Here is a 68,993-nt window from a genome sequence, read left to right as displayed (position 1 = left end):
ATTCAATGTTATTTATATAGCGCCAAATCACAACAAGGTTTTCCCAAAACACTTTACAAGGTAAGGTTTAAAACCTTACACAACTAAACCCAACAAAACCCACATACAGCCTTTAATTACAATTTGACAGTAACAGTGGAGAGGAAAAAGTCCCTCTCTTTTTTCTTTTTTTTTTTCTGTCCAGTAGTTTAACAAGCACCATGTATTAGGCTGAATGCGGTATTGATGGACATCTTTGCTTTTACAAGAGAAGTATATAAGAAAAATATATACTCTTTTGATTAATGGTTTATTTAATCTTTTTTTTAGTGCATCCTAAATATGTGTGATGTTGCTGTGCTGGTGGACAGGTTGAGGTTTTGCTTTGGGGTGTGTGTGCGGGTGGGGGGGTGCAGCCAGCTGCTGAGACCAAGCAAACAATTGGTGCAACATAAATAAGTAGGGCTGTACCTTAGGCTGACACATTCATAACTAAACAACTGCTGTACTGTGGTTTACCTTTGAAATTAATATTAATACCAATAGTGTTGTCATATACCAGCATTGTATAGTGTGAGATTATGCACATGCATAATCTCATACTACTTAATAATAGCCATGACGTACTACATCACAGTTTCCCTATTTACACATTATTGATTTTGATAAGTACAGTATCAGTAATACTTATAGTTGGGTTCGGAAAGCCTGTTTATCAGCTCAGGGTTTGATTGTCCCACTACAAGGTTTGTAAAGCTGTAGCTTAACATTGTTTACCCAAAGGGTGAGGCAGATGTTGCATGAACAATGCCACTTGTGAAAGCCAGGGTGATGAGAGAAGCTCGGCCACTACACCCAGCCGAGCAGAGGAAAGAATCCAAGCAGCTAGGGAGCCCACACACCTTCAATTCCAGGAGGGAAGGTGTTGTGACCCAAGCTGCCCACACAGAAGCCCCCCAGCCGAGCTGCAGCAGCCACAGAGACAGCATCCGAGGTCAGAGCAGACCACTGTGGGTCCACCACTGTCCGCCCCATGAAAACCAGGGGCAATACTCTCCCCATTGGGAGGGTCAGCCCGAGAGAGTGGAGCCCGAGGACCCGCGGTGCATAGGGAGCCCACCAGGAGACTCCCCTGCGCCTAGAGTGGGGCTCACTCCCAGTCCACCACCCCCACAGGAGCGGGGCCTACCCCATCGGCCCGACCATATCCCCTGGCACATCCCCTGGCACCACATTGGGCCCGCAGCACCAGGCCAGCAACCGGTGGGGGCCAGTAGAAAAGAGACCATCCAGGCACGGGATCCACGTACCCCGTGCGGAAAACGGAGACCGCCAACAAACGAACTGCACCACACGCATACGTACTCACACAGAAACAGACCACACCCACACATACATCAACACACACTACCACAAACTCTCTGACAAAGAAATAGTCAATTATACGTGAACCCATGCACTCTCAACCACCAGGCATCCCCCCACCACCCGCCGGACACGGTGCAGCACCAGAGATCCATGCATCCCTACCTGGAAATGGAATCATTCAGAGTATATTTTGTTTTTTCTTTGGAACACATTGTCTGCTTTGAACATGCTTAATTTCTTTTTAGTTTTCCAGTTCATGAGGATGATTTTCGTCTCTAGGTCAAGCCCACCTAAATCTCCTAGAAGATAAAGTGCAGGGGCCGCTGGGATTGGACATCTTAACGGGTTTGACAGGTGTTCACATACTCTTTGCCAAATTGCTGCACAGGTGAACATGACCAGAATGCATGTAGGAATCTATCTGCTGTGTTATCTGTACAATGAAGGCAAATATTTGAGTTTGTGAGACCTATTTGGAACATCCTTTGTCCTGTATAATATGTTCTATAAAGAATGTTATATTGTATTGTAAATTTGTATTTTTTGTCCTTTTGAATAAATTAGAACATATATTATTCCGAAACGTGTGATTAGTGGTGATGTCTACCTCAGCTTCCCATTTAGAGATCGGAAGGCTCACTGTCTGATCAGTGGAATAATTGGACACTATTTGCTCAAAAAAGGGTAAACTTGTTTCTTGTGAAAACATGTTTCAGATGTGTTATTCCTTTGATATGCCAAGTCGGAAAGTGTATTGCCTTTTTGTTTTGTATGATGTCTGGATTGTTCCAGAGAGGTGTGTTTTGGCAAAGAGTAAGCGAAGACCCATTAATTTTAAGAAAATCCCACCAAGCTGTCAGATATGCTCTTATGCTAATGCTTTGGTAGCAACTATGGTGTTTTATTCTGGTGCTGATAAATGTTAAATCTGCAACTTTAATATTTCCGCAAAATGTTTTTTCAACGTCTATCCAGGAGGAGTCTGTTTGTGTGGGTATTATCTATTTGTGGACATGGTTCAGTCTGTTGGCAAGAAAATAGTGGTGGAAGTTAGGTACTTCTAGGCCGCCACAACGTCTGGATTTTTTTTTTTTAGTTTTTAAACTAATTCATGGTGACTTGGTTTTCCACAGAAACTGTGAGATGTACTGTATGAGTCTAATGTCTTAAACCACACCTGGCCTGGCTGAGTCGGAATCATTGAGAATATGTAATTAATTTTTTGCAGGATTGTTATTTTAATGGTGGCAATTCTTCCCATAAGTAAAATGGGTAAGGATTGCCATTATTTGAGGTTGGCTTCTATTTGTTTAATTAATGGGTTGTGTCCCTCTATGCAGATTAAACCTTGGTGAGGTCTGGTTATTTGTTCTGACTGCGGCGTTTGCTGAGCTGTATAATATTTGGATCCAGTCTATAATTGATTTCCCAATGCTGAATTTTCTGCATCTAAGGAGACAATGGCTGACTCTAGTTTATGGGTGGTGACATAATCATAATCATATTTATATCATGTTCATATTGTTTGTTGACTGTCTACCTTTAATGAAGCCTGGTTGATCAGAGTAAATTATATATGGAGCGATTTTTTGTAATCCTCTAGCAAGTGTTTTACACACTATTTTTAGATCTACATTTATTGGTGAAATTGGTCTATAACTCGATGGGAGTGTAGGGTCTTTCCCTGGTTTTTGGAGCAGGCTTATGAAGGCAGAATTCATATTTGTGGGTAATGAATGTTGTTGTTTAATTTCAGCTACCATTTTGTAAAAGCTGGGTGCCAGCATGGACCAGAACTCCTTATAAAATTCATATGGGAATCCATCTGGTCCTGGAGCTTTTTTATTGGGCATCTCCTGCAGAGCTTCATATAGTTCTGCCAAAGACAACAATGAGTCTAGAGTTGTGGTTTGTTCTTCTTTCAACTTTGGCAGTTCTATTTTATTTAGAAACGCCTCTATGGCTGAGGTGGATGGATCTATTTGGGACTTCAATCATTTTTTTCATGGGGATCATGAGTAATATTCCGTTTCTTATTAGTTACTGAATTGATGATTTGTTTCTCTGTATTATTTTGTAACTGCTTGGCTAAAAAGCGTAACTGATCTATCTGAAACTAAGTTTTGCGATCAATTATATTATTTAATTTCAGCTATAGATTCTTTAGGTCTTCTAGGGAATTATTGGTTGGAGAGGCATCATATTTAATCTCTAGAGATTTTTGTCCTTTTTTCTTGTGTGATGAATATGAAATTATTCTACCACGCATAACTGCCTTCCCAGTCACATTGTTTTCCATAAAGGTTGCCCACTCTCTCCTCACATAGCTGATGAAGTCTTGATTATTGAGTAATGATGTATTAAACCTCCAATTCCAGGTTGATGGTGTAACTGTCTTATTCAAGAAAATGGACACTGGTGCATGATCACTGATTGTGATAGAGTGAATATTGGTTTTAGAGACATCTTGTAAGAGTTATTTACTAAAATATAATCTATACAGGAGTTAAATTCTGTTCCTCCTATGGAGTTATTTCTGTCCATTGCAACAAATGTCAAGTTGACCGTGGTGTCAAGTTGGCCACTAAAACAAATAAACTGCTGCAGCTGAGTAAACATGGACTTTCGATGGACACGTAGGCACTCGCTGGTTGCATAAACAACACAGCTTTAAAAAGTGGGCATTGGCAGATGTGTTCTTAGAGTGCTTCTCAGAGGGTCTGCTGCAGACACCCAGCTGACCTTTTCGACCTCTCAGTTCTTTCTGCAGAAGAACAAGCGGGTGAATTCGGCCACCACCTCTCTCATAATTATTCTGTGATTGTACTATTTCATTCTATGTAATAAATTCATGTGTTAATTTGAGCATAAAAGTTGAGTCCGTGTGAAATCTCTAACAAGGTCGGAACATGAAATACACGACAAGTTAGAGTGGTGAACTGGAGAGAAAAAGAGAAGAAAACGCCATGTGTCACAAAGACCGAATTCATCCATGTACTGTTTTAAGGTCTCTACTGATTGCCAGTTCCTGTTGCTCACAGCTTTGCTTAGCCTGTCCAACTCTGGGTTAAATACTAAATTAATATAAGTTTGGAACCAGAGTGAGCAGACAGTGATGTGAAGAAGCTGTGAAAGAAAAAGGGGTCGTCGACATTAGGACCATACACATTAGCTATGCAAAATTCAATGTTTCCTATCAAGATATTAATGATTATATATCTTCCTTCTGGATCTACAATAGTATCATTAAGAATAAAGTTAATCTTTCTATTTATCAGGTTGGCGACCCCTCTTTGTTTGGAATTGTAACTGGCTAAGTAAGCATGTGGGAACTGTGGTGGTGCCAAAGTGTAATCTTTAGTTTTGGGAATATGAGTCTCTTGTAGAAAAGCAATGTCTGCTTGTAGGGTTTTCAAATGGTTAAATATTTTAAATCGTTTCTCCTTCTTATTGATTCTTATTGATTCCACGTACATTTCAAGTGGCAATCTTCAGTGGTGTCATATCTTACCTGACTGCTGTGGATAGTCTTGTGTGTATGTAGTGTGACAGACATTAGGTGTGTGGCTAACCTTAAGTACCTTTGTATTCTGAGTTTTGTGCTATGTATGTATGTGCACGTGTTTCCCCTGTGCAGTACATGTTTGTGTGTGGCTGCTGGAGGGCTACATAACTGGCTGACTACGTGGGAGAAGAATGGAGATGAAAAGGATGTACACAGTGTGGAGTGAAAGTAGGGAAGTAAGGAAAATTAAAGTGGAAGGAATGAGCTTGATGAGCACTTTACAAACTGTGGAGTGAGTGACATTAAAATGACAATAAACATTTAACTAAGGCATCTGCGAGAGAGACCGGGTTTGAATATTGGATGTAGAGTTATAACACTTAGTTACCTTTGCATCTATTATTTTCTTTTAACAAACCTTTTATATTAAACAATTTTTTACATACCACCTGCTAGTACAGCCCCAGAGTTCCTTCCCGGTCCCGGTAGAGCTCTCGTACATTTTATTGGTTATGGGAAAAATTGTTTCTTCCTTATTCAATGCTATTATATGACTTATGACTTATGTTCTGCAATTAATATCTTATGTTTTGTCTTACTTCTGTCTTATGTATTTGACATTTCATCTAGAGTGTTAAATGGTTGTCTCTGCCTGCTAGACTCTGGACTCTAGCTCCCAAACTCAAGGCCGGGGAGTTGTGTCTCTGTCTGTTGAGACGTAGTGTTCCTTCTTCTCTGATAGTCATGACAGGGATGAGATGGTGCATGCAGTTTGATTGGGCTACACAGACATTCCACCGTAGTCGGACAGAGGGGTTAAAAGGCAGAAGCAATTTGAGGATTGTGGGCTCTTTGCATCACACCTTTGTGCTGTATGCACTGATCTCCCCAACTGGTTTTTGGTTTGTTGATGTGCACGATTAACATCCATGCTTTTGATTTTCTTTCCCCATTATTTTTGTTTTCCTTTATTTTCAGAATAAGACAACTCTCTTGTCTGCCTCTTTATGGGAAATTTCCATTACAGTTTTGGCAGCCACGAACAGGATCCGCTGCAGGTTGTCTGACTGCTCACCCGTCTGGATCACCTCTGATGAGATCCAGCAAACTTAAATTCAAACTCAAATCTTAACTTGGCTCGGCCTGGTGAGAGAGATTTCTTTGTGGAGATTGATTTGATTAGAAAAAACAAAAAGATTGAAACTTTTATTTTTAATTTGGCTGAAACATTTTAATTGGTTGGGGAAAAAATCTATTTAGTTGGAACACTACATTTGATTAGGAAAATTGATTAGAAAATAAAAAATTAAAAAAAATAAAAATCACAATAATACCGTTTCTTAATTAGATCAAAGTCTGCTTTGGGTGGTGAGACGTCTCTTGCTAAGGGTTGGCTCGTGGAACCGAGTTTTCATCAGTACTGAGGGTACAGACATGTTTTTTTTTATCTGTGCGTGGTCCACATGTGGGGGACTGAGTATAAAAGAGGGCTTCTGAAAGATGAAGCGCATTTGCAGAGTGAAGTATTTTCAAGATACAGAGGACCCGGGTCTTAGAGGGGCCTAACATTGAGGAAATACATCGGGAAAGACTCTGTCGCCAGATCAGGTTGGTTTCCTTTTTACGGAGACATCTGATAAAAAGGAACGGCCGGAACACACAGAAAATATAAGGCAGGAAACCGCCGAACTCTGAAATACGGGTTCCGGGCAATCTGAGTCTTCACCACCAGAAAGTAATCAATGACGAGTAAATATGGTTATTAGTGCGTTTTATGTTTTCATGAGTGGGAAACTGGTTATGGGTTCAAAGGGAGAATTGCTTAGTGTAAAGGACATATGCGCCTTAAAAGAAAGAGATTTGAAAAAGCAAAATTAAAAAACCCTAAAAGGAACAAAAGAAAGATGAGAGTAACGGAAAAAAATAAAGATAACTCTGGGGAAGAAGTGTTTGCACTCTGCCACACACACGCCACACACAAACACACACACACATCATAATGTCGAGAGCAAATGCTCCCATTGTTTCTGCTCTCCATCCTAATGCAGAACTGAGCGCGATAAGGGTAAATCCAGATCTGGACTCCTTTCCCACCGTCAGCAGAAGAACCGAAGGAAAAGAAACGCCTGACCAACAACCAGAACAGGGTGGAAGCTCTGATACCACAGCAGCTGGAGACAACAGACCACAGCATGGACGCCTCACCGACTCCCACAATGTCTGCAGCCATCACATTCTGGGCAGAATCACCAGCTACTACAAGCCCTACACCAGCATTAAAGGACTGTCTCTGAGGCTTCAGAGGCTGTGAAACTGTCATACAAGCGTGTGTGTCTGACACAGACACCAGACAATCTTCAGCAAAGGAAAACAAATAGAAACAGCAGAGTGAGCTGCAAACAACAGGAGAGGCTTCAGGCGTGATTGGCCCAATTGAGCTTCATCCGAGGATCCAGGAAAGGTCTGTCATCGCATTGGAAAAATAACTTACGTCAGGCTTCACCCACTCGGGCGCTCACATCAAACTGATGGTTGGGGAAGGAGGAAGGTGACGGTTCCTTTTCACGTGACATAGAAGACGGTATCGCAAACACAAACACACATCCATACACGCAATGAAGAAACACGCTAACAGCTGATACACGCTCAATTGATCCAAATTCATGCTTATCCGCTTGCTAGAATGATTTTAAAATGATAACAAACAGCTAAATGACAACTGCTGCATGACTTTACAGTCTGATGGGTTTAAACTATTTTAATTTGCAAAAAATTCAGTAATAAAATCCTCCATGTTCCTAAAAGGATTTGTGCACACTATAGGTTTGTCTGGCCAGACTATAGGAAAACAAAACCAAACTATAGGAAAACAAAACCAGACTATAGAAAACTGAAACAGACTGAAAGACTAATAACGACCATTAAAGAGAAGTAATAATAACTACTGTATGTACCAGACTATTAAAGAAAAAACGTACTCTTTCACTGTCTTGTGCAGAACCTGACAGCAAGACACCTTAACATTCATATTTGCTTTTAAACTTATGCCCAGTTAAACTATTAGGAAAAGATCTCATGTGTACTTTAGGAGTTTAATTGATTTCCGCTCCAGATGGAGTGCAGGTTACATCTACAGACATTCTAAATAATCCCTCTTTTGTTGGTGTTAACTTCAGCTTAGCTGTACTCCTATCTTTGGCTGCTGAAGAGGGGGGCTGTAACTGAGGCCGTCATGCTGCATCACAGCTTGTTTCCCCATGTGATACGACGTCCAGAGATGCATCTGACCTGTCCTGTACAGCACATGTGTCTTCTGGTCCTGAGGAGAAGTGATTGATTTCACACACACACAAAACTGTCCTCAGTTCTGAATATGGAGCAGGAGGACAGTAAACAATACAAAACACTTCTGGCCTCTGAGTTTTAGAGTCTGGGTGACAAAGGCTCAGAATGAGGCATTCAAATTAGTTATAATTATGTTGTTTAAATCTGAGATATAAATTGCTGCTACTCCTCCACCTCGATCTGTACTTCTAGGAAGACGATAGTTGATGACTCTTTTAAACTAACATATTCATCCTGCTGCAGCCAGGAGACAAAACCGATGTATGTGATGTTCATTCATTAAGTCATTTATAACAGGGATTTAGACAAGACCTACTTTTACCTTGTTTTGTTAAATGAACCGTGTTGATGTTTATTAAATTCTGGTAAATCACTCCTCTTTGAATTGTTTGTGACTTGTATAGTTTAGGTGGTCAGGGAGCAGACAGTCTCAATGCAATAACTAAGACTAAGAGTGTCAGGCTGCTTAATATGGTGGACCCACATGCATGGCACTGGAAACAGGCAGGTACATTAGAAGGGTTTAATCACAAGCTCTAGGTCAAGGTACAGGCGGCGGTCAATACACAAATAATCACAGGGTTACAGACAGGGTGCAGGCAGAATCGGAGTTCAGACAAGCTTACTGGTAACCAGGCAGTCAGATCAGGCGACGGTACAGACAAGGACCAGGTGAAACAAGAAAACTTTGGTCACAGGTTCGGTAACAGAACTAGACTAGGAGAAACGCTGGAAAGTGGTGATAACACGCTACAATCTGGTGGAGGAATGAGGTGAGTGCTAGAGACCAAATACATAACAGATTGCTGCAGCTGAATGAATGAATGAGCGGAAGCAATGCTGGAACAAAACATGGTGGAACAGAAACTGGAAATGAGTACAAAATAAAACAGGAAACCCAGAGTATGACAGAATACTACCCCACTTCAAGGGCGAATACCCAGGCACCCAAATCAGCGGGTGGAGGGAGAACAGGAGGAGGGTCGGGACAACAGAACAACAACATAGAGGTAAACACAAGAGGTCGAAGAATGAGCCCACGTCAAACTCTAGATGGTCCCAGGAGGTCCGGGTGAGTCCTTGATGAGATCAGCATCCAAGATGTCTTTGGATAACACCCACAAGCGCTCTTCAGAACCGTAACCCTCCAAAGTAACTAGGTACTGCTGTCCGCGACCTCTGCATTCTCAGTCGAGAAGCACCTTGACCGTGTCCGCCAGGTAAAGAGAGACAGACAGACACAAGGTGGGTACGAAAACGAGACAGGTTCTTACCTGGACCGGAGTTGAAGAAATAATGCTGGACTGAGGTGATTACACACTACGATCTGGCAGAGAACTGAAGTGCGAACTGGGAACTAAATACACTGAGCTAATTACTAAACAGGAACAGCTGACGGGGCACGTGATCAGAAAAGTAAAGCGAGAACTAAAAACCCGGAAGAACCGGCGGGATCTGAAGCAGGGACGGCTTCTTCACGGACGGCGGAGCTGCAAGCGGCCTCCTCTTCAGGGCCGACAGGGACTGGGACGGCCACCTCTTCAGGGCCGACAGGGACGGCCACCTCTTCGGGGCCGACGGGGACTGGGACGGCCGCCTCTTCAGGGCCTATAGGGACAAGAATGGCCGCTTCTTCAGGGCCGACAGGGACAACAATGGCCGCTTCTTCAAGGCCAACATGGGAGAGAAGGGCCTCCTCCGAGCCAACAGGACCTAGAACAGCCTCCCCTTCAGGGCCTTTTCATGGAAGCTGACCCCTCCGTGACCTGGGTGTCAGACCTGGGACTGAAGCATTGGCGAGGGATAATGAATGCAGAATCCTCGGGGTTAAGACCTGTGTTCCGCCGACGTCGACCTGTGCGGCGGCGGCCAGAGGACGATTTCTTCAGTTCAGGGCTCTGGGCAGAAACGAACGAACGTCAAAACGAAATCGATAGTAACGTCTGGAGCACAAAATAATGCAGGAGGGAAAAATCCAGGCTAGGCTCGAACAAAACTAGCCAGGGGGGGAAAAAAGCAAAACGGGGAGCTGGCTGGTTCCAGGTTTGGCCATATCGTACTGTCAGGGAGCGTGTGATGCGAGACCCACATGCACAGCCGGAGACTAACCAGAGTAACCAGGTTTATTAAAGACAGTGTCTCAAAAAACGGCAGACCCTGCTTTCCACCCCCTGCTTAACAGGCTCGTTGCAGCAAAACCATAAGGGTTATCACAAAAATAACTTCACTTTATAAATCCCAAGGCTTCAATAAGCAACTGGTATGAGTTTTATGTTTGAGTCATTAAATAGTCATAACTTATTCAATGGGAAAATAGCGATTAAAAAGATTACGATTAAAAAAAAGATGACCAAGGTGAATGATTACAAGATTAGAAAGATGACCAAAGTGCATTGTTGACAATCATGAAAAAACTGACTAGTGTCTTAATTTGAAAGGATTTGAAGAAGTATTTGTAGTTAATTGCTACAAAAACCTGATGTTTCTTTGTTCTTCCGTACGTTTGTCCACACTTAACTACTCCCACATCCTTTCAGCTAAATAAACCATTCCAATATCAAAATGTTGAGCTTTTTAAGAAGTGTGCTATTAGTTTTCCCATTTATATGTTTCATATTTTTCAAGTTATTAAGCTTTTTTTAACTATTTCTTCCCATTGCAATGAATGGAAAAGCTTTTCAAATCTTCTTCAGTTTTGTCTACTTTCAGCTTTAACTACTTTAACACAGTTTAAGCTACAGACACTGTTTAAACAACTTGAGATACACACAGACATAGTACTGACAAAAACAATAACTACATTTCTATTAGTTATATATTAGCACTTGATATACCATACACCTTACTAAAAGCAATTAAAAAATATTAGGTCAGTATATATTTAGAAACAAAACTATGTTTGTAAACCAGAGTTCCCTCAGATACATTATGATTAATCTGTAAATAGTAAAATGTTCTAAAGTTTTTTATGAATTTCTGAGATACTGATTTATTCCATGCATGTGTAATTGTCTGATATACTGTATATTAAATGTGTTCTGTAATGAATACACATTCAATCATACTGGCTCCAGTCCTGGATCATCAACCATACATGACAGTAGGTTTGGCATCTAGTTCAGGCGTCTTGAGGTAAGATTTATCGAAACTTTAATTTATTAATAAAAGTAATAAACACATGCAATATCTTGAAAGCAATAGTTGCTGTCACACCATGCCTCTGTAGGCATTCACTGTTCCTACATTGGCACTTAATTACAGACAAATATGGCAAAATATAAGCTGCAGCTGAAGATCCCATTATAGAAAAATTATTTTTACACATCAGCAGAAAAAGAAATTAAAAAAAAGGAAAAATTAGTTGATATTAGTTTGTCAAGCTATGCTCCCAAACAAGCTGTAGTCGTGTTATGAATATTCTGTTGTATTATTCTGTTGTATTAATTCAGGCTGCTAATTTGCAACCATTAGTATTAGCGTTAGCAGCTAATCAAGTTGCGTATTATATAAATCAAATTAAATTAAACGTGAATTTGCCAGTTAGACGTACCTTGCGCCAGTCGAAGTGTAACCACTTCAACAGCCTCTCATTCGACTTCAGAGTCAGATTTTGGATCAAACGTATGGTTGAACTCCACTACGAGGACGAGTTAGCCACTGTCACTGTTACAATGGATTCATTGACCGTGACGTTTGATTCCCACGGCTATGCGCTTCCTCAAAGGGGTGTGGCGATCAGTTTAGCTTCCGACACACTCCGAAAATAGAGCGTTGTGGACGAGAGCTAAAAACACATATTTTCAGACGGGCCGTGTGGGCGATCTACAGCGCTTTTTGGCATGAAAAGTTACAGACACCATACTGAGACATAAAGGTCCAATTCTTTAGCAATGTGGAGCATGAAAAAAGTGTGTGCATGGATCTTTAACTAGAAAAAGCATTTCTAAAGGAAAATGCACAGTGAATGCTTCCAAGCTGAAGAACTGCTGAAAAAAGCTCAAACATTTAAAACATATCTGAAAGTAGCTTAAGCACATAAAGTATAGACAAATGTATCTAAACACAACTGGGAGTTGTTTGAACAGAGCTGAATCTTTTCAGAAGACGCTGAAGCAGTTGAATTCAAGAAACGCTAAAATTAAGGAAGTATGTCTTTTTTTTCTTTCTTTTTTTATTTATATAGCGCCAAATCACAACAAAGTTATCTCAAGGCACTTTACAAAGTAAGGTTTAAGACCTTACACAACTAAACCCAACAAATCCCACATACAGCAAGCATTTGACAGCAACAGTGGAGAGGAAAAACTCCCTCTCTAACGAGGAAGAAACCTCCAGCAGAACCAGGCTGGATGTGGGCGGCCATCTGCCTCGACTGGTTGGGGTGAGGGGATAGAGAGAGAGAAAAGCACAACAACAACAACAAGCAACAACCGAGCACAGGCAGGATGGTTGGACCAGAGACTGGATACAGGCAGGATGGTTGGATCTGCAGCGGCCCATCACAGACACCAAACTTTGAGTTTAAGAATAAGAATAAGAAAACCATTAATAATCCTGCAGTGGGGAAATTACGTCTCACAACAGCAGTACAGATGAGCAGGAATACAGGTACAGAACAGTATGTGTTGGCACAGTACAAAGCAGTACAGTACAGTTAGAGTGAGTATGAGGTCATTGCAGGGTTATTGCACAGTAATGGGTATAAGATTTGTACCGGTAACAATATACATGATTGTTCACAGATTTACACAAATATTGTGCAGAGCAGGTTGCTATATAAACCACTGATGCAGTGGGTGAGTGACTGTAGTGGGACGCGGTCAACAGTTCTGATTATACAGTCTGACAGCAGCAGGTAGGAAGGATCTACGACATCTCTCCTTCACACAGCGAGGGTGGATCAGTCTGCTACTGAAGCTGCTCTCCAGAGCAGACAGTGAGTCCTCCAGTGGGTGAGAGTCCTGGTCCATGATGGATGTCAGTTTAGCCAGGACCCTTCTCTCACCCACCTCCTGCACCGTGTCCAGAGTGCAGCCCAGGAAAGACCTGGACATCTTGATGATCCTGTCCAGTCTCTTCCTGTCCCTCACTGTGATGCTGCTGCTCCAGCAGACCACACCGTACAGGATGGCTGATGCCACCACAGAGTCATAGAAGGTCTTCAGGACTGGCCCCATCACTCTAAAAGACCGCAGTCTCCTCAGCAGGTAGAGTCTGCTCTGACCCTTCCTGTACAGTGCATTCGTGTTATGAGTCCTGTCCAGTTTATTGTTCAGATGCACTCCCAAGTACTTGTAAGAGTCCACTCTCTCAATGTCCCTTCCCTGGATGTGCATCGGTGGCATGACAGCAGGCTGCTGTCTGCGGAAATCCACCACCATCTCCTTCGTTTTCCCTGCATTGATCAGGAGGTGGTTCCGCTGGCACCAGTCCACAAAGTTTTGAGTGAGTCCTCTGTACTCTGCATCATCATCATCGGTGATCAGTCCGACGATTGCAGCGTCATCAAAGAACTTCTGCAGAACACAGCTGTCCGTGTTGTGTCTGAAGTCTGACGTGTAGAGGGTGAAGAGGAAGGGGGCCACTACAGTCCCCTGTGGGGCCCCCACACTGCAAGTCAGAGTGTCAGACACACAGTCCCTGGCTCTCACAAACTGAGGCCTGTTTGTGAGATAGTCCATAATCCACTCCGTCAGATAAAGGTCAACACCAGCCTCCTTCAGTTTGTGTAGGTGAGGACAGAGTGTGTGTGTGTGTGTGTGTGGGGGGGGGGGGGGGGGGAGCGAGGGAGAAGCACAATTACTGGAAAGAAAGAGACAAGGTTAGTTGAACATAGAACAATGATGGGAGGTTATTGGACAGAAGAGGTAGAAACAGAGGAACTCAATGTATAAACTAGAAAAAGTAATTTCTCGAGAAATTACGTGGGAGAGCTGATCTGCTGCCGCAACGATGACAAACGCTGATTAAGCTGCTGACGTCAAAAAGTTGACTGCGTCCAAAAGTTGACTACGGCAAAAAGATGAAAACGATGAAAACGAGAAAACGATGAAAACGAGAAAACGTTGACAAAGTATAAAACGATGACAAAAGATGGCGATTTAAAAAAAATCCTAATTTGACCAAGCTGAAAAAATGTCAAAGATTAAAAAGTTGACCAAGGTGCATTGTTGACAATCATAAATAAGCTGACTAGCTTTTTGATTTGAAGAAAGTATTTGTAAATAATTACCTAACTATGTAATAGTTTAATAACTATTAAAAATTTACCAGTCAGAAACAAAAATCTTGCCATTTAGGGTAATAAATTGCATTGGTGCTTTTATTTTGAAAGGGTTTAGAGGTTGTGTGTGAGTGATTACTAAACTATAAAATAGTCATTAGATAGTCATAATATTTCATTCAATAGCAAGAATAGCTCTATTAAAGCAAAATATTTAGATTAAGCCCTTTCAGAATAAAAGCACCCTAATAAGTGTGAGTGGTTATTTACTGAACTCTAAAGTAGTCTCATTAACGATTGGTAAGTATTCAGAACCAGAAATTTTCTAATCAATCTTGCCATTAAAGGTAATAAATTGTAATTGGTGCTTTTATTTTGAAAGGATTTAGAGGAAATGTGTGGGGGTAATAGCGTAACTGTCAATTAGTCTTTAAATAATCATAATTACCCATTCAAAGGCAAAAACAGTGCAGTTGAAGCTAATAATTGGCATTGGTGCTTTTATTTTGAAAGGATGTAGAGGAAGCATGTTTGGGTAATTACTAAACTGTTAATCTATCTTTAAATAGTCATAATTACCCATCTAAAAGCAGAAATATTGCTATTAAAGCTAATTATTTGGCTTGGTGCTTTTATTTTGAAAGGATTTAGAGGAAGTGTGTGCTTAATTACTACACAATCCAATAGTGTAGTTGAGTAATCAGTAACAAGCATGGAACTGCTGTCTACACTGAGCATCAGGAGTTTGACCTGTCAGTGAAATCTGCAGCTGCGCCGTCGCCATGGAGACGAAAGGCGGGAAAATCAGGCTCACTCTGCTCTGTAAAAGCAGAGTTTCACCCTGTATAAACAGGCTTGTTCCAGCTAAACCATGATAGTTATCACAAAGATTATTTCATTTTACGAGTCCCAAGGCTTCAATGAGCAAATGGTGTGAATTTTATGTTTGAGGACAAAAGCTTGTAGCCACAGTGGCAATTTCAAAATATGTCTCCTCTGTTTTTCTCCTCAGACGTCTGCCAAAAATTATCATTAGAGTCTATGGGAGAATTTCAGGATGTCTCTGTTCTTTGAGGTTGGTAGCGACGAAAGTATAGGTCTAAGGGTAAAGCCAGACACATCATTAGAAAGAAGACAAGTATGACTACCATTTAGTGAAGTAATTACGTTGATAGAGTAAAAATTGTGGCTGTAGTGACGAGTTAGAGACAGAAGTTCTGTCTTAAAAAAGCGCACCTTCTCACTGTAGCTGTGACATCACGCACTCTAGCAGAGCCAATACACACTAATGGAAAAGCTGAAAATTTAACAAAAACCACACCATATTTAAACGCTCACAAGTCGAAAAGTATAAAAGATACGAGGACGCTGATTTACACGGAGAACGTTGAAAGATGATAGACGCTTTTGACCTTGAAATGACGTTTCTACGCCAAAGTATGACGATGATAGACGCTGATGAAAAGAGGGAAGTTGACAAAAAGTTGAACGATGATTCCCATAGACGACCATTATAAAAAAACGACGAAAAACGTTGAATAACGTTAAAAGTTGAAAAGCTGAAAATGTGAAAAGTAATAGCCCCCATCTCCTAAAGACGACACACGTTTAGAAAGTTGAACGGCGATTCTACGTCGAAGCGTTGAGACGATGAAAGCGACCGAAAAACGGGGCGAAATAAGAAGAAAAACTAGAAAAAGTAATTTCTCGAGAAATTACGTGGGAGAGCTGATCTGCTGCCGCAACGATGACAAACGCTGATTAAGCTGCTGACGTCAAAAAGTTGACTACGGCAAAACGATGAAAACGATGAAAACGAGAAAACGTTGACAAAGATTAAAACGATGACAAAAGATGGCGATTAAAAAAATGATGATTAAAAATATGACCAAGGTCATACTATGACAATATTAAAGAGATGACAATGATTCAAAAGTTGACCACGGTTAAAAGATGTCAAAGATTAAAAAGTTGACCAAGGGGCATTGTTGACAATCATAAATAAGCTGACTATCTTTTTGATTTGAATAAAGTATTTGTAAATAATTACCTAACTGTGTAATATTTTAATAACTAGTAGAAATTTACCAGTCAGAAACAAAAATCTTGCCATTTAAGGTAATAAATTACATTGGTGCTTTTATTTTGAAAGGATTTAGAGGTTGTGTGTGGGCAATTACTAAATTATAAAATAGTCATTAGATAGTCATAATTTATCATTCAATAGCAAGAATAGCCCTATTAAAGCAAAAGATTTAGATTTAGCCCTTTCAGAATAAAAGCACCCTAATAAGTTTGAGTGGCTATTTACTGAACTCTAAAGTAGTCCCATTAACGATTGGTAAGTATTCAGAACCACAAATTTTTTTAATCAATCTTGCCATTAAAGGTAATAAATTGTAATTGGTGCTTTTATTTTGAAAGGATTTAGAGGAAATGTGTGGGGGTAATAGCGTAACTGTCAATTAGTCTTTAATTACCCATTCAAAGGCAAAAACAGTGCAGTTAAAGCTAATAATTGGCATTGGTGCTTTTATTTTGAAAGGATGTAGAGGAAGCACGTGTGGGTAATTACTAAACTGTTAATCTATCTTTAAATAGTCATAATTACCCATCTAAAAGTTGAAATAATGCTATTAAAGCTAATTATTTGGCTTGGTGCTTTTATTTTGAAAGGATTTAGAGGAAGTGTGTGCTTAATTAATACACAATCCAATAGTGTAGTTGAGTAATCAGTAATAAGCATGGAACTGCTGTCTACACTGAGCATCAGCAGTTTGACCTGTCAGTCAAATCTGCAGCTGCGCCGTCGCCATGGAGACGAAAGGCGGGAAAATCAGGCTCACTCTGCTCTGTAAAAGCAGAGTTTCACCCTGTATAAACAGGCTTGTTCCAGCTAAACCATGATAGTTATCACAAAAATTATTTCATTTTACGAGTCCCAAGGCTTCAATGAGCAAATGGTGTGAATTTTATGTTTAAGGACAAAAGCTTGTAGCCACAGTCGCAATTTCAAAATATGTCTCCTCTGTTTTTTTCCCCAGACGTCTGCCGAAAATTATCATTAGAGTCAATGGGAGAATTTCGGGATCTCTCTGCGCTTTGAGGTTGATAGCGACTAAAGTATAGGTCTGAGGGTATATCCAGACACATCATTAGAAAGAAGACAAGTATGACTACGATTTAGTGAAGTAATTACGTTGATAGAGTAAAAATTGTGGCTGTAGTGACGAGTTAGAGACAGAAGTTCTGTCTTAAAAAGGCGCACCTTCTCACTGTAGCTGTGACATCACGCACTCTAACTGACCCAACACACACTAATGGAAAAGCTGAAAATTTAACAAAAACCACACCATATTTAAACGCTCACAAGTCGAAAACTATAAAAGATACGAGGACGCTGATTTACACGGAGAACGCTGAAAGATGATAGACGCTTTTGACGTTGAAATGACGTTTCTACGCCAAAGTATGACGATGACAGAAGCTGACGAAAAGAGGCAAGTTGGCAAAAAGTTGAACGATGATTCCCATAGACGACCATTATAAAAAAACGACGAAAAACGTTGAATAACGTTAAAAGTTGAAAAGCTGAAAACGTGAAAAGTAATAGCCTGCATCGTCTAACGATGACGCACGTTTAGAACGTTGAACGATGATTCTACGATGAAGCGTTGAGAAGTAGATAGCGACCGAAAAACGGGGCGAAATAATAAGAATAATAATAATAATAACTAGAAAAAGTAATTTCTCGAGAAATTACGTGGGAGAGCTGATCTGCTGCCGCAACGATGACAAACGCTGATTAAGCTGCTGACGTCAAAAAGTTGACTACGGCAAAACGATGAAAACGATGAAAACGAGAAAACGTTGACAAAGATTAAAACGATGACAAAAGATGGCGATTAAAAAGATGATGATTAAAAAGATGACCAAGGTCATACTATGACAATATTAAAGAGATGACAATGATTCAAAAGTTGACCACGGTTAAAAGATGTCAAAGATTAAAAGGTTGACCAATGTGCATTGTTGACAATCATAAATAAGCTGACTATCTTTTTGATTTGAAGAAAGTATTTGTAAATAATTACCTAACTGTGTAATATTTTAATAACTAGTAGAAATTTACCAGTCAGAAACAAAAATCTTGCCATTTAAGGTAATAAATTACATTGGTGCTTTTATATTGAAAGGATTTAGAGGTTGTGTGTGGGCGATTACTAAACTATAAAATAGTCATTAGATAGTCATAATTTATCATTCAATAGCAAGAATAGCCCTATTAAAGCAAAAGATTTAGATTTAGCCCTTTCAGAATAAAAGCACCCTAATAAGTTTGAGTGGCTATTTACTGAACTCTAAAGTAGTCTTATTAACGATTGGTTAGTATTTAGAACCACAAACTTTCTAATCGATCATTAAAAGTAAAAAATTGTAATTGGTGCTTTTATTTTGAAAGGATTTAGAGGAAATGTGTGGGGGTAATAGCGTAACTGTCAATTAGTCTTTAAATAATCATAATTACCCATTCAAAGGCAAAAACAGTGCAGTTAAAGCTAATAATTGGCATTGGTGCTTTTATTTTGAAAGGATGTAGAGGAAGCACGTGTGGGTAATTACTAAACTGTTAATCTATCTTTAAATAGTCATAATTACCCATCTAAAAGTTGAAATATTGCTATTAAAGCTAATTATTTGGCTTGGTGCTTTAATTTTGAAAGGATTTAGAGGAAGTGTGTGCTTAATTACTACACAATCCAATAGTGTAGTTGAGTAATCAGTAATAAGCATGGAACTGCTGTCTACACTGAGCATCAGCAGTTTGACCTGTCAGTGAAATCTGCAGCTGCGCCGTCGCCATGGAGACGAAAGGCGGGAAAATCAGGCTCACTCTGCTCTGTAAAAGCAGAGTTTCACCCTGTATAAACAGGCTTGTTCCAGCTAAACCATGATAGTTATCACAAAAATTATTTCATTTTACGAGTCCCAAGGCTTCAATGAGCAAATGGTGTGAATTTTATATTTGAGGATAAAAGCTTGTAGCCACAGTGGCAATTTCAAAATATGTCTCCTCTGTTTTTCTCCCCAGACGTCTGCCGAAAATTATCATTAGAGTCTATCGGAGAATTTCAGGATGTCTCTGCGCTTTGAGGTTGATAGCGACTAAAGTATAGGTCTGAGGGTATATCCAGACACATCATTAGAAAGAAGACAAGTATGACTACGATTTAGTGAAGTAATTATGTTGATAGAGTAAAAATTGTGGCTGTAGTGACGAGTTAGAGACAGAAGTTCTGTCTTAAAAAAGCGCACCTTCTCACTGTAGCTGTGACATCACGCACTCTAACTGACCCAATACACACTAATGGAAAAGCTGAAAATTTAACAAAAACCACACGATATTTAAACGCTCACAAGTCGAAAACTATAAAAGATACGAGGACGCTGATTTACACGGAGAACGTTGAAAGATGATAGACGCTTTTGACGTTGAAATGACGTTTCTACGCCAAAGTAAGACGATGATAGACGCTGATGAAAAGAGGGAAGTTGACAGAAAGTTGAACGATGATTCCCATAGACGACCATTATAAAAAAACGACGGAAAACGTTGAATAACGTTAAAAGTTAAAAAGCTGAAAACGTGAAAAGTAATAGCCTGCATCGTCTAACGATGACGCACGTTTAGAACATTGAACGATGATTCTACGATGAAGCGTTGAGAAGTAGATAGCGACCGAAAAACGGGGCGAAATAATAAGAATAATAATAATAAAGAGCGAAGATCTCAATAGTGTGAGAGCTGTTCAGCTCTCCCACTAATAAAGAGCGAAGATCTCAATAGTGTGAGAGCTGTTCAGCTCTCCCACTAATAATAATAAAGAGCGAAGATCTCAATAGTGTGAGAGCTGTTCAGCTCTCCCACTAATAAAGAGCGAAGATATCAATAGTGTGAGAGCTGTTCAGCTCTCCCACTAATTAAGTTCCCCAGCAGTCCATGTCTATTGCAGCTGAACTAAGAGATGGTTGCTGTGACTAACAATCATTGCCAGTGACCTGAACCATCTCTAACTATAACCTTTGTCGGAAAAGTAAAGGATTGCTGAATTGGATGAAATAAAGCTGAATGTATTAAAATAGGTAAATAGAGCTGAAAGAATTGTTGAAAGTTGTGGAAACATTTAAAACAGCTACAGCCCTAAATTTGGCAAAAGCTGGAACATTGGAGGCAGCATGTGCAGGTAATTGCTAAACAGTAATACAGTCGTAGCACTTCAAAGCGACCACATTTTTTACCGCAGTACGTGCGCGTGGCCAGCGCGCCACGGGTGCGTCCCCGACTAAGGATTTTTAATCCTGCAGCCAGCTGAAAAAATTCAGGGTGCTTGTCTCGTTTTAACCACCAGGTGGCGCAAAGATGTGAGGTCCGACTGTTCATTTCTATCTGTGTCCGCACATTAAGCAAAAAAAACGATGTCATAGTATTGTATCATTAAATGTAGAGTAGTTCATTTTTAAATATTATAGATTATTATGCGTCTTTGCTCGCTAGTGCGCTATTGTTTGTTGTCAGTAAAGATACTGTAGCGCTTCTTTCATTTCTGGCAGAGAACAGTCACAAGGTCAATAAAAACAAACTGCAGCTGTTGAAGAAAGAAGTTAAATATTTAGAACAGATCATATCAGCAAGTGGACAAAAATGTATCCAAATAGAGTGTTCAAAAGTAGAGAACCTAGACCAGATTTACAGGACAACCCAATACCTGGTTCTGTATTTCTCTTTGTGGATGGACCAAGCACAAAGTCTGAAACTAGAAAAACGCAAAGTGTCTGTGTGGTTCTGACTGATAGTGAGACCTTGAACGCAGAACCAACCGCTACCCCCACACTACAGAGCACCAGCAGCAGGAATAATTGCACTGACTGAGACATGCAAACTCAGGTCAGATAGTTACCATCTGTACTGGTAGCAGATACGCACAATGAACTATTCATATATTTACCAGTCAATGGGAAAGTACAGACATAATGACATCAATGGGAAAATTACAATGCAGGTGATTTAATGAAAACTTTGTTAAAAGCAGTACAACGACCAGCAAAAATAGCCATTTGACGCACTGCACTCTCAAAAGTGAAATAAAATGGACTCAAAGGACAAACTGCATAAAAGTTATTACTATGTTTGACAAGGGGAACCTGTCCTACCAACATCTCTCTATAAAGGAGCAGCAATACTGAGCCATGGGCCTTGCCATGTCTCAACGGGGGGATGGTATGGATAAAAAACAAATACTATACTGCTTATGCATTTACAAATTATTCTAAAAAATTTTGTTCCCGATGCATTACATGCGCTAAATATAACCCTCACGGAAGTATTTGACAAACCAATTCAACAACCTTTCCAATTCTTTCCATATGTCAAAAGTGTTAAAATATCACAAGAAATGTTTTTCTGAAAATGCTTCTCAAGATGTGCCTTGCCCACAGGAGGGACCACTGCAGGTTGGTGACTGGGTTTTCATCAAAGTCATAAAGCGCAAGAACTGGACCTCACCCCGGTGGGAAGGCCCACACAGAGTGACGCTGACAACACCTACAGCCTGCAAAGTCAAAGGCATCTCTAGTTGGATACACAACTCACACTGCAAAAGACAACAGGTACAGGCAACCGAGTAGTATTGTCCGTGAGAAAAAACCCAACTGATGGAGGGGAAAAGTCTGCCTACATAGGGGGTCAGCAGCATTTAGAGCTCTGGTAGTGAAGAAACCAGCGGTACCTTCTCTCACTCTCTCACATTCTCATAAAGAGATACTATGAGGGGACACTGTCCAGCCACAGGAGTCGTACTAACTGCCCTTGTACTGTTAATTGATGCTAAGCCACTCCCCAACCTCAATGAGGATGAGGAGGCACTTATTATGATGATCCTGATTTTTTGGGACTCCTCCACAGTCAGATATCCATTATGTCTGTGGACGCACAATCCATTTGCATCTTCCACTCAATTGGGTATGTTGTTGTGTTCCTGTTTATGTTTCAGATGGCTTCTATGTGATGACACCACAGCAGACAACTTCCAAGGGACGGCTACGGAAGCGAGAGATCGACCTGAAGGAAAGTGATCGGATCTGGGAATCAGACATTCCCATGGACAAAAATCTCTGGACTACAGGCCAGAAGGTGGCAATTACCCTATTTCCAAGGTTGGGGGTAGGAACAAACATGCTAAGAGTTGAAACCATAAATTACTGAATGAACCAACAGGCACTCCGTGACCTACAGCACACATCCAATGAAGGACAAAAGGACAAATCCTGGTTTCATTGGTTTAGGTCTGGCACATGGACTGACATCATGAAGATTTTTGGACCGATTCTACTGATTCTTTTAGTTCTGATGTTGATTGTGTTATGCGTAATTCCTTGTTTGAGGGCCATGATCATCAGGCTGGTGAATCAAGGCCTTCTCAGGGTGTGCGCAGTCATGCACTCTCGACAAATACACTATACACCTTTGAAGCTCGATAACTGTGAAGAGGATCTCCACGATGTCGACGGAAATGGACGCTAAGCTGTAAATATTGTGCTTCTGTGCTTTTGACCCTGCCTCCAATGTTGTAACATTTATTCCATGTTTTATGACGACTGCACTAAAAATCAAAAGACGTTGTGCTGTTCTGATGTATGCATGATTGTTTAATGAATGTTTCGAAGTTAAACAGGAGGGAAATGTTGGAAAAATATTGCATTTAATCCATCCAGCCATCCATTTTCTAAGCCACTTATTCCCTAATGCGGGGTCACGGGGGTGCTGGAGCCTAACCCAGCTGGCTATGGGTGAGAGGCAGGGTACACCCTGAACGGGACGCCAGTCCATCGCAGGGCAACACAGAGACAGACAACCACGCACACACACACACTCACACCTACGAGTGTATCCAATCAACCAATCAGAGAGAGTCCAATCAACCTAATGCACGTCTTTGGACTGTGGGAGGAAGCTGGAGAGACAGACAACCACGCACACGCACACACACACACACAGTCACACCTACGAGTGTATCCAATCAACCAATCAGACAGAGTCCAATCAACCTAATGTGGGAGGAAGCCGGAGAACCCAGAGAGAACCCACGCAAACACGGGGAGAACGTGCAAACTCCACACAGAAAGGCACCAGGGCCGCCTCCGGGAATCAAACCCAGAACCTTCTTGCTGTGAGGCGACGGAGCTACCCACCGCACCACCGTGTCGCCCCTGCATTTAATCATTGAAACATATTTTGGTGAAGCCTTGTTAGCTGTGCTATAGCCTTGAAGTTTTCTCCCTTCTGCTCTGCAAGAAATAGGGAGTACCGGTGTGTAGCATCCTTATCTGATGAGCCCAATGAATGCTTTGTGCAGGAAATATTTCCCACGTTCTGTGTGACTATGCACCTCCCAGAATACAATACATATTATGAGCTGAATCCTTGTCTTCTCTTCAGTGAGAGGAAGTTGCCTTTGCTGTAAACTGCTCACTCCTTGCAAGTAAAATCCTGAAGAAGGTCTCAACTGATTGTGTCTGCTTTATTTAAGATTTACAAAGGGAACTAACAATTTCTTTAACAATCTCACCAAGGTTTAGTCTGCATAGAGGGACAAGACAGGGCTTTCCCCATCACTATTTGCAATATTCATTGAACCTCTAGCCGCAGCAATAAGACAGCATGAAGGAATTACTGGAATATCGACCAAATCAGTAAATCATAAAATAAGTTTATATGCTGACAATGTGTTACTGTTTCTCCTGGTGCCACAGACGTCTCTTCCTACAACTATCAGCCTCACAGATGAATTCTCAGGACTTTCAGAATACTCTATTAACTGGACCAAATCTATAGTGTTACCACTTAACCTTAAGGTGACTAGCATCTCTTCTACCACACTCCATTCAGGGAATATTAAATACTTGGGCATTGAATTATCGTCTAGGCTATCAGACCTTACAGATCTAAACTACAATCTATTATTGAAACAAATAGAAGCCAACCTCAAAAGATGGCAGTCCTTAACCATTTCACTTATGGAAAGAATTGCCACCATAAAAATGCCAAAAATTAAATAACATATTCTCAATGATTCCAACTCAGCCAGCCCAGGCGTGGTTTAAGACATTAGACTCCTACATCTCAGAGTTTTTGTGGAAAACCAAGCAACCACAAATTAGTTTAAAAACTCTTCAAAAATCCAGACGCTGCGGCGGCCTAGAACTACCTACAGTAACTTCCACCACTATTTTCTTGCCAATATACTGAACCATGTCCACAAATGGATAAAACCCAGGCCAGCAGACTCCTCCTGGATAGACATTGAACAAACATTTTGTGGAAATATTAAAGTTGCAGATCTGCCCTTTATCAGCACCAAAATCAAACATCATAGTTGTTACCAGAGCATTAGCATAAAAGCATCTCTGACAGCCTGGTGGGATTTTCTTAAAATTAATGGGTCTTCGCTTACTCTTTGCCAAAAAACACCTCTCTGGAACAATCTAGACATCATGAAAAACAAAAAGGCAATAAACTTTCCAACTTGGCATATCAAAGGGATAACACATCTGAAACATGTTTTCACAAGAGACAAGTTTACCTCTTTTGAAGAATTATTGTCCCACAATGAAATCACTGGTGGTTGGGGGTGCCTGTCTACCTAAGGAACCGGGACAACGGGACTGGTGGATTCTGGGCTGGCCGCATGGGTCCCCTGCGGCGGGGGTGTGGTGGCTGCTGAGACCGGCGGTCCTGTGCCGGAGTTGGGGCCATTTTGAGGGTCGGCGTGTGCCTGTCTCCGGGGAACGGAGTCGGACCTCCCTGCTGGTGTGCGGGGGGAGTATGTGTGTAGGTTTGAGTGTAGCACTACACGGGCCGGGCATGGGCATACTTGGGCGAGAGAATGGGTAAGTGTGAAAGAAGGGTGAGGATGGCTCTGGCTGTGCTGCGTGTGGTGCCTGGGCAGTAGTACTGCGGTCCCTGGGTCTCGGCTGTCTCTTCCTGGCTGGGGTTTGTGGGGGGCGGTGGGTTGGTTAGCAGTGCCAGTCGGGAACCTGGCTCTGTGGACCCTGGTGCTCTTCTTCCCAACTACATTTCTCCACATTCATCCACTTAGGTCTGCAAGGGGCGTCCTGCTGGTGGAGGGACCGGGGCTACCGGGAAGTGGTTCCGTCCCTCCCAAGTGGGATGCTCCGCAGTTTTAATTGCATTAGTCATACACACTCGTCCAGGAATCTGTGTGTGTGTGTGTGTGTGTGTGTGTGTGTGTGTGTGTGTGTGTGTGTGTGTGTGTGTGTGTGTGTGTGTGTGTGTGTGTGTGTGTGAATTCTGATGACCTCAGAACAGAAATCGTTGCTCCAGAATTACCCTCAATATACGCTAACATTTTTCCCTTTACGTTTTTCAACTTCTTTCGCTCCCAACTTTTGAGGAGTCGTTGTCCGCCCCGGTACAATTGCCTTAACCTGCTTCACTCTAACAGCTCTGCCTGGCTCTGCCCTCAAATAGAGAAGCTTGCTGGGGGACCACCATCCACCCCAGACTAGGAAGCCCCATTGCCTAGATTTGTGACCTCACAAATCTTCTTTCTGGTTCTTTCCTAAGGGAATTAAAACTCCTTAATTTGAAAAAGTAAATCGAGTTTGTCTTGTCAAAAAGTTGTCTTTGTGAATTTATTTCTGCATATGCATATGGAAAAATTAAAAGAGAAAGGAAAAGAAAAAAAGGCACCCGGGTGGAGAAAACAAAGCTGGGGTTCCGTCAGGCCGGGCTGGAGCTTGAGCGGAGCGTGACTGAGCTGGGGCTGGATTTTGGGCTGGACCGAGATGTGGCTGAGCTGGAGCTTGAGCTTGAACAGGACCTGACTGAGTTGGAGCTTGGGCAACACGTGGCCGAGCAGGAGCTTGGGCGACATGTGGCCGAGCAGGAGCTTTGGCGACACGTGGCCGAGCAGGAGCTTGGGCGACACGTGGCCGAGCTGGAGCTTGGGCGACACGTGGCCGAGCTGGAGCTTGAGCTTGGGCAAGACGTGATCGAGCTGGAGCTTGAGCTTGGGCGAGGCATGGCAAAGCTGGAGCTTGAGCTTGAGTTTGGAAAGATGGCCGCATTGAACCTTGGTGTGTCTTGGCGACCGGAACAGCTGAGGTCAAACATGGCTTGACGACCGGAGCAGCAGCAACAGGCTGGGGGTCCATGACTGGGACTGACTGTGGTGCGGTGGCTGGAGCAGGCTGTGGTGTGGTGGCTGGAGCAGGCTGAGGTGCTGCGACAGGCTGAGGTTCTGCGGCTTGAGTAGACTGTGATGCTGTAACAGGCTGAGGTTCTGCGGCAGGGACAGGGGCATGAAAAGCAAGGCAGCACTGGTGCAAAATTCTTCCCATAGGATTGGAGCCTGTCGAGACAGGACTGGAGCTTGAGCTGGACAGGAAGGTGCAGCAGTGGGGGTCAGACGTAGCTGGGGAACTGGTGAAGGAGTCCGAACATGGGGGGGGACAGAACCCATGAAAACCCCCCCAGTGAGCAGGGGGGGTGTGGCATAGTCCCCAGCAGGTGGAGCCAGGACGCAGTCTAATGACTGCTGAGATGCCGAAGCTGAGGCTTGGGTAGGGGACAGGAGCATAGCAGGGGCAGACACATGAGTAGGACCACGAGAATAACCAGGAACCAGGGTCTGACCTTGGGTGAGGAGCACAGCAGGACTTGGCGATCGGTGAAGCTCCGGTGGAGAACCAGGCGCTGGTGCTGACAGAGGACCGCTACCTCAACGGCGCTTAGCTGAGCTCTTGGGCTGGTGGCTTTCTGGTAGTCATTTGCCATCTCCAAAACGAAGGTGCGGAGGTCCCCGGGTAAGTCAACGCAGTCGAACTACATTAGATCGCTGATTTTCCTTCTCAGACAAACAGCTTGCGATGAACAAACAGCTTTGGCCGTTGGTCTCCAGGTGGTATCCTTATGACATCACCTTATGCTGGTCTGGGCTCCGATCAATGCACAGAATTCCTTCCAGAAACGGGACACGAATTGCAGACCTCGGTGTGACACAATGTCTTTAGGGAACCCATGCAACCAGCCTTGTGGATCCTAGACAGGGCGTTGGGCTTGCCATTGCTGGACCCTGGACAATATGACAAATGAAAATTGAATCTCCCAAAGAACAATGACCAGCGGCCTGTGGGGAATTTAACCTCCTTGCCGTCCTCAGATACTCCAAATTCTTATTATTATTATTCTTACATCCAGCCGATGTCCAGAGCTCCTTTTACCACTAGGAGTTCGTGGTCACCAATGCCATAATTCCTTTCTGTGGGAAAAAGCTTGCGTGACATGAAGGCGCAGGGGTGCATCTTACCATTAGCTAGGTCTCACTGAGAGATAACCGCCCCACTGCCAGTGCTGGAGGCATCCACCTCCAGAACAAACTGTCGGACCGGGTCCGGTACTCGAAGGATGGAAGCCAACGTAAAACTCTCATTTAGTTGATGGAAGGTCTGTTCTGCCTCTGACATCCAACGGAACAGAACCTTTGATCACATGAGGGCATGGAGGGCTGAGTTGAGCTGCGAGCTAAACCATCAGATAAACCGGCGATAAAAGTTGGCGAACCCCAGGAATCATTGAACTCCCTGACGGTCCTGTGGCGTCGCCCATTCCTTCACCGCTTGGGTCTTGGCAAGATCCCTCAATACCTGCCCTTGGGAGAGGACAAAACCAAGAAACCAGACTGTGGTCGTGTGAAACTCACACTTCTCGGTTTTCACAAAGAGACGAAACTCGACGAGGCACCCCATTCCTCGATTTCCCTAGTCCTCCAGTCCAGACGTGGGTTGTGCAGACGTAGCCAAGTGTGACCGAGCACTACAGGATGATGAGACGCTGGATGAACTGTATGATGCGTAACCTTCTATAGGCGCCGTGGTCTGGTGAAATGGGAGTAATGGCCACATCTAGCCGTTCAGTTAGCTCGGTGTCCATGAGGCTGGTGTCGCCCCAGAGTCAATGAAGACTGGCTGTTGGATAGATTGGGTCCCAGACCTGAGAGTCACAGTGAGGAGGGAACCAGCGGAGGCATCATTGCAGATAGTGATCTACAGTTCTTTTCAGCACTGTAGCCAGGCTGAGTAAGAGCCATAGCTGTGTTGAGCCTGCTATCCTCTTAAATGTCAGAAGCAATGATTTTATGAACTACTTTACTAATAAAACTATCACTATTAGAAAAAACATTCATCAACGTCTTTCTCCAAATGACAGAAATCACTGTCTAGAGCCAGCAACTTTAAATTTTCCAAGTCATCTGTTATACCTAGACAGCTTCTCCTCCTCAACCTCAATATGTAACTCTTCCAAGTCGTCCACTTGCCTTTTAGACCTAATCCCAACCAGATTACTCAAACAAGTTCTACCTTTAATCAGCTCATCCATATTAAATGAAATCAACCAATCTTAATTAATAGGCTATGTACCACAGGCTTTGAAGGCGGCTGTGGTCAAAGCTTTATTGAAAAAACCTACTCTGGACCCTGGAAAAGTCGCCAACTATGAGCCCATTTCAAATTTACCCTTATGATAAGATTCTTGAAAAAATCGTTGGTAAACAATTATCTGACTACCCCAGTAGGAATAACCTGTACGAAGATTTTCAGTCAGGATTTAGAAGACATCAATTTTCAGTCAGGATTTAGAAAACATCATAGCACAGAAACAGCTCTGGTTAGAGTCACTAATGATCTTTTCTTAGCTACAGACAATGGTCTAGTTTCTGTCCTTGTCCTGTTAGATCTTAGTGCTGCTTTGTTACAATTGTTCATAACATTTTGTTACAGAGATTATAACATAGCATTAGGCGTAAAAAGAACAGCACTGAGATGGTAAATCCTATTTGTTGAACAAATTCTAGTTTGTTCATGTTAACGACAAATCCTCCATTAAAAAGCCTACAGCTAATTCAAAATGCTGCAGCCAGAGTTCTGAGGGGACATAGAAAGAGACTTCACATTTGTCCAACATTAACTTCTCTGCACTGGCTGCCTGTAAAACAAAGGATTGAATTTACAATTTATCTACTCACTTACAAAGCACCTAATAGTAAAGCTCCTTCATGGGAAACCAGCTTCCTGTTCATGTTCGAGAAGCTGACGCACTCGCCACCTTTAAGATGAGGCTTAAAGGTCCATGCACATGCAAAATTCACTTTTTGGACATTCTGGTACGTTTATTTGACTCCCTGGGTCATATTAAGACACTCCTGGTGTGTTAGAAGTACACTCCCTACTTATTTCAGTGAGAGTTTATCCAATCTGGTTCAAGAACCCTCGTTTCAAATTTGGCAGCCTCGATACGTCTGCATTTGCGCTGACCAATCACAGAACCAGCTTCGCCCCCCCCCAGGTAAACCTGGACCCCTAAATGTACCTGAAACATTTCGTTTTAGTCACTCCAGTCACAGACAGAAGAAGAAGTCACTCACTGCGCAGTCTACCATAGGAGGTGGCGCTAATACACCTTTCAGTTGGTTGCCACCCGCCATTTAAAAGACAAAAGAAAAAGAAGTCACTCAGGTTGAAGAAGCGCCCACTTGCTGCTTCCCCAAACGTAAGTACATGCTTGATACTTATTTGATGTATCTACTCCAGAAGTTTCTCTGTTTATAATGTAGCTTCCCTCCTGTGTAAGGAATGCTAATTGCTAGAACCGTTGCGTTGCCACGCAATTTGGATGAGTCCAAGCCTCTCCAGCATTTGTCCGGTTCGAATCGTGTGATATATGGTACTGAGGTCATTCACTCAGCTCACATTATAGCGGCTAGCGTTAGCGGCTAGCGCTAGTAAATTGTGAGAGTCAGCTGTGTTTCTAATTACTACCCAGCCTGTCGTGTGTATGTTGTAGCCCGAGTAGACCCGTGAATTTGGGTTATGGCAGGTTCTATCTAAGTCTAACATGTGTCTTGTTGCTTATCTAGTCAGCTACTTTAGCTGTAAACGTGACTTTTTTTTTATACAGGCTGACTCATGCCAGCTACCGAAACGCGAGGAGGTTGCTTCTCAAACTGACACGCAGCTACCTTGTAGAAAGAGTAAAAGAGTGCTCACCTCAGGAGCAAAGGTATGTACATTTAACAGCAGTATAATCATTTGTTGGCCAATATGCAGTTTTATTTGACAGAGATTTTGCATTTCACATTTCAGTAGTTGTGGTATTCATAATCTGATCTATATTATTGTCTATGTATTTACTCAGTATGCAGTTGGTCAACTTATTTTGATATTTTAGTCTGTTGACGGGGAATTTGTAACTCTAGTGGTTTGGGGCAGATTATGTGGAAAATGTGGTGACCATCTTCAATAAAGTCCTGCTGGACCTTGTAAACATCCCTGTCCTACCGGCCCTCTGAGCAGAATTTGAGCAAACTGACAGATAGGAGGTCATTAATGTCATGCTAAGATTTAACAAACCACCACTATAAAAGCTAAGTTTAAAACGTGTTTGCTCCAAACAACATTAAAACTGATCTAACTACCTCTATTTATTGTTTAGATCTGTAAAGGTTGTGAGATACCTAGGAAATACTGGTCATTTCATTAATCTTCTATTCTATTCTTTATACCTTCTAGAGTGGTGTCAAGGAAAACAGCTGCATCCTCCATCTGTACAGCAGCTGCACTGCTTCCGATGTCTTCCAACACGTGAAGACAAAAAAGATCCTCACATCTCCCCAGCCAACTGCTCATGACTGTGCCTGTTCCACTCCAGAAACTATGCTTTCAACATAACTATGAATTCTACCCCTTCGCAGCTTTTATTGAGGTATTGCCAAAAAACAATATTTAGGTATTTCACAGGTGGTCTAAGTCCAACATAGGTGCCTTGTCCCTCAGGAAACACTGCCCTGATCCAGACCAGGGAAGGTGGGATGACTTGGACTCTTCGCCCTAGAAGACTTCTAGGCTAGATACCTGCAACAACTTGAGATACACACAGACATAGTACTGAAAAAAACAATAATTTCGATTAGTTATATATTAGCACTTGACATATCATACACCTTACTAAAAGCAATTAAAAAAAATACATATTTAGAAACAAAACTATGTTTGTAAACCAGAGTTCCCAGGTACATTATGATTAATCTGTAAATAGTGAAATGTTCTAAAGTTTTTTATGAATTTCTGAGATACTGATTTATTCCATGCATGTGTAATTGTCTGATATACTGTATATTAAATGTTTTCTGTAATGAATACACATTCAATCATACTGGCTCCAGTCCTGGATCATCAACCATACATGACAGTAGGTTTGGCAACTAGTTCAGGCGTCTTGAGGTAAGATTTATCGAAATTTTAATTTATTAATAAGAGTAATAAACACATGCAATATCTTGAAAGCAATAGTTGCTGTCACACCATGCCTCTGTAGGCATTCACTGTTCCTACATTGGCATTTAATTACAGACAAATACGGCAAAATATAAGCTGCAGCTAAAGATCCCATTATAGAAAAATTATTTTTACACAGCAGCAGAACGAGAAATAAAAAAACATGTAAAAATGAGTTTATATTAGTTTATCAAGCTATGCTCCCAAACAAGCTGTAGTCGTGTTATGAATATTCTGTTGTATTAATTCAGGCTGCTAATTTGCGTTTGATTCCCACGGCTATGCGCTTCCTCAAAGGGGTGTGGCGATCAGTTTAGCTTTCGACACACTCCGAAAATAGAGCGTTGTGGACGAGAGCTTAAAACACACATTTTCAGACGGGCCATGTGGGCGATCTACAGCGCTTTTTGGCATGAAAAGTTACAGACACCTTACTGAGACATCAAGGTCCAATTCTTTAGCAATGTGGAGCATGAAAAAAGCGTGTGCATGTATCTTTAAAACCTTCCTTTTAGATAAAGCTTATAGTTAGAGATGTTTCAGGTCACTGGCAATAATTATCTCTTAGTTAATCTGCTGGGATTAGACTGCTGGGGGACTTAATTTATACAGTACCCTGAGCTCCTCTGTTTCATTCTATCTCCATCTATCCAATAACCTCCCATCATCGTTCCATGTTTAACTAACCTGGTCTCTTTCTTTACAGTAGTTGTGTTTCTCCCTCTCGCTCTCCCGCCACTCTGTCCTCACCTACAGGTACAGTATCATCGGACTCTGAGCTATGTGTCTGTGACGGGCTGCTGCGGATCCAACCATCCTGCCTGTGTCCAGTCTCTGGTCCAAACATCCTGCCTGTGCTGTGTTATTGCTTGTTCTTGTTTCTGTGCTTTTCTCTCTCTGTCTTTATCCCCTCACCCCATCTGGTGAAGACAGATGGCTACCTACATTCAGCCTGGTTCTGCTGGAGGTTCCTGTGTCGTTAGAGAGGGAGTTTTCCCTCTCTAATGTTTCTGTCAAATTGTAATTAAAGGCTTGCTCTATATAGGATTTGTTGGGTTTAAGGTCTTAAGCTCTTAAACCTTACCTAGTAAAGTGCCTTGAGATAACTTTGTTTTGATTTGGCGCTATATGAATAAAACTAAATTCAATTCAATTCAAATCAATTACTGATCCTACTCTGGACCACTTTCATCATTTGTTTAAATTCCAGTTACAGTTTGAAGCCTTGTTAAATCAGTGTTAAAGAGCTATGAACTAGTATTTTAATCCTGTAATATATTTGCCAGGTAGGGGGAGTGAAACAATGGATAAATACAAATTCCTTACTATTATTAAAGTCAGGCACAGCATTTAAATAAACCTAACAGGTGCCAGGTGAAAAAGACCAACAACATTATGTTGTTTCACACATTTTATTTGTTTATTTTAGGTTGTCTCACAGCTTGAATTACTGGTAGATACAGACAAATTTCAACTCACAAAGTTTTCCTCTGTATTGTCTTTGTGTGAGGCACTGGGGTTTATTCCTGAAGCCAACAGACATCTTAATTTACTCACAAACAAGTACCCAAACTAATCTAATATATATCTTTAACATACACTGAAGACATTTATACATGCCAGTCCATTGATCGTAAATACAATTTAATAGTGGACACACACACAGTGAAATGACTATATGTTACTGAAAATTCTTGTCACAAAGATCTACAATACTTAGAATTTTATTTTTAGTTGTTCCCTAAGTGTTTTATTAGTGACACAATAGTCCAACAGTTTAGTGATAGCTGCTAATGAATGCTGTTATGATTACAATAGTCAGTCACTCACCCTGATGCACCCAAATCAATTTTTTGTAAAACATGGTAGAACACATACAGTACAGACTGATTACAGACTAACACTGCTAAGTTCTGTAATTTGTGATTTTTTTCTTTTTTCAAAGCAAAAAAGACACAGTTTGGGTTGGGGTTTATTTTGGTTGATACATATTCAACCCTAAAGCCAGCAGCTGTACAGTACATGCTGCTGTACAACACGCCTGTTCTCACCCCTTGAGGCTACAGCTACAGTATTTAAACACTACGTGAAACCACATAAGAACTTCATTAAGCTATCTTGGTTTCTATTAGGAGTTGTGAGAATTGAGGCTTCAGTTTATAGATAGATTTCTTTCATCATATATTCATATAGATTTATACTATCAATTATCCAAATAAAGGATACATAGAACTATGTGTGAGATTGTGTCAGCAAAATAACAGGAGAGAAACATAAGCATTTAAAGCTTCTTGTCCAGTGTTTCAGGAAAACATCTGGAAGCAGTTTTTACCTCTGCTTTTAAACTGACCACTGTTTAATTGGGTATAATTAGAGACTGGTAGTATAGCTGGTCTGCTTGAAGAGCTAGCCTGCTTGCAGGACACTGTCATACAGACGTCATGGTGAGCTGGGTGACCCTCCCTCAGTAAGGGTTTTAAAATGAACAGACAGAGACTCTTCTTCTGGGTTGGGCAGGCATCTGTACTCCTTCCTAGTGGTTAGGTATCCAATAAGCATCCCAAAGCACACCAGCAGAAGCCCCAAAATGTTTGCCAGCACCCCCTCTGGAGCAAACAAGGCATAAGTCGACCTGAGGCAACCCAGAAAAACAGTAGAAGGTAGAGCAAGTAAGAGAGGGAGAAAGACATGATGATATTAAGTTAATAGCAGCTCTATTTTTATTATGATGAGTAAGTAAATAAATGAAAAAAAACTGAAGATGAAAAAAACACATACGTGATGCTGAATAGGAGCTTCTCTGTGATGCCCAGCAGACAGCTACCAATGGCCATAATCAGCAGAACAAGACCACAAAATACGTGAATGGGGAGGTATGAAGCCCGTATCCATGATGATGCAACAGGAAACAGGAAGAACAGCAAACCCATCACCCACTAGGAAAAAATGTAGTGGATTAAAAATGAAAGATTACTGTTGAATCCACTGTTAGATTCTCTCTGTGTGTGTGTGTGTGTGTGTGTGTGTGTGTGTGTGTGTGTGTGTGTGTGTGTGTGTGTGTGTGTGTGTGTGTGTACCTGTAAACAGAATAGAACTAATGTAGCCATGCCACACCAGCTGTGTAAAGAGTACATGTCTGGAATTTTTGCTGCTCTGTGGAAGTCAAACACAGCGACAAAACCTACACGCATACACACACAAGTTAGACTTTGATGAGGATCATCTACTGTATGTATACACATATATTTGCCTCTTCATTATATCTCTTTCTCACCGATGATGCTCAGGGTGAGGGCGAGTAGGTGAATGATAGCATGAAGCAGCTTTAGGTTCTTCTTAGGCTCGCTACGAAACACTCTGTAGACCAGGATGGCTGAATGGAGAGATTCAGAGGCTAAAGGGAAAGCTTCCGAAAAGTGTTTATGATCACAATATCTTTCTTTTCTCAAATAGACACATAGCATGCAATACATATTAAAGCAATACACAGCACCATGTGTAATCCAAAAATCTATTTAACTGTGACAGAGAATAGACCAGAAGAGTTTTAGGATGGTAAATATTATCTACTATCTCATATCTATGACTTCCTCCAGGGTGTTTCCATGCAAGGTGAACCAATCTTCTTGGTCCCCATCTAATGTCCACCTGACCTTTGCTTGTATTGCTTTAATGTGATTTAGCTGTGTAACAGACAGCTGCCCCGTTAAACCAGTTCCACTAATTTGGTTACTGTTATGAGCAAAAGTACCCTGGAAGTGGCCATGATTAGATTCATGATTAGCTGGAGGCACTCATGAATAAATGTAGATTATACAAAACATTGAAATTTTATTATTTAATTTCTAAAAACTATAAGGAAAATTAGATTTATGATATTTAATTTCCCACTCATTTCTATCTAGTATGTGCATTATTTAGATATAATAAATTTTTAATACAGAAATATATTTGCTAGAAAGCTGTGAACAGCTTTGTTCGAAGCCTCTTGAACAGCACTTGGCTGCAGTGCAGAGATGAGCTTATAACTTAGTGAGGCTTGATTTTTTACTAGTCAAAGAGAAGTAGTTTCTGACAAGTTTGGTGCATTTATATGTATTATAATGTACAGTATATATTATGAATCATACAGACCGACGTTTTGAGTTTCATGCTAGTGTTAGATGGGTATAAGTAAGTGGATTGTTTTTCTTTATAAAAGTGTTTCATTAAATATGCACACAACATGAGGGATTGTTGCTTCCTGGCTGAAAATTGCGCTGAGCCTTTGCTGACTGTTATTTTCTGTGCCTTTGGTTTAGCTCCCTAATGCCAACATGTCAAAGTTCCACTTGACATTTTACAAGAAAACAGACACAAGCTGATTCAATAATTCAATAATGAGGCTGTCTGCGTAGAGTTGGCTTAATGTAAAAGGTCAGCAACACAATGCCAGAGGCATTCTGTTCATCTGAATTAACACAATATTATCATGAAATGTACCCATTACTATGCATGTGATGTACAAATAACAGAACACTTGAGTTGTGTTAGTCAGATTGAAAGGCTCGTTTTCTGCAAGACTCCAGTCCATCCTAATGTTTCTACTATTGTACACTAGGAAAGGCTACTACTAGTGTTGTGTGGCCTTATGCAGGCCACTTCTGATGTCCTAGACATCAGAAAGATTAATAACTAAAGATTACGACAGTCCAGCTTCTTTTTACAGTGATTGATTTTTAGCTCTATAAACAGGTAACCATGGTCACAGTTACAATCATTACTTGTCCAGAACTTCAGAATCTATGTGTGTCACTTAAAGGTAGTCATTGTGCTTGTGTGGTTATGTGTTCCTGTGTAACTGAACAGAAAAGCAAATATTTCAACAGTTTAGCTATTAGTAATAGTAATAATACCTGTAATCATGAAGGTTTAGCAATAACCATCCACTAGATCACAGCAGATCTTCCAAACAGATTTCAATTATGAAAATGCTAAGTTATGCAAATAAGTAGTGATCAGTATGGACTTACCATCACCTTGCAGGAAGACCAACCCCAGCACCATACACAGAGGGTGCAGGTTGAACTCCTGCTCTGAGCCGTCCCAAGAAAAGCCGCCACGGTAGTGACCCATCCACACACCAGTCAGTACAACTGATGCCACCCCCAGCACCTGTGATGCTCCCACCAGCCATGCGAATATAGAATGAAGAAGATGCGGAGCAGAATCATCCATAATCTAAGAGGAAGAAACTTTAGATGAGCAAACAGTGGTGTCACAGTGTTTTGTCTCTCTATAAAAAAGCTCAGTTTAGCTGATTGAAAATAAACTATTCAATGTATATTTTGGAAAATGGTTGGGCTGAATTACTAATTCATCTTTAAGCCTGCTTGTAGGGTGCTCTTTTAAGTGGAGAATGCCGAGGGCATCCTTAGCTCTAGAGGCCAACAGGGTTATGCCCACTGTATTACAAAGTCTCATGAAGATTTAAAAACTGAACTGTATTTATTACCCCACCAAAGGGGATAATGGCTGTTAGGTTCTACTAAAATCTAAATTGGAAGCATTCATAGACATGCATTAAGCCAGATCCAGCAGCTATCACTATGCGTGCCACACTGTGTTGTAGCCCACACAGAATAAACCAAGTGGTTTGAAGAGTCATTGGCCAAGGTTTCAAAGAGAAGGAGGTTGCTCCAGCTACAGAACAGGACAGTTTAACCTCTTCGTGTCTTTATGAGGAGGTCTTCACACCATATCAACTCATTCTTCTTCAAAATGGTCTGGTACTAAAAACATACAAACATATTTGTTGTTTTTAATAATGCCAAGTCATAAACACATGATGAATCAATTTGAAATATTTATTCATGTAAACTCTGTCCTCAACCGAATGGTTTAAGTGTATAATAAGTAATTTGTAGCCTATATGAACATATCTCAAAACAGTAGTCTACTGTACCCACAACTAACTACACAAAACATTTGAAAGCAAGGGATGTACGTTTGCTTTCTGGCTAAACCACTGCTTCCGTCCACACGTTGTTTATTTTCCAAACATGACGTTAGCGATGTGTTTTGATAGGAGTTTAGGAGTGGAGCGGAGTACAGAAAAGATCCCAAAATCTACCGAGGTCTGTTTGCCTGAGTGCCATACGTACGATCTGCAATAGATTACAGACATTAAAAGGGAAACCAGAAGCTTTTGAGCTCCGATAGTGGGTGCACCTGTTACCTACCATTGAGCTACGACACCATTTTCACTCTGAACGTATTTTCAGGTGGAAAAAAAGAAAGGCAATAATCACGAAAAACAGTTAATATGAATACTTACTGCGCTGCAAACCCCGCTATGCTGAGGAAGTCTTCGTTATAGACTTAAAGATCCGCCTTCCTCCTGGCTCTAACGGAGCTATTCGGTCACGCGCGCGTGCACGTGCCTTTTTAATGGCTCTCCAAATAAACCCAACCCATGCGACAGAGCACAAAGGCTGCTTGTGCTACATCCACAGTAAAGGAATACTTTAAAATATACTTTACTCGTTTAATCTGACTACCTCTGATGAAACGAGAGTAATCTGCCCCCACCAGTGTAAGGGTTTGTTGCCTTGACAACGCTGGAGAAAAGGACTGGAGGAGTAGGGATGTGGATTGGAAAAGGAACATAGAGTGTAAGTGTGGATTGTCGCTCATTGAAGGATAGCTGCTCATTAGAGCACCTTTAACATGTACAGTATATAAGTACAGCATCTAATTTCATGCCATTACTATTTCAAAATATTACTGCTAGTACTGCTGGTACTTACATGATAGTACTATTGGTAATATTTTATTGCAATTAATAGTCTAGAACTAGTATTACAGTACAACCTCTACAGTATTAAAACTGTGTGAGGCTTTTTAAATGTTTTGATTTGATTTTGAATATTTGCAGTGCGTGACTCCAAACAATGTAACTATAGTTTATCAATTTCTAGGCCATGTACTGACCAGACAATCAATGTTTGCATAAAAGTACTGAGCTCAGAATCCTAATATTTTATTTCAAACAGGAGTTTAACAAGCAGTGTTACACATATTATCTATGCAAATGCAATATCTTATTTGTTGAGACTTTTAATCTGCTCAGTACAATACTAACTTGTACAGTGGCAGGTCCGTGCATGAAGTGCAATTCATTATTCATGTGTAAAATGAAAATTGAATAACGTCTTTTCATTCTGTGTTTCGTTTCCGTAAATCGGTAAAACACATTTGCGATATACTGATTTACTCATTCTCCTTTTCTCCACTTTCAAAACGAAATACGAAAAAGGGAAACCGGGGGCGGGGCCAGTCGCCAGACTTTCACAATAAAACGCCCAAGAGCATTTGAAGCGCAACATCGACAAATATTTGTAACTCTTGAAGGATTGCGCTTGTGTTTTGACACACACTGAGACCCACATTGTTAACATTAACGTAAACAACAGTTGTCAGCACTTGGTTAAATAGCTTGGTTAAATAAATGATTTAGATAAATGATTGTTACATTGATTAATGTTAACAATGTGGGTCTCAGTGTGTGTCAAAACACAACCGCAATCCTTTAAGAGTTACAAATATTTGTCGATGTTGCGCTTCAAATGCTCTTGGGCGTTTTATTGTGAAAGTCCGGCGACTGGCCCTGCCCCCGGTTTCCCTTTTTCGTATTTCGTTTTGAAAGTGGAGAAAAGGAGAATGAGTAAATCAGTATATGATTAAATGTGTTTTACCGATTTATGGAAACGAAACACAGCATAAAAAGACGTTGTTCAATTTTTATTTTACACATGAATTAATTGCACTTCATGCACGGACCGTGGCAGCAGTTAAAAGTGTCAGCCCCCACCGTGGTTTGCTTTTCGTGTTCGAGGCGTCAGCACGCCCTACGCTCCCTCACGCATTTAAATTGTATTAATTACTCCGCGACCCATAATCACGGAATTATGTGAAGTCAATATATTGTATCAGATGTTAGAGCAGTGGCTGTGTACATATTCTTAAGAGACGCCTGCTAATCAAAGACACGAAAGCTGAGGAGAAACAAGAACGTCTTGTTGTGTAGACAGAACAATTATAACTTTGCAGTGAACAGAAAATAACTGAGCCATCAACTATGTTGTTCAGAAAATAAATGCATAGTTAGAGCAATAATAAGGAATCGAGTTTACGCTAAATAAACTAAGACAATAGCCACCCAGCTTAACCACTGGACTACCGGAAACCAGGGACTTATCCTGTAGAAGGATGGTCATGGATTGTGTCTGAATTTGACGATATTTATTTGATAGCAAGTTGTTGCCCTTCCTACTCCCCACATTTGCGCACACAACAGATACTTAATAGTAAAAACTTAATAGTAAAATAGGTCTGGTGTAATATATGTGTGTTACAGGTAGAAATGAACAGTTGGACCTCAATTACGCTGTAGTGCATTGGAGGCTTCTAAACAACGCTGCGCCACCTGGTGGTTAAAACGAGACTAGCGTCCTGATTTTTTTCAGCCAGCTGCAGGATTCAAAATCTTCAGTCAGCGACGCAGTCGCTGCACCGCGGCGATGCGTCGGTACTGCAGTAAAAACGCTAGTCACTTTGAACTGCTACCACTGCAGCAGTTTCTCCTTGTTTTGGTTTAATAATAATAAATTAAAATCAAAAATCCAAGCAAACCAAAACACGTCACTTAGAACTACATGAGAACGTTCTCTTCGTTTATTGGTCAGATGTGACGAATCTCATCTCATCTCATTTCAGGGGTCACAGTGCAGTTTTTTTGGTGCGCACTAGACATACATTAACCTAGATCCAGTAGCTATTACTGTGAGTAAGCACTTTAAAAGCAAATGAACACTGGCAGTGTAAAGTCGTAACTCTGGGAAAGTACTCTGTACTCTGGAATATATTCACTGATTGAGTGTTAAAATTAACTATTTAAGTGTTAGACGGACACTGCTAAATTTTCTGTGTGAAGAGCAGCTTCAGTGACAGGCAGATTCATCCTTCCTGTGTGAGATTCCGCAGGTCTTTTCTCACTGCTGCAATCAGACTCTGCAATAAGCAATGTTAATTTTTTGGTAAACCTGAGCAAAATAATCCATCCACCTCATAATGTTACAATAATCATTATGTGCAGTAATCATCATCCACGTCAGTATCTGCATTTGTGTGTGTTTTTCTTTTATGTTCATTACTTATACTGAGTTGTTGTAAGAAGAAACTTTCTTGCTGTGGGACTAATAAAGGCATTGCTATTCTTATTCTTATTATTCTTATTCCTAAAGCTGAGTAAACAGTTTTTAAACAGATTCAGGTCTGCTGCAGCCTATCCCATTTCTCATTTGGGTGAGAGATAGAGTACACAGAGGCTGCTATTCTATGCCAATATTCAATGCACAATATATAAAATGCAAACTTCATAAAGTAAGGCACCTGGGTACCACAATGATAACCACCTCCCTTCACCTTAGAACACTGGTATAAAATGTACTTTTAATTGATATGTAAAAAATTAGTTGGAAACATTACTCTCTTTGTGTTTTTTTCCAGCTGCCATCAAAATGATAAAATTCTTATTGCAAAACCTACCTGTTTGGCTACATTTCAACAAATAAACAAGGACCATTTAAATACCTCAATCACACCCTTACAATGACAAAACAGTAGCAAGTGAGGTAGTGATTGGAAACCATTGCCCCTGAGAAATTGGTTAAGATGCCTTGGGAATGCTGCACACTTTTTGCAGCAGGTCATATAAAGGTGCCTCAGCTAACTACACCTCAGGCCTGTTAGGGCAATTTGATGGTTTAGACCGTAATGGTAATATAACAAAAATCTAGTCCAAATATCCTAATGTCCTCACCCTCTCTCTAGCTCTAACCCCACCTTTAAACTAACTTCAAGTAATTTTCTCTACAAAAAACATTTACTGCAAATGGTGACCTTTGATATATATGTGGTAATCAATCAATATTGTTTACTTTGTTTCAAATACCCTCACCAATCAGTGAGGTCTTTTAAAATATTCACATGGCACCTGTGAAGTACTCTGACAGAGGACAGCATTTCCATGGCAACTACATCATTACCAGAATAGCTTTTTCTTTCACCCACTCCCTCTGTGCATTTGTTGCTGCCCCTGCTCTCTCTGTTTTCTATTTTCTATTTCTTTGCTGGTACATATATCTCTATTATCATTTTCTCTGCTCACTCCTTTTCTTCATTTCCTCTTTCACTATTTTTCTATCCTCCGTTCTTGGCTACGTTTCCCATTTTTTTTCGTTACTTTCTTCCAGCTCTTCACCACCTCCTTTCTGTTTTGCAGTCACATGGTGAGTGTGAAGATATTTATAGCTTCAGTATGATTACGCCTTGTGTCCTTTCTTGTTTTATCTTTAGTCTATGCATTATCTTAGCTCCATATATTGTAAACAATTAGCTCAAATGAGATTTTGCCTTTCTTCCATACTGAAACGTTTTATAGTTTGTATTATTATATGTAAATTTAACCTGTTTGGCTTCAATGCACTTGTGTTGCTGTACACATTGTTCCGTCAATTATATTTGTAACATAGTGTATGTAGTACACTACCAATCTTCTTTTTTTATTTAGGTGTGATGATGAGGCAGGGTAAAATTCATTGAAACACGTGTTTAACAATTTGTCTAATTTTTCTTGCTGCACTGTGCTGTGTATATAATGCAATTTATTATCCAAAACTAGTACTACAAGATAAAGGCAAAATATACAATTATTGAATCTTAAAATTGTTCCAAGGAAATTAGGTGCAGATATTTCAATCCGGAACAAATTGGGAGTCTATTTAGCTTTATTTTATAAATAGCTTTCCTAAATAATACATTGAATGAATCTCTGTCCTTACAATGGAATATACAGTACAGTAACGAGGTACTGCAATTAACTTAATTGTTTGGCTAGAGCACACCCGCGACCCTTACATGCATACTAAACTGTATCCCTTGTATCATTAAACTTGTGACTCTTGCCGGAAGCTGGAACGACCTCCTCCTGGTAGCCGACCGGAACGGAGGCTGGACCGACCTCCTCCTGGAGGCCGACCGGAACTGAAGCTGGAACAACCTCCTCCTGGACCTGACCAGAGTCGACAGAAACTAGAATGGCGTCCTGACCGGAGCCAACAGGAACTAGACCGGCGTCCTCACCAGAGGCGACAGGAACAGGAACGGCTTCTTCGCTGGAGCCGACAGAAACTGGGACGGAAACGGCTGGTGCTACCTGGCTGGGACAAGGCCGGAACCTGAGCGTGACCTGACTGGTCTGGGTCCTGAGCGTAACCTGACTTGTCTGGGACCTGAGCGTGACCTGAGTGGTCTGGGACCTGAGCGTAACCTGACTGGTCTGGGACCTGAGCGTGACCTGACTGGGCTGGAACCTGAACGTGACATGACTGGTCTGGAACCTGAACGTGACTTGGCTAAGCTGGATCCTGAGCGAGACATGGCTGGAACGGAACGTGAGCGTGACATGACTGAACCAGAACCTGAGCGTGACATGACTGGACTGGAACCTGAACGCGACCTGACTGGACTGGAACCTGAACGCGACCTGACTGGTCTGGAACCTGAGCGTGACCTGACTGGTCTGGGTCCTGAGCGTGACCTGATTGGTCTGGGTCCTGAGTGTGACCTGATTGGTCTGGGACCTGAGCGTAACCTGACTGGTCTGGGACCTGAGCGTGACCTGACTGGGCTGGAACCTGAACGTGACATGACTGGGCTGGAACCTGAACGTGACTTGGCTGAGCTGGATCCTGAGCGGGACATGGCTGGAACGGAACGTGAGCGTGACATGACTGGACTGGAACCTGAACGCGACCTGACTGGACTGGAACCTGAGCGCGACCTGACTGGTCTGGAACCTGAACGTGACCTGACTGGTCTGGAACCTGGACATGACCTGACTGGACTGGAACCTGAGCGTGACATGAAGAACCTGACTGAGACGCAGGAACTGTTGTGGCTGCTGGCTGCAGGCCTGGGAGTTGCAGGGCCTCACGCAGGGCAGGTTCCCTCAGGATGAGAGCGGCCGCCTCCTCAAACAGTTGTCCCCTTGTGCTCTGATCTGATGTCGCTTCGATGGTGTTCATGAGGTGAGCAAAAAGGAATAACACCGGAGGAGAACAGTGGAGGCAAATGCGCTGGATGATGCTGTCCGGGATACCTGCTATCGATGTGGAACAGTCGGCCAGCGGGACTGGGAGATCCTCTGCCGGGGAGGGGTCCGGGGTCCGCGGTCTCTGGACCTAGGACCCTGGAACCGTGCCCCCGCCGACGTCGTCCGGAACGCCTGCGACTGGCTGTCGGCTGAGGCGCTGGAAGCGGCGCGGGCTGGGTTTCCCTGACTGGGTCCGCGTGGCAGGCAGAGATGGCGGCATCCGGGGCTTGGGCTGGAGCCGATGAAACGGCGACAGGAACGAGAACGTGAACCGCTGGAGCGGCAACAGGAACGGAGATGTGAAGCAATGAAACTGCGGCAGGAGCAGCTGCGGAGACACAGGCGGACGATGCGCGCAGAGCGCATGCCAAATCCCTCTGCAGCGAATGAAGTCATAGAACGCCTGCACTCCGGGATACTCACGCCACTGAAACTCAGCCGTCAACAACTCGATGCCCTGTTTTACGTAGTGGAGACGGACCTCAAGGCTGGGCGCTTCCGCATATTTCTTAGCGAACCTCTCGAGGTCTCCGCGGATATCCACTGGCAGACTCGGGCATGAAAACTCCATTCTCCCTGCGAGCGATTAGTACTCGCAGCCGAACAGACGGGGAAGAAAAGAAAAACAAAACTAGTCACTGACCTGGACGGAGGCTGAGCACTGGCTGGGTCCAAGTCTGGCCAGATTGTTCTGTCAGGAACACACGGAGGAGGTGTAATGGAAAAATTTGCCTTTGTGCTATTTTTTTATACAACACAGTCGTCATGTGCTGGTTAGGTGCAACACTGAACTGAACATTCTTACACAAACAAATAATCTCTTGCGCCCTGTTGTACATCAAGTCTAAACATCTGATGTTCCGTTTGACTGACTAATGATTTATGATATATGTTTGTCTTTTACACCCGGACTCTGGCTCCTTCCTATCTGACTCCCCACCAGACCAAAGGCTGTTAAAGCGAATCTATCTTGTCTTGGAGGCTCGGTGTTCCTTCCTTTGGATAACAAGACACGATGATGCAGAAATGAAAATGTAAACATTCTCACTCACAGCGAGATAAGGTGGCACAAACAATTCCATTGCAGCAGAGAGACATTCCACCAGAGCCAGAGAAAGGGGTTAAAAGGCAGAAGCAACTTGAGGATCACGGGCTCTTTGCATCACACCTTTGTGGTGTGTGCACTGATCTCCCCAGCTGGTTTTTGGTTTATTGATGTGCACGATCAACATCCATGCTTTTTATTTGCTTTCCCCATTATTTTTATTTTCTTTATTATTTCAATAAATCGCACAAAAGGACAATTCTCTCATCTGCTTCTTTATGGGAAATTTCCACCACAGAGGATCCAAATACACAGCGCCGACACGACGTGAGGCTTCAGAGGATGTATTGTGTCTCTTGGTCGGACAGGCAGATGTCGGTACACGGGTAGGTCATAGGCAGCAGTACAGACAAGGATAAGGCAGGCGAATGTCAAAGACAGGCAATAGTCAGAACTCACACAGGCAGACAGGATAATCACAGGCTGGGCTGGAGACGTGGTCAGGTACAAAACAGGATCAAAAGCACGGCAAGGTAACGAGGTAAGACTGCTGGAAAGTGGAAAAACGGGTGAGTGAACAAACGATCTGGCAACTGGAGAGTGTGTAAGGTGGAGTATATAGTATAGTATATAGTATACTGCTACTGATTACTGATTAACTGCTACTGATTAATGATTGACAGGTGTGTGCAATGAGGACTGGTGGTGACAGGGAAAACACAGCTGTGGTGTGACATGAACAGGAAGTCAAAGTGAAAGCGGAACTAGAACTGGAACATGACAAGATGGAAAAAACTCAGACCTTTCAAAATAAAACTGGAAACAAAAACCCAGATCGTGACAAGATGTGCCCACCTGCAGTATAGAAAAAGACAATGTTACATTTATTGTAAATTGTATTATTGTATTGGTTTACACAAGTGTTACACAAGTTTTAGATAGCAGACCAGAAAAGCAGCACTTATTGTAGAGACGTGACAATTTACCTGGAGCATCGCCTGGAGCAGAACAACGTCCATGATGTGTAGAGAGGACTGCAACATATCTTTAGCCATGGTGAAGCTGGAAATGGTCACGTGACCAAGCCAGGGCAAATTAACTAAAGCTGTTCTTTAACAGATTTGATTCTGCCCAGCCCCCAGTGTCCAATCACATGGCCCCCTCTTCACCCCTCTTCACACCTCTCCAGTCCAGTCGTCCACCCAGCTGCAGCTCTTCACACCTCAGCACCACACAGTCCACTCTCCGATTGCAACAAAGGGCTCAAAACCCACAGCTCCAGACCAGCCACCGTCCAACCACCTCTGCCTCACTCTAAACCAGGTTAGGAGTGAGTTAAGGAGGACAAAAGCTAGGGAGGCAACAGGACCTGATTACATCAGCTCCAGGCTCCTCATGGAGTGTGCTTAGTGAGGTGGTCCTCTCCATATTCAAGCTGAGCCTTAACCTGGAGAGAGTACCAGTACTCTGGAGGACTTCCTGTCTGGTTCTGGTTCAAAAAGTACCCCAACGAGCCGAACCACTTCAGACCCTTAACCTCCCATCTGATGAAGACCATGGAGAGGATCATCCTCAGTCTCCTCCGCACCCAGGTGAGCTCAGCGCTGGACCCGCTGCAGTTCGCTTATCGACCTTGCATCGGTGTGAATGATGCCATCATCTACCTGCAGCATCGGGCCCTGTCTCACCTGCAGTCCTCTGGGAGCAGTTATTTTTGTCCTGTCCATCAGTTCAACAAACAGCATGTATTAGGCTGATTGCCGTATTGTGATGGACACCTTTGCTTTTAGAAGAGGAGTATATAAGAAATATTTATACTCTACTTGATTAATTGTTTTATTAATGTTTTATTTAGCTAATCCTAAATATAGGTGATGTTGATGTGTTGGTGGAGTGTTTGCTTTGGGGTGTGTGGGAGGGGGGTGGGGGTGCAACCAGCTGCTGAAACCAAGCAAATCACTTAAGCAAACAATCAGTGCAAAATAAATAAGTAGGGCTGTACCTTAGGCTGAGACATTCATAAATAAATGGAGATGCCCCTGCACCCAGGGTGGGGCTTCCAGCATTCACTGTTTAGTTGTTGTAATTACACTGTTTATAACAACATAATCTGATGTTGTATTTATGTTGTTGTAATCACAGTGAATGCTGGAAGCGTGGTGATCAGTGGAGGTTCCTGCCTGTTCCATGACAATAGCGCAGCTGCAGTAGATAAAGGATTGAGCTTAGTAGCACTTTGACTTACAAGTCAAACTCCTAATGCTCACAGCAGCTCTATGCATATTACTGATGAGTTCATTGCACTCTTGATTCCCCATAAGAGCAGGTGTAGACATTAAGCTTTTTTAAAATACCTGGTCTTTCTAATAGTTGAGGGGGTGTTTTTAAGGAATTAATTCAACATTACAGCATTCAACAATATATGCAAATTTATAGCATAATGCATTGTGGGTGATGCATCGTAACAGAACTTGGTGTTAATAGGAGGGACCCTTGCAATGAATAATGAACAATTTTTGGATTAGGCTCTTCATGTTGACATAAAAGACTAATCTTTATGTTAATTTACAATATTTATTAATTTTTATTTAAGTTGTTTTTTTAATCACAGAAAGATCTTCAGGTTTGTCCTTTAGCTTATACAGCAGAAAAATTGTTAATGCATTCTTTTGTATTAAACTTTAGGTTAGCACTTTACTAGACTACAGCAACATTCAAAAAAAATAATGTAAGAGTCCCTCTTGACTTGCAAGAAGCAGGGTTCCAGCAGGATTCCTGTACTTATCTATAGGTAAAATCATTCATGTCTCAGTTGCTCAGGTTAGACTGTACAGGCAAAGAGACACACAACAATAGCACCTCTTGGTGAGCTCCCTTTTGTCACAGACTCAGTCATTACATCACTGTTTTGTTTATTTCCGGTTTTATGTTCTTACTACTTCCTGTTCCAGTCACTTTTAATCTCAGCCAGCTTTACTTCCGGTTTCAATTAACTCACCTGCAACCTATCTAGTCATCATTGACCCAGTACTTAAGCACAACCCTTAGCCATGTTACCTTGCCAGATTGTCTGCGTTCATCCATGTCCAGCATTCCAGCGTTTCGGTTACTCCAGTTCCCGTGCATGATCTTGTTTGGTAAACCCGTCCCGTTTCTAGCCCAGTCTCTGAAAGTCCAGTCTAGTGTTTTTGACCTTTGCTTGTTTTTTGGCTACGTCTTTGCCTACGCCTTGTCAGATCTTGTGTATGACCATTGCCTGCCTGACTACATTCTTATTAAATACTCGTTTATCCAAGCCACGCTGTGCATTTGGGTCCTTCCACCATTGTGCCATTGTGACAGAACAATCTGGCCAAACATGGACCCAGCCAGCGCCAAGTCAATTAAGACCGAGCTGCAGGCTCAGGAGGCAGGGATCAGGGCACAGGAGGAGCGAATAACTACCATGCTATAAGAGCTCTCCAGGTACGCCGCCCGGCAGGAAAACCTTATGACGGCGTACGGAGCAGCTAGCCATACTTAGGCAGCGAGTTAAGCTATCGCCAGCTCCTACAGTCGCCGTCGCACCGACGCCGAGCCCAGTAGCTCCTCGTATCCAATTGGGAGCTCCGACCCGCTTCTCCGTTGATACAGGTGACTGTAGAGCTTTTTTAACCCAATGCGAAATCCAGTTCGAGCTCCATGCTCCATCGTTCCCCATGGAGCGAGCTAAGGTCGCTTTTGCCATGTCTCATCTGGCCGGAAAGGCTAAAGCCTGGGCTACGGCAGAGTGGCAAAACAAATCCGCAGAAAGAGCGATGGCGAGCTTCAGGTCTGTGCTTATATTGTGGCCAACCTGGTCACATCGTCGTGTTATGTCTAGTAAAAGACAATGCTCACCACTAGCACGGAGAAAAGTGGTGAGCCAGTCTGCCCAGTGTAAGGCCTCCGCCCGACCGTTACCAGTGGACACTTTCACAGTAGGTGACCAGTCCATCCAGCAGGCGGTGCTCGCGGACTCGGGCGCTGATGCCAGCCTTATGGACGCTAACCTGGTCAGACGCTTGGGAGTTCCCATGGTCCCCTTAACTGCATCAATGGAAGCCACAGCACTAGATGGTCATCACCTTTGGAAGGTAACACAGCACCGGTCCAATCACCATGGTCTTTCTAGATTCTCATGCCGAGCAGATCCATTTCCACGTGGTTGAGTCCTCTGCATTTCCTGTGGTATTGGGGTATACCTGGCTTAGACATCATAATCCCACCCTGGACTGGAGAACCGGGGAGGTGACGGGTTGGGGAGCATCCTGCCAAGATTCATGTTTTTCGTCAAGTTTAGATTCCCCGACTAGCCCAGATCTTGCTCCACCGGAGGAGCAGATCGGCCTATCCACAGTCCCATCCTGTTATCATGACCTCAACAGAGTTTTCAGCAAGGTGAGGGCTTCCACCTTGCCACCGCACCAATCATATAACTGCTGGATTGAGTTGCGTCCAGGCACCACACCCCCCAGGGGAGACTGTTTTCCCTCTCAGGTCCAGAATGCAAGGCCATGTCAGAGTACATCGAGCAGTCTTTGGCCGCAGGAAGCATCCTGCACTCGTCCTCACCCGCCAAAGCTGGTTTCTTTTTTTGTCTGCAAAAAAGATGGTTCACTTTGTCCATGCATCGATTACCGGGGCCTGAACGCCATCACAGTACGAGACTCTTACCCCTTACTTTTGCCTTCCTCAGCTTTAGAACTCCTTGCAGACACAAAGATATTCACTAAGCTAGAGAACGTGCAAACTCCACACAGAAAGACACCAGGGCCGCCTCCGGGAATCAAACCCAGAACCTTCTTGCTGTGAGGCGACAGTGCTACCCGCCGCACCACCGTGCCGCCCCGTGCATGATCTTGTATGGTAAACCCGTCCTGTTTCTAGCCCAGTCTCTGAAAGTCCAGTCTAGTGTTTTTGACCTGTGCTTGTTTTTTGACTAAGTCTTGCCTGCCTGACTACGTTCTCATTATATACTCGTTTATCCAAGCCACACTGTGCATTTGGGTCCTTCCACCATTGTGACATTGTGACATTGTGACACCTATGTGGAAAGCAAGTCGCATTTGTTTTTCATACACCCAACAAATCACTGCTCGTTGATGGTCACTCCCACACACAATCCCCTCTCTCACGGTGTTCCACACAAAAAAGAACAAAAACAAAAGGAACACATTACAACCATGAATGAACAAGATGCTAAATTAATTTCACCAAAGTTATACAATTTTTTTAATCCTTACTTTAACTATAAGACTACAAACACGAGAACGGTTGTTTTACCCATAAGTCTTAGCGGCTCAGGGCGGGACTAACTGCTGTGAGCCACTACAATTTGTTAAAATTGAAATTGCAATGATTGATGCACGATTTTGTATTCTCATTTGCTTTAGGTTTAGCGTTTTGAGACTGTTGCAACTCTCAAGTCTTTCTTTAATAAAATAAACATGTTAAAATAACTAAGGATTACTTTCCATCTGGAGGAAACTCTTCAGCCAGGTCATTTTGCAGCTCTTATATCCCGTAGCTCAATGGTTTAACTTCTTGCCTCTGGAGTGGGACATCTGGGTTTGATTCTTGTCTGAGACATGTTTATGCAATCACATTGTTATATAAATATTTGTATTTCCTAGATAAAGTGAGTTTTATGCTTAAAGTCTCACTATATTAATAATCTAAATCATAATTGAAGAACTTTTATACAATTTCAGTTTTTCGAGTAGGATGTATACAGCCCCTCTGAGCAGTGATTTAAGCGGCTAGTTTGGCTCAGTGGCAAGAAAGCATGACTCTAATGCAGGAAGTCCTTAAACAATATTCAGAAGAAGGATTTACAGCACTGTAGTCATGTGTAAAATGCTTTTAAGTTTCTATTGAAATCAAACTGCTTTTGTTTTATTTGTGCACATTCAGCTCTGCAACTTCTTCTTTGCAGATCTGATCAGTTATACATTCAACATAAATGAGTTACTGAGTTATAAATTAATATATCAGCAACTTTCAGCTATATTATAAAAGGGTCATCTGTGACTAGTCATTCACACTGTTGTACACTTTAGCAATTAACCACACAGCACAAATTCAGATCTTCAGCTTTACATAGCAATATATCTTTCCTTTAACTGGTTTATTATGACTTTATTATATGACTATTTTACAGTTTAGTAATTAGGCATACACTTCCAATCCACGACCAATTCAAATCTTTAGACAAAATAGCACATTTTCTGCTTTTGACTGATTAATTATGAATAGTTAATGAGACTATAGTACTGTTTAGCAATTTCCTGCACATGCGTCATCAAATGCTCCAACTTTTCCAAATCTAAAATTCAGCTACTTCTTCTGCAGCTACTGTCAGCTGTTTTAAATGTTTCCACAGCATTCAACTATTCCTTCAGTTCTTGGACTCCATTTACCTATTTTGATACATTCAACTATATTTTATCAAGTTCAGCAATTCTTTACATAGTTTTTTCATTTTAGCGTTTTTTGAATTTCAACAGATCTCTTTGAACAATCCCTAATTTGAAATTCAACTGCTTTAGCTTCTTCTGAAAATATTCAGCTCTGTTTAAACAACACTCAGTTCTGTTCAGTTGCATTCATCTATACTTTATGTGCTTAAGCTAATTTCAGATATGTTTTGAATGTTTCAGCTATTTCCAGCAATTCTTCAGCTATACATTCAGGATTCATTGTGCATTTTCCTATGGAAATGCTTTATCTAGTGTTAGCATTCATATTTCCTTTCTACGTCCTTTCTGTGATCAACGGCACGTAACTGCTCTCACTTTGAGCTACAGATACCGTTCAAATATGTCCAGTCTTTGTAGGAGAGGTGTGCTATTGTTTTTCTTAGTCATGTCTTTTATACTTTTATAAATATAAAGCTTTTTCTTCTCCCTATTAAAACAGGATTTTAACCATTTCAACCATCCAATAGGATCTGTAACACAGCCATCTAAGCTGAATATAGCATATACTATGGCTCAGTGGTAAAAGTCATTGACTCTAAAACCTAGAGTCTCAAGTTCAAAACCCCGCCAGGGCAACAACAATATATTAATCCATTCTGCATTCATGATTATTTAATGTGACCATATTACTGTTTGGCAATTACCTGCATGTGCTTCCTCCAATGTTCCAACTTTTCTCAATTGAAAGCTGCAGCTGTTTTAAATGTTTTTTCACAACTTTCAAATATTCTTTCAGTTCTTGGAATCTATTTACCTATTTTGATACATTCAGCTTTATTTCATCAAATTCAGCAATGCTTTACATACTTCCTTCTTTTTATGGGTTTTTTAACTTTCCTTAATTTGAAATTTAACTGCTTCAGCTTCATTTGAAAATATTCAGCTTTGTTTAAACAACACCCAGTTCTCTTCATATACATTAATCTATACTTTATGTGCTTAAGCTACTTTCAGATATGTTTTACATGTTTCAGCTATTTGAAGCAATTCTTCAGCAATACATCCAGCATGGAAGCGTGGAAAGTGGTACAAGTAATTATTAACTCTTTATCTGTTTTTTTTTTCTTCATGCAGATTCAGCTCTGTTTAAAATCCGTATCTTTAGATATATTCATCTATATATTCAACTAAGCTATTTCAAATAATGTTTTCAATGTTTCAGGTATTTTCATGAGTATATATTCTTGTATGTATATATATTTATATATATATAAATACCACTCTATTCTCACCCTCCGCGGGTGGTCTCATCCACTTTCCAAGCTCGGGTCCTCTACCAGAGGCCAGGGAGCTTGAGGGTTCTGCGCAGTATCCTTGCTGTTCCTACAGAGGCAGCCGGTAAAAGTGTCTACCCCCACCGTGTTTGGGTTTCAAATCTGCCGCTGTAGGTGGCGATTGACTCCCACTTTTGGTCCTAAAACATCGTAGTTGCTTACGTCATATAGCCTCTTGTAGAACAACCAATGATCAGGTCTTGGGTGGCCTAGTGGTTAACGTGCATGGCTACAAAAATTTTTTTGTCCGGGGTTCGAGTCTGAGTGGAAGCAGTTTTTTTACTTTAATTATTGGAAAAACAGCGTCTCATCATCATCATGTGATCACGAGATGACAACGTTGTATTACTTAGTGCATGGATCGCCAAGACCATGAACCGCTGGTCGCGTTATAGTATGAAGTTATGAACGTAAGTAAATTATGGCAAATTATGGCAGTTTAAAACCGAAAATAAGAAGCTGAACGGTGCGCCTTCCTGCGTGCAGCGTTCGATTTATGGCAGACAAGCTACTGTAACCCTGATTTCTCGCTGTTGGTACGGGCAATTTTCTTTACGTGGTATTCTTCTTTAATGCACCACACGGCAAGACAGTACGGCACATGTACACTTTTTTCTTTACGCCGCTCTTATCCAACGCGCCACCTTTTTCCTGTCCCCCGTCAACAAGGACAGGTAGGAACTAATGTTGATGACAAATAAAATCACAGTAGCTGAAATGTCACGTTTCCCAAACATAAAATAAAAAAAATAAAAAGGAATACTAACTAAGGTTACACTACTACAATTTAAAAAAGTGAATAAGGATGATCTAGACCAGAGGTCGGCCACCGGTAACACCCACGTTTTCAATGAAAAAAACAAACACTGGGAGCCGCGGAGGGCGGCAATATTATATTATTTGAGAACATTCAACATTTGTTTTTTTAATCCAAAGAAGACATAAAAGTCGGGGCTTAGAGATCTAACCGATGATAAAACATTGTCAAGGCATCGACAAAAACAGCTAACTCGCTTTTCCCTGCTTCAAACAGCTGCTGTGACTGAGAGCAACCCGTGCGGCATCACCCGTCAATCTGTAAACGTATTTATTGGTTCGGACGTTGTTCTGCCCGCTTTCATGTGGACACAAAACTCGTCAAAGCAATAGAGCTCAGTGTAGCATTTACAAATCACATGTGAACGTTTTAATTTTTTTTGTAAATAAAAATAATGTTTGCGCTGTTCAAACCTGGGGAATAAAAGCGATTCTAATTGTGAAAGCAGCTGATCAACTTTGTAGGAACACATTTCATATGGTAGAGGTGAAAGGGACACTAACAACCCAACGCAGCCGAGGCTGTAGCAGCAGAGAAACGCAGATCTTTGTCCTGCGTGTTGATGTGTGTTTCCCCTTCCCCCAGTGTCCCTGCTCTGGGACGTGGATGGCCACGCCCACTTTAATGCACCAGACGGACATGAAAGAGGGAATAACGAAACACCTTGTAGTAGGAACTGGTATATTTAGAAAACGCAGTAGTCCTAGTGTTATGTGTGAACTGGGTAGGAGACGGCAGCAGCGACTGAAGAGCGACTGAATAGAGTTGATGTCTTCCCCGCTGACAGGCGCATTCATTTGATAATGCACGTCCTTGGCTGACAGTTCAGTTGAAAAACACACTGAATCTTTATCAAACCATCCCTGAATAACATCTATGAACTGCAGTTTCGTCCTTGATTATCCATCCATCCATCCATCCATTTTCATCCGCTTATCCGGGGCCGGGTCGCGGGGGCAGCAGTCTAAGCAGAGAGTTCCAGACTTCCCTCTCCCCGGACACTTCCTCCAGCTCTTCCGGTGGGACCCCAAGACGTTCCCAGGCCAGCCGAGAGACGTAGTCTCTCCAGCGAGTCCTAGGTCTTCCTCGGGGCCTCCTACCGGTGGGACATGCCCGGAACACCTCCCCAGGGAGGCGTCCAGGAGGCATCCGAACTAGATGCCCGAGCCACCTCAGCTGGCTCCTCTCGATGTGGAGGAGCAGCGACTCTACTCCGAGCTCCTCCCGGGTGACAGAGCTCCTCACCTTATCTCTAAGGGAGCGCCCAGCCACCCTGCGGAGGAAGCTCATTTCAGCCGCTTGTATCCGTGACCATGCCCTTTCGGTCATGACCCAAAGCTCATGACCATAGGTGAGGGTAGGAACGTAGATTGACCGGTAAATTGAGAGCTTTGCCTTTCGGCTCAGCTCCCTCTTCACCACGACGGACCGATACACCGACCGCATTACTGCAGCCGCCGCACCGATCCGTCTGTCAAACTCACGCTCCTTCCTTCCCTCACTCGTGAACAAGACCCCAAGATACTTAAACTCCTCCACTTGAGGCAGGAACTCTTCTCCAACCTGGAGAGAGCAAACCACCTTTTTCCGGTCGAGAACCATGGCCTCAGATTTGGAGGAACTGATTCTCATCCCAGCCGCTTCACACTCAGCTGCAAACCGCACCAGCGCACGCTGGAGGTCCTGGCCTGATGAAGCCAACAGGACAACATCATCTGCAAAAAGCAGAGATGCTATCCTGTGGTCCCCAAACCAGACCCCCTCCGGCCCCTGGCTGCGCCTAGAAATTCTGTCCATAAAAATAATGAACAGAACCGGTGACAAAGGGCAGCCCTGCCGAAGTCCAACATGCACCGGGAACAGGTCTGACTTATTGCTGGCAATGCGAACCAAGCTCCTGCTCCGGTTGTACAGAGACCGAACAGCCCTTAGCAAAGGGCCCTGGACTCCATACTCCCGGAGCACCCCCCACAGGATGTCACGAGGGACGCGGTCGAATGCCTCTTCCAGATCCACAAAGCACATGTAGACTGGTTGGGCAAACTCCCACAAACCCTCAAGCACCCTGCTGAGGGTATAAAGCTGGTCCAGCGTTCCACGACCAGGCCGAAAACCACATTGTTCCTCCTGTATCCGAGGTTCGACTATCGGCCGAATTCTCCTCTCCAGTACCCTGGCATAGACTTTCCCAGGGAGGCTGAGAAGTGTGATCCCCCTATAGTTGGAACACACTCTCCTGTCCCCCTTTTTGTAAAGAGGGACAACCACCCCGGTTGTCCAGTCCAGAGGAACTGTCCCCCTCCTCCACGCGATGTTGCAGAGGCGTGTCACCCAAGACAGCCCCACAACATCCAGAGACTTGAGGTACTCAGGACGGATCTCATCCACCCCCGCTGCTCTGCCACCGAGGAGCTTACCAACTACCTCGGTGACCTCAGCCTGGGTGATGGGCGAGTCCGCCTCTGAGTCCCCTGCCTCTGCTTCCTCAGCAGAAGGCATGTCGGAGGGGTTGAGGAGATCCTCAAAGTACTCCTTCCACCGTCCGATAACATCCCCAGTTGAGGTCAACAGCTCCCCACCTCCACTGAAAACAGAGTTGGTAAAGAACTGCTTCCCCCTCCTGAGGCGCCGGACGGTTTGCCAGAATCTCTTTGAGGCCGAGCGATAGTCCTCCTCCATGGCCTCCCCGAACTCCTCCCAAGCCCGAGTTTTTGCCTCCGCAACGGCACGGGCTGCAGCACGCTTGGCCTGCCGGTACCCATCAGCTGCCTCAGGAGTCCTACAGGTCAACCATACCTGGTAGGACTCCTTCTTCAGCTTGATGGCGTCCCTTACCTCCGGCGTCCACCACCGGGTTCGGGGATTACCACCACGACAGGCACCGGAGACCCTGCGTCCACAGCTCCGAACGGCCGCGTTGACAATGGAGACGGAGAACATGGTCCACTCGGACTCTATGTCTCCCATCTCCCTCGGAATCTGGTCGAAGCTCTCCCGGAGGTGTGAGTTAAAGGTCCGTCTAACAGAGGGTTCAGCCAGGCGTTCCCAACAGACCCTCACAATACGTTTGGGCCTGCCAAGTCGTTCCAGCCTCCTTCTCTGCCAGCGGATCCTACTCACCACCAGGTGGTGATCAGTTGACAGCTCAGCCCCTCTCTTCACCCGAGTGTCCAAAACATATGGCCGAAGGTCAGGTGAAACGACTACAAAGTCTATCAGCGACCTCCGGCCTAGGGTGTCCTGGTGCCATGTGCACTGATGGACACCCTTATGTTCGAACATGGTGTTAGTTATGGCCAAACTGTGCCTAGCACAGAAGTCCAATAACATAACACCATTCGGGTTCAGATCAGGGAGGCCGTTCCTCCCAATCACGCCTCTCCAGGTATCACTGTCGTTACCTACGTGGGCATTGAAATCTCCCAGAAGAACGATGGGGTCCCCAGTTGGAGCGCTTTCCAACACTCCCTCCAGGGACCCCAAGAAGGCCGGGTACTCCACACTGCCATTCGGCCCGTAAGCACAAATGACGGTGAGTGACCTATCCCCCACCCGAAGGCGCAGGGAAGCGACCCTCTCGTCCACCGGGGAAAACTCCAACACATGGCGACTAAGCTGGGGAGCTATGAGCAAGCCCACACCAGCCCGCCGCCTCTCACCGCAGGCAACTCCAGAGTAGAAAAGGGTCCAGCCCCTCTCAAGGAGTTGGGTTCCAGAGCCCAGGCTGTGTGTGGAGGTGAGCCCGACTATTTCTAGCCGGTACCGCTCGACCTCCTGCACAAGCTCAGGCTCCTTTCCCCCCAGTGACGTGACATTCCATGTCCCTATAACCAGATTGGTTATCCAGGGATTGGGGCGCCCAGGCTCCCGCCTTCGACTGCCGCCCAATCCACTCTGCACCGGCCCCCTACGGTTCCTCCCGCGGATGGTGGGTCCACTTGAGGACGGCCCCACGTCGCTCTTTCGGGCTGTGCCCGGCCGGGCCCCGTGGGAATAGGCCCGGCCACCAGGCGCTCGCATACGAGCCCCAACCCCGGGCTCCTTGATTATCCATGATTATTATGGAAGAAGAGCAAATCTTCGCCAGTCCAAATTGTCCTACTTAATACTGTGTTTACAATAAAGGTAATAAATAATAATAATAGTATTTTCATTTTAAAATGCACTGCATATTTTAAACGAATGTCGAAGTGCTACAAATAACTTAGACCAGAAAGCTACGCTAAATGCATACGTTTTATTTTTGCAGAGTAAACATGTAGAACAAACTACTTGCTGCATTAATGAGTCTTAGACGTACAGCTGATCACGCCGCCCGATGCTGCCCAGTCTCCCACGGAGCTTTGTCCCGGAGCTGAAGTATTTCTCACTTGCTGATCGAGTAGTAGCAACACGTTAGCATGTCTATGCGGCTCTACGGGGGAGGGGAGGGATGTGAAGTTTGCCTTTGCGACTGTGAGCAAACATGAGACCAAAAAAAGCTTGGTCGAACTCAGATTCAAGTCATCTGAGTACGAAACACATCACATATCATTTGATCTCGTGTTTCAGTCAAGCGGCAGTCTGGAGCTCTCTGCTAAGACTGCTGCCCCGCGACCCATCTACGAATAAGCTTTGATTAAAAATTAAAAGCAGAGGTTTTATGTTTTTCGTTTTTCTCTAAACGAAAAAAACAGCTTTAAATTCAAGTCCGTGTGTTTTTGTTAAAAATATTTTTGTTCGGTTTATTGGTTTGTAATGCGGTGCTTTTATTCAGGATAGATAGACGGATGGGAAATCAAAGTTTCCAAACATACACGGGCCGAATAAGTCACATCAGCCACTCATTCAGTTACAATGACACGCACAGTCAAAACAAATTCTTGCTACATCTAGTGCACCACTCCCCCGTTCCTCTCGTAGCCGCATTGGCACATCCATACATTTGTGTATTGGTCACTCTCTGTCTGGACACATGACTCCGAAACACGTCACGTGTTTGTGTAAGAGGTTGATGTCGCCACCAAATTATAAGCAGAGGTAACGAGAGAACGACTTTTTGTGTTTTCCGTTTGTCTCTAAACAATAAAAACATATTAACTCCAATTCCGTGTCTTTTTGTAAAAAACAAATATGTTTGCCTGTTTTATTGGTTTGTAAGGCGGTGCTTTGATTAAAAGCAGTTTGCCGCTCATCGAAAGAGAAACGAAAACGCCGGTGAAAGTGGCTGGATGGACGGATGGGAAATGGAAATGTTGAAACGTACACTGGTCGAATAAGTGCTGTCAGCCACTCAGTTACAATGACACGCACAGTCAAAACAAGTCAAACTGCAGTTCTGCAGACACAGAGTAAACACGTAGGAACAAACATGTTGCTGTAATGCGTCGCTGTAGATCTGCTGATTTCTGGCGTCCTGTCAAAATTACGATCGACAACTGCTGTAAAACGAATTCCTATGATTTTTACGGTTATTTACGTAAAATCTACGACTATTGGAAAGCATTCATTAACAAGTTGTTGAAGTTTAAAACCTAAATAAGCGGCTGTAGTCGCAGATGGACTGCGCTCTATGTCTTTACTTGGCCATGCGCATTCAAATTATATTAATTAAACCGCGACGCATAATCACGGAATTATGTGAAGCCAAAATGTTGTATCAGATGTTAGAGCGGTGGGTGTGTACATATTTTTAGAGACGCCTTCTATCTAAAGACACGAAAAAGCTGAGGAGAATGAAAACAAGAATGTGTTGCTGCTGTGGCGCTGCCTGTTTTAAACCCAACAGAAAAACTATAACTTTGCAGTGAACAGAAAATAACTAAGCCATCAACAAGTTGTTGCCCTTCACACTCCCCACGTTTGAGCACACAACAGATACTTAATAGTAAAATGTGTGTTACAGGTAGAAACAGTCGGACCTCAGTTACGCTGTAGTGCTTTGGAGGCTTCTAATCAACGCTGCGCCACCTGGTGGTTAAAACAAGACTAGCGTCCTGATTTTTTTTCAGCCGGCTTCAGGATTAAAAATTTTTAGTCAGCGACGCACTCGCTGCACCGTGGCGACGCGTCGGTACTGCAGTAAAAACCCTAGTCACTTTGAACCGCTACCAATGTAGGACTGCACTTTTCTGGACTAAGATGTCGGATGTTTTTCCAGGGATCTGTTGTAGCCACTCCTCCAATTTGGGGGTCACTGCCCCTAGTGCTCTAATCACCACAGGCACCACTGTGGCCTTCACCTTCCAAGCCTTCTCCAGTTCTTCTCTGAGCCCTTGGTATTTCTCTAGTTTCTCATGTTCCTTTTTCCTGATGTTGCCATCGCTTGGTATTGCCACATCCACCACTACGGCTTTCCTCTGTTCTTTGTCCACCACCACAATGTCTGGTTGGCTCGCCATTACCATTCTGTATCTGGAAGTCCCACAGGATCTTGGCTCACACGTTCTCTACCACCTTGGGAGGTGTTTCCCACTTTGACCTTGGGGTTTCCAGTCCATACTCTGCACAGATGTTCCTGTATACTATGCCAGCCACTTGGTTATGGCGTTCCATGTATGCTTTCCAGCATACATGGCATTCCTGCCAGCATCTTGCACCCTGCAGTTATGTGCTGGACTGTCTCAGGGGCCTCTTTGCACAGTCTACACCTTGGGTCTTGTCTGGTGTGGTAGATCTGGGCCTCTATGGCTATGATAAGTGCCTCTGTGCTGTCCTTCAGCCCAGCCCTTTCAAGCCATTGGTAGGATTTGTTGAGATCAGCCTTGCTGATCTCAACAAATCCTGAGATCAGGATTTGTTGATCCTGATCTCAGGATCAACAAGCCTGAGATCAAGCCTGAGATCAAGCCTGAGATCAAGCCTGAGATCAAGCCTGACTTGCCTTACTCGTTGGAGGTATTTGGCTGTTGCCGCATTCCTTGTTGCCTGTTCAAGGTTGCCGTTTGCCTGTGGTATTCCAAGGTACTTGTAATTGTCCTTAATGTCTGCTATTGTTCCTTCTGGGAGTGAGACCCCTTCTGTGTGGATTACCTTGCCTCTCTTTGTCACCATCCTCCCACATTTCTCGAGCCCGAATGACATCCCGATGTCCGAGCTGTACTGTAGATCCTGGTGGCATTCAGTGATCCATGTGTGTGGCATTGAGTCATAGGCAATTGTTCTGTCTACCAGGAGTTGGTGTTTGGCTCCTCTGGTATCCTTACCAATGCCCTTCTGTGCTTCGCTCATGTATTGACCCATGTGCCCACTTATCTTAGACGCGATGATGCCTGACATGAGCTTCCATGTTGTGGAGAGACAGGTTATTGGCCGGTAGTTGAATGGGACTGTACCCCTTGAGGGATCCTTCATTATCAGGATCGTTCGCCCTTCGGTTAGCCATTCAGGGTGAGTCCTATCACTTAGCAGCTGGTTCATTTGTGCTGCCAGGCGCTCATGGATTGCAGTGAGCTTCTTTAGCCAGTAGGTGTGGATCATGTCAGGGCCAGGTGCTGTCCAGTTTTTCATACCTGAGACTCTCTGTTGGATGTCTGCCACTGTGATAGTCACTGGATTCTGTCCAGGGAGGTTGTTGTGATCCCTCAGATCCACCAGCCACCAGTTGTGTGATGCCTCCCTCTCCCATATACCCTTCCAGTACTGTTCAGTTTCCAGCCTTGGTGGGTCTGCTCTGTTGTTATTACCCTGCCATTGAGAGTACACTACTCTGTATGCAGTTGGTCAGCTTATTTTGATATTTTAGTCTGTTGACAAGTAATTTGTAATTCTAGTGTTATGGTGCAGATTATGTGGAAAATGTGATGGAGACCATCTTCAATAAAGTCCTGCTGGACTCAGGTTGTTATATGGAGGACCTTATTAACATCTGTCTGGTCCTGTTCCTTGTTTTATTTTGAGTTCCTTACATTCGGTAGTGTCTGGTTCCGTTCCCTGGTTTTATTTTTAAGTCCTTCCTGTCTGTCATTCTTTGGTTCTGATCTCTGGTTTTATTTTGAAGGACTTCCTGCCATAATCACTCCACAGCTGTTCCCTGCCATTACCGGTCATTATCCACACCTGCACGTCATCAGTAATCAGTTCACCTTGTACTTAAGCACCACCTCTCACCCCAGTACCTTTGCCAGATTGTTAGTTCGTGTTGCGTGTTATTCACCACCCTCCAGTGTTCTGTAGCCTAGCACAGTCTTGTTTTGTGAACCTTGTTTTGACCACTGACGCCGAGCCTGTCTAGTCCCTGTCTGTCTTGTATGCCTTGGATTTTGATCTTGCCTGATACCGACCTTGCCTGCTTACCTGACCACGATCTTACGCCTGACGGAACGGTATTGTAATCCAGACTCTTGTTTATGAACCTTGCCTGTCCCTGACACCGATTCTGCCTGATCCTGTATACTGTAGCCACGTATAGACTCTGAGTTTCGGAATAAATCCCTTTTGTTTTCACATCTCAGTCTGTCTGTGCCGTGCATGTGGGTCCGCCGCCTTTGACGTTCTGACAACATCCCTGTCCCACCGGCCCTCTGAGCAGAATTTGAGCAACCTGACAGAAAGGAGGTCATTAATGTCATGCCAAGATTTAACAAACCAGCAGCATAAAAGCTAAGTTGAAAACGTGTTTGCTCCAAACACCATTAATACTGATTTAACTACCTGTATATATTGTTTACATTTGTGAAGGTTGTAAGATACATAGGAAATACTGGACATTTCATTAATCTGCTATTCTATTCTCTATACCTTCTAGAGTGGTGTCAAGGAAAACATCAATTTTCTGTACAGCAGCTGCACTGCTTCCAATGTCTTCCAAAACCTGATGAAGAAAAAAAAATCGTCACATTTCCCCAGGCAACTGCTCATGACTGTACCTGTTCCACTCCAGAAACTATGCATTCAGCATAACTATGAATCATACCTGTTCATTTTGTGGTCTGCAAATTGAACTGTGACGGTAACTTATCCAGCATTATAGTGCTGGTGCATTGGTTAAAAATAAAGTTGGCTTTGACTATTGCTGTTTCACTGAACTATTTTTGTATGTATATACCTAATGAGGGAAAACAGACAAATGTTTTATAATATTTCAACTTTTATTGAGGTATTGCCACAAAAACAATAATTTAGGCATTTCACAGGTGGTCTAAGTCCAACATAGGACCCTTTTCCCTCAGGAAACACTGCCCTGATCCAGACCAGGGAAGGTAGGATGACAGCTTGGACACTTCACCCTAGAAGTCCCCAGCACCAGCTAACAAGACTTCTAGGCTAGATACCTGCAACGACTTAAGATACACACAGACACAGTACTGACAAATTTATGAAGAAAAAACAATAACTACATTTCTATTAGTTATATATTAGCACTTGATATATCATACACCCTACTAAAAACAATTCAAAATATATTAGGTCAATATATATTTAGAAACAAAATTATGTTTGTAAACCAGAGTTCCCAGGTACATTATGAATAATCTGTAAAGAGTAAAATGTTCTAAAATTGTTTATGAATTTCTGAGATAATGATTTATTCCATGCATGTGTAATTGTCTGATATACTGTATATTAAATGTGTTCTGTAATGAATACACTGTTGGGGGACCTCATCTGTATAATCTGTTATTAACAGAATTATTATTAAGGTCCCACATGCTCAAACAAAGGAGGCATTGCGGCCTGCATGTAATGTCTTCATCCTGATAGTAGTGAGTGAGAACAAAGAGATTTCAAACCTGAGTGCCAAAACCAGGCGCCAGGCTGGAGAACCATACCTGGCAACCCGCTGAGACATCCAACTCCTGCTGATAAAAGCGACAAACGGAGGAGAAACTTGGAAATCAGCCATCCTGATTGGATCACACAATAGGAGGGGCGTGACCAAAAACACGGTTATAAAAGCCGCTGTGACCAAAGATTCGTCCCTTGTTCTCTTCGACCCTCTCCTCAAATCTTCAAGACCACTGCAGACCCTTCTTCTCTCCGTCCACCTGGAGCTTCCCTCTGCACCGGCACGCCTGGAGCCTCCACCGCAGCCAGCAGCTGAACTAACGGGGACGTCGTCACAGAGAACGGGCCTGATCACCCATCTACTTCCAGCCATCCGGCAGGGAACCGCCAGCTTAACTGGCTCACCCGCCGCCGCATCAGCTGATCACGACGCGATCACCGCACCGGTCCGCACATCTGGACCGGACCGGACCACAACAACGCAAGCGCTCTCCCCCCTCCTTTCTCTTCCTCTCTCTCTCTCTCTCTCTCTCTCTTTCTCTCTCTCTCTCACACACACTCACACACACACACCCCTCTTATCTCAGGTAACGCGCCTACACATACAGTACTTCCAGACAAACACGAAGATTAAGTTGTGATTTGCTGAGTTATTCAAGATAGTATTGACACTAGAGTTAATATTAATTGTTTTAAAAAGCGTTATTTAATTGGTCGTTGTCTGTGATTATCTGTATATGGTTTTACAGCACTGGTAAATTGAGTCGGCTATGGTACGGAGCTCATCCATCAACCAACTTAAATACAATTGAGACTGTATTGGCTATTCCAAATTGGTTATTGGTCCCTGGCAACAGGGTGGTGCCCCATAAATTAAGTAATTATTAATTCCATTAATAATTATTAAATCAATAATAGTTAAGTGTTTCACTTACCAAACTATAGACTTTGTATATATAGTTATAGTTGTAGTTATATATATAGTTATATATATTTAAGCTAATAACCAAGTTTTGTGAATCACAAATTAAAACATAATTGGTATCTCCACTCAAGAGCTATAAATCCAATTATTATAATTTGTGCTCCTCACATATCCCCAACACAATTGGTGCAAACCTGTGAGGTTAATCAAACTCAGCCCTTTCTGAGACTTGGCTAATTCACTTGGCACTACCACCACCCTCACATTGCCCCAACAACACATTCAATCATTCTGGCTCCAGTCCTGGATCCTCAACCATACATGACAGTAGATTTGGCAACTGGTTCAGGCGTCTTGAGGTAAGATTTATCAAAATTTTTATTTAATTTATTAATAAAGGTAATAAACACGTGCAATATCTTGACAGCAACAGTTGTGGTCACACCATGCCTCTGTAGGCATTCACTGTTCCCACATTGGCACTTAGCAGAACGAGAAAGAAAAAAACATGTAAAAATGAAGTTATATTAGTTTATCGAACCATGGTCCCAAACTAGCTGTAGACGTGGTATGAATATTCTGTTGTATTAATTCAGGCTGCTTATTGGCAACCATTGGTATTAGCGTTAGCAGCTAATCAAGTTGCATATTATATAAATCAATAAATTAAATGTGAATCTGCCAGTTAGACGTACCTTGTGCCAGTCGAAGTGTAACCACTTCAACAGCCTCCCATTCGACTTCAGATTCAGATTTTGGATCAAACATATGGTTGAACTCCACTATGAGGACGCGATGGATCACGGCTATGCGCTTCCTCAAAAGGGCGTGGCAATCAACTTCGCTTGCGACACACTCCAAAAATAGAGCGTTGTGGATGAGAGCTTAAAACACACGTTTTCAGACGGGCCGTGTGGGCGATCTACAGCGCTTTTTGGCATGAAAAGTTACAGACACCTTACTGAGACATCAAGGTCCAATTCTTTAGTATTGTGGAGCATGAAAAAAGCGTGTGCATGGACCTTTAAATTGAAATTATTATTATTATTTATTAGCTTTAATGTAAACACAGCTTTAATGTAAACACAGTTGTTCATGCCAAAGAAAACACAAGGCTAAGAGAACTCAGTGAGGTTCTCATCAAGCTTCTGTTGGCTAAAAATGAAGGTTATTTTCCTGGCCTGGCATATCTTGACATTACTAGGGGGATAAAGCCCATAGATTACAAATTACCTCCAGGCCTACAGCAGAAATGTTTTTTTCAGGCTCTCGGTACAAAAAAGAACGTGGTGTTACTTTCCCGCCCTCTCCGTTCTTTGTGGACTTTGTTTATGCCCAGGCAAAAGCAAGAAATGATCCAAGTTTCACTCTATCAAAAACTTTCCGGACTTCCACCAAAAAATAAGACAGATGTTTCAGCAACCACTAACACAGACCAAAAGGACGTTCCCATACGGCACTGCCCTGTCCACAATAAAAATCATCCTGTAGCTAAATGTAGAGCCTTCAGGGCGAAACCATTGTTGGAAAGAAAAAACATCCTAAAAGAAGACAAGCGATTCTTTAGGTGTTGCTCGCCAAACCACCTGGCTAGACACTGTGTAGTGAGTCTAAAATGTGGCGCGTATGAAAGTGAGAGGCACTTCTCCGCGATGCACCCTGACACCTCTCAAAAACCACATTGCCCCTGTCTAGACCAGGTGCCGATCCACAGGATGGTGGTCGACCTGAGGTAACGTCACAATATACTGAAGTCTGCGGTGAGAGTTGAATTTCCTTGGTCTTGCTCCAAGGTGTGTTTGGTACGGGTCTTTTCTCGGGGACAGCCAGAGCGCTCCGTCAAGATGTGTGCAATCCTTGACGATCAAAGCAACCGATCACTGGCTCATTCTGAGTTTTTCCACCTGTTTAGGATCGAAGGTAACCCATCATCATATCTGATGAAGATGTGGGCTGGTACAGTGGAGATGACAGACAGAAAAGTAGTCTGTTTACAGATTGAAACAACAGATGAAAGTGTGTGCCTGGATCTCCCGCCCCTCATCGAGTGTAATGAAATAATGACTAACAGAACTGAAATACCGACACCAGAAGTCGCTCTTGCACACCCCCACTTGAAACACATTGCCTCTCACATCCCCGGGCTAGATGTTGATGCTGATATGATGATTCTGCTGGGGTGAGACATAATAAGAGTGCATAAAGTAAGGCAACAGGCGAACATGCCCTTTGCTCAGTGTCTTGACTTGGGTTGGCTAATCGTAGGTGAGGTGTGTATCAACAATGCTCACAAGCCGACTGCAAAACTTGCAAAACTCACATACTGTGGAATGGATGCCCGTCCCTCCTCATTCCTTACCATAACAGCATTGGTGTGATAGAGTGTGGTAAATTCTGTCTCTCTTATGGGGTTATTTCTGTCCATTGCAGGTTGGCCACTAAAACAAATAAGTTGCTGCAGCTATGTAAACATGGACTTTCGATGGACAAGTAGGCACTTGTTGGTTGCATAAACAACACAGCTTTAAAAAGTGGGCATTGGGAGATGTTTCTTAAAGTGCCTCGCAGAGGGTCTGCTGCAGACACCCAGCTGACCTTTTTTGACCTCTTAGTTTGTTCTGCAGACGAACCTCCAGGTGAATTCGGCCAACACCTCTCTCATGAATATTCTGTGATTGTACTGTTTCATTATATGTAATAAATTCATGTGTTAATTTGAGCATAAAAGTTGAGTCCGTGTGAAATCTCTCATGTTTTAAAACCCACACCTGTCAAAGAAAAGCTGGGGCTCAAGCTGTTTGTGTGTACTGAGAACGACTATAAATATGCCATGTCATGTGAAGACAAAGCCTTGCTTAGTATTTTGCGGAAAGAGGTTCATCAGGATGATGTGTGTGTACCACCCGTTCAAGACAGCCAAGAATGCTGGTACCTGCCCATGTTCGGAATGTATCACCCACATGACCCCGGACAGGTAAGGGTCGTGTTCGACTCAAGTGCCCAACATCATGTCTCTCAACTCAGTGCTACTGAAAGGGCCTGATTTAAACAACACCCTCCTAGGCGTGCTACTGTGGTTCAAAAAGGAACTTGTCACTGCTGATATCCAGCAAATGTTTTACGAGTTCCTAGTGAGACATGACCACAGAGACTACTTAAGATTTTTATGGCATAAGGACAATGATCTGTCAAAGGAGGTCTAGGAGTTTCACATGTGCGTGCATGTATTTGGTAACATTCCATCGCCGGCTGTAGCAATCCACTGTCTTCGAAGAGCTGCTGATAAAGGTGAACAGGAGTTTGGAGCAGATACAAGACGTTTTGTGGAGAGACATTTCTACGTGGATGACGGCCTGATATTGGTGCCTACAAAGTCTGCAGCTATAGAGCTACTTAAGCGTACCTGTACATCGCTTGCAGAGGCAAACCTGAGGCTGCACAAAATCGCATCAAGGACTTAGGTCTGAACGATGAAACTTTGCCAACTCAAAGAAGCCTGGGTTTGTGTTAGGACATAAACACGGACACCTTCTCCTTTAGGGTCGCTGTTGCAGACAAGCCATACACATACCGTGGAGCGCTCTCAGTCATTAACAGTATCTTCAACGCTTTGGGACTAGCAGTGCGAGTGACAATCAGAGTGGAGAATGGAGTTCAGGATTGGGATACTCTTCTTTCTGAGGACAAAAAGAGTAGTTGGGAGATGTTGAAATCATCACTTTAATCAATCACTTCAAAAGCTCAGTAGTCTTCACTTGCCTCGCTGCTACACGTCAGCGTCACTCTCAAAAGCCAGATACACAGAATTGTGTCTCTTTTCTGATGCATCAAACTGGGCTGTCATTGAGAATGGCCACTGTGAAGTTGGCTTCGTGTTTCTTGCAGTCGAGATGGCAGAGCTCATCATGGATGAACTAGACCTGTTATGGGAAAAATTGTCTCTTCCTTATTTTTATGTGTCTTCCTTATTTCTATGCATTTCTATGCAGTTATTATACGATTTATGACTTATGTTCTGCAATTAATATCTTATGTTTTGTCTTACTGTATGCATTTGACATTTCACCTACATTGTTCAATGGTTGTCTCTGCCTGATAGACTCTCAACTCTAGCTCCCAAACCCAAGGTCGGGGAGTTGTGTCTCTGTCTGTTGAGACTTGGTGCTCCTTTCTCACAGATAGTTGGACGTCAGCGACGCAGGTGTGAGAAAGTAAAAATCTTCACACACACTGCGACAGGGAGGAGATGGTGCATGTAATTTGATTGGGTTAGAAAGACATTCCACCCTAGTCGGACAGAGAAGCTAAAAGGCAGAAGCAACTTGAGGATCGTGGGCTCTTTGCATCACACCTTCGTGGTGTGTGCACTGATCTCCCCAGCTGGTTTTTGGTTTGTTGATGTGCACGATCAACATCCATGCTTTTTATTTGCTTTCCCCATTATTTTTATTTTCTTTATTATTTCAATAAATCGCACAAAAGGACAACTCTCTCTCATCTACTTCTTTATGGAAAATTTCCACCACAGAAATTGGCGTTGTCGGCAGGATCCCGCGGCAGGTCGTCTGGACGGTGTGACCAGGGACGATAGTCCTGAGGACTAGGGTCGCTCAGCCTCCAAACCTCTACAGACATTCAGAGCTGGGAGGACTGCTCACCCGTCTGGATCGCCTCTGACGAGATCCACGAACTCAGATTC

The 68,993-nt window shown here is 42.9% G+C and overlaps 1 protein-coding gene and 1 long non-coding RNA gene across 6 annotated transcripts; one reads left to right on the top strand and one right to left on the bottom strand.

Moving 5' to 3' along the window:
* Positions 1–33,225: 33,225 nt before the first annotated feature.
* Positions 33,226–38,307, bottom strand: LOC114860641 (transmembrane ascorbate-dependent reductase CYB561). Of its 4 annotated transcripts, XM_029159391.3 has the most exons (7): positions 38,149–38,305; positions 37,537–37,603; positions 36,845–37,052; positions 35,107–35,238; positions 34,910–35,013; positions 34,611–34,768; positions 33,226–34,464 (listed from the first exon to the last, which is right to left on the bottom strand). In XM_029159391.3, the coding sequence occupies exons 3-7, from the start codon at positions 37,047–37,049 to the stop codon at positions 34,272–34,274; spliced, it is 792 nt and encodes a 263-aa protein (XP_029015224.1). In that variant the 5' UTR covers positions 37,050–37,052; positions 37,537–37,603; positions 38,149–38,305; the 3' UTR covers positions 33,226–34,271. The 4 variants fall into 4 exon arrangements, with proteins under 4 accessions (XP_029015224.1, XP_029015223.1, XP_040927901.1 ...); XM_029159390.3 differs by lacking the exon at positions 37,537–37,603 and having other exon boundaries at positions 38,149–38,307; XM_041071967.2 differs by lacking the exon at positions 38,149–38,305 and having other exon boundaries at positions 37,537–38,047.
* Positions 38,308–38,347: 40 nt separating this feature from the next.
* Positions 38,348–68,781, top strand: LOC121202403 (uncharacterized). Of its 2 annotated transcripts, none has more exons than XR_008695299.1 (2): positions 38,348–38,485; positions 62,097–68,781. It is a non-coding gene; the product is annotated as an uncharacterized LOC121202403 (long non-coding RNA). The 2 variants fall into 2 exon arrangements; XR_008695300.1 differs by lacking the exon at positions 38,348–38,485 and adding an exon at positions 39,575–42,163.
* The last annotated feature ends 212 nt before the right edge of the window (positions 68,782–68,993 follow it).

The sequence above is a fragment of the Betta splendens genome, chromosome 8 (genome assembly GCF_900634795.4).
Source record: "Betta splendens chromosome 8, fBetSpl5.4, whole genome shotgun sequence".
In the NCBI taxonomy this organism is placed as follows: domain Eukaryota; kingdom Metazoa; phylum Chordata; class Actinopteri; order Anabantiformes; family Osphronemidae; genus Betta; species Betta splendens.
Note: the sequence above shows the minus strand (reverse complement) of the source record. Positions and strands in the feature narration are given on the sequence as shown.

Bases quoted from the DNA above. Each gene is read 5' to 3' on its own strand.
- LOC114860641 (XM_029159390.3), bottom strand. From the start codon at position 37,049: ATGGATGATTCTGCTCCGCATCTTCTTCATTCTATATTCGCATGGCTG. The intron at 35,014-35,106 runs GTGAGAAAGAGA...GTATGCGTGTAG, and splicing joins CCTCACCCTGAGCATCATCG to GTTTTGTCGCTGTGTTTGAC. The intron at 34,769-34,909 runs GTACACACACAC...ATTTTTTCCTAG, and splicing joins TAGTTCTATTCTGTTTACAG to TGGGTGATGGGTTTGCTGTT.